The sequence below is a fragment of the Heloderma suspectum genome, chromosome 2 (genome assembly GCF_057233095.1).
Source record: "Heloderma suspectum isolate Gila_16-S chromosome 2, 16-S_ref, whole genome shotgun sequence".
Lineage (NCBI taxonomy): Eukaryota > Metazoa > Chordata > Lepidosauria > Squamata > Helodermatidae > Heloderma > Heloderma suspectum.
In genome coordinates, this window is record NC_139459.1 from 273,208,766 (window position 1) to 273,269,814 (window position 61,049).

The following is a 61,049-nucleotide window of genomic DNA, read 5'->3' on the forward strand; positions in this document are numbered from 1 at the left end:
GTACAGGTTTCTCAGGAGACAGGTAAGGTGGTCTGGTACTCCCATCTCTTTCAGAATTTGCCACAGTTTGTTGTGATCCACACAATCAAAGGCTTTAGCATAGTCAATGAAGCAGAACTAGATGTTTTTCTGGAATTCTTTTGCTTTCTCCATGATCCAGCGAATGTTGGCAATTTGATCTCTAGTTCCTCTGCCTCTTCGAAACCCAGCTTGTACTTCCGGTAGTTCTCAGTTCGCATACTGCTGAAGCCTAGCTTGTAGGATTTTGAGCATAACCTTGCTGACATGTGAAATGAGCGCAATTGTACGCAATTGTTTGAACACTCTTTGGCATTGCCCTTCTTTGGAATTGGAATGTAAACTGACCTTTTCCAGTCTTGTGGCCACTGTTGAGTGTTCCAAATTTGTTGGCATATAGAGTGCAGCACTTCAACAGCATCATCTTTTAGGATCTTAAATAGCTCAGCTGGAATACTGTCATCTCCGCTAGCTTTGTTGTTACTAATGCTTCCTAAGGCCCACTTGACTTCACTAGGATGTCCGGCTCAAGTTCAGTGACTGCACTATCATGGTTATCAGGGACATTCAGATCTTTCCTGTATAGTTCTTCTGTGTATTCTTGCCACCTCTTCTTAATCTCATCTGCTTCTGTTAGGTCCCTGCCTTCTTTGTCCTTTATCATGCCCGTCTTTGCACAAAACGTTCCCTTGAGATCTCCGATTTTCTTGAAGAGATCTCTAGTCTTTCCCATTCTGTTGTTTTCCTTGATTTCTTTGCATTGTTCATTTAAGAAGGCCTTCTTGTCTCTCCTTGCTATTCTCTGGAACTCTGCATTCAGTTCGATATATCTTCCCCTTTCTCCCTTGCTTTTCGCTTCCCTTCTTTCTTCAGCTACTTGTAAAGCCTCATCAGACAGCCACTTTGCTTTCTTGCATTTCTTTTTCTTTGGGATGGAAATATGCAATACCCCTTGAATTTGCAATACCCAGATGCAATACCCCTTGAATTTTTTCCCCGTGCATGGCAATTAAGCTGACACGGAAAAAAAAAAACTTCTATTGGTACCAATGAACACTCAGAGCTCTGTAAAATAGATTGGGGGCCCTGGGAAATAGATTGGGGGCTAGAATCCCATGGACCCAAGTATAGTAATGCCCCTGATGGCGGGGGGGGGGGGAATCCCAGAAGCTGTGAAAGCCCAGAAGGATACCATGGGCGATGGTATCGAAAGCCACTGAGAGATCAAAGAGAATCAACAAGGTCACACTATCCCCTGTCTTTCCCCTGACATAGGTCATCATAGAGGGCAACCAAGGCTGTTATGTGCCAAAACCTGGCCTGAAACCTGACTGAAATGGATCCAGAAAATTGGTCTCCTCCAAGAGTGTCCAGAGTTGGCTTGCAACTAGCTGGTTTTCATAGCTGTATTTACATACAGAGAAGGCCATGCTTTTTGGTACTAACAAAGTTAAACAATGCACAGTCATTGCTTTTTACAGTGTGTGCCTTCGAGCTCATATGGATGCTTTTTCTATGCTGTGAGAAACTTACTTTCCTCTCAAGAGAGAATGGCCCCCGTCTCCTCTTTGGATGAAGGGAGGGCCGAAAAGTATGTGTGTGTCTTCTGACAGTCTGAACTAGATGATGAGACCAGCCCTGTAAAATCCTGAGCAGGTTAGCCAATTACCTGTTCTTGTCTGAGAGGGGGAAGGTGCACCACCTGCTCAGATAAACAGCCCTGGGATGGTGCCCATCACTTCTTGGGAACTGGAGTGACTGCAGCGGGGAGCATGGGGGGGGGGCATATGTAAGATTATCTTTGCTTCTGTCTGCAACCATTTTCCATCAATAAACTCTATCATTCTTTCATTCAAGTGGGCTTGAGTCATATTGGTACCTATGAATCCATTTAGTGTTGGTCCTGGCTGGACCAGGCCCAGATTTAAGATAGCATCACTAAAGAAAGTAAGACTTTCTCTATTTCTAACACAATAGAAAGGTGATCATAAACTGAATAGGGAAATGTGTAATCCAACAGCGTAATAGAAGTAGGAACATATTTCAAGCTGTACAGCTCTTCTCCAGGGGAGTATTTAGTGCCAGATGTATCCACAAGAAAAAGAAATTCTGATAGGAGCTACTGTCTTATGTTAATATAATATGACAAAGTAATATTTGACTTTATGCCCTACCACTCTTAAGCAGTAGGGAGCAGCAGTGATCTTGGCTTAAAAGGAACAGACATTCTATTGATTTTGTGAAATGAAATGGCATGGAAAGAACTGACAATATCATTTGGGATGAAAATATGGTGCAAAACCTCAATGGGGGTATCTTTTCATGCTCTGAAAAGAAGCAGACAGCTTTGTACAAACTGAGGGTGATTTAAGTCTCCGAAATGGCAGGGAGAAGGTAGACAATCCCTTCCCAAGTCCCACTTCTTGGATCAAATTAGCAACTCCCCAGGGCTGCTTTGAAATAAAGGAAGAGACTTAGGGACGTCCATGACTGGAGATCCACATCACGTAGTTTGGTCCTTTGTCTTAACTTTTAAACAATCTTTTTCAACTATCAGCCATCTTTGGATGCAAACCAGAAAGAAAACCCATCTTAACATTTATTGTTCATCATAAATTCTGCACATTTTTTTTCTGTATCTGGGGGTATTTAGTGGATGATGATGATATCAATTTATAGACTACAGCTTTATAAAAAAAAGTCATCTCAAAGCTGTTTACAGCATTAAAGTTTAAAATACAAAATGTCCAGAGTTAAAATATTTAAAAATAATGTTATTTTAGGTGCTACCTCGTTAATTTGTAGTTAATATGTAGTAATCTGTCCAGTAGGGAATCATAAACAGCACCAGGAATATATAAGCAGTAGGGGATCATTGGGGCCGTGGTGGCTTAGTGGTTAAGACACTGAACTGCAGACTGGAAGGTCGGCAGGTCAGCAGTTTGAGACCCGAGTGCTGTGTGACGGAGAGAGCTCTCGTCTTCAGTCCCAGCTCCTGCCAACCTAACAGTTCGAAAGCAAGAAATTGCAAGTAGATAAATAGGTACCGCCTTGGCGGGAAAGGTAACAGCGTTCCGTGCACCTCGGTGTTCAGTCATGCCGGCCACATGACCACGGAAGCGTCTTCGGACAGCTCTGGCTCTTCGGCTTAGAAACGAGGATGAGCACCGCACCCTAGAGTCGGACACGACTGGTTGGGGACACCTTTAGGGGATCATGGGGTCCTGGCGTATAGTACAGTATATACCGTATACAGTTAATCTGAGAAAATTAGTACAAGGGGGCTTAACAACTGTTCACCAATCCCTGGTGGTACAGCACGCTCGACAGGGAAGGCACAGAGTAAGTATGCACTGGGCACACCAGGGGATCTCCATGTGGTCAGTAAGCAGGAAAGGAAATGGTGAGAACTTGTACAGTTTCAGCACCAGACCCATTCCAGCCATTAGTGTTGTTAGCCAAACATTCATTTCTGCACTATTTTCCTTGCAAGAGCACCAATCAAAATAATGACTGGAGGCCACCGATTCCAGTGAAAAGCTGAAGAGAGCCCCCACAAGCACCATTCTCTTTCTCTAATGAAACTTCAAATGAAATATATAGGGAGAAGATGAAATGAACACACAGTAAATAGGGATGAATGTGAGAAGGTATGGGAACAGGGGAGGGTACACAGCTGGGCATATTAATGTTCACTCAGACACCCCATAAAATTCAGGCAATTATAGATGTGTACAATCATATTCAACTGAAATTATGAACAATACCTCAGTGGAGTTTAGCTCCCCCCTCTTCCCAGTATTAACCTACAGTACTTTGACTGATTGTGGGGGAGGACATGACTGGACTCGGGGATCATGGTTCTCATTCTGTATAAGCGTTTGTAATATAAGTGAACATCTTTTAAGATTTTTAAGGAGGGTTCGGATAAAAATATATTTTTCACAACTGAGTGCCAGAATCAACAGAATGTTGGGCACACTTAACTGGAAACAAATAGCCCCAAGAAAATGTAAATTGGACTGATTAAAAATCTAAACAGCAACAGTATATTACAGCCAACTAAAAAGTTACCAAAAATTGAGAAAGCTTTTGAATTCACCAGAACTTTTCTTCAGGTTGGATGTTAAGCATCAAAACAAAACAAAATAGATCTTGAAAGAGCTGTAATGGGATATTATGAAAAGCCTAGCTCTGCGATTTTTAGTAGCCTTAAAATGGAATGGAGGAGGTATTGTGAAAATTTAATTAGGTGGAACATACCTGGTGCAATAAATAAAGGAATAAAATTTCGCGTTGCAGCAAGCAACCTGAAAACCTGCTAGGTGAAAGAGCAATGCTTATTCTGCCTTTGAAAATATCAAGCCCACCAGTTCATTGGACTTGTCTCTAACTCTAAGTGTAACTCACAACTCCCTTGTAAGGCAGAGAGCACAAGTAAAGAAAAAAATAGGCGGTCTTTATATTTCATTTATTTCTATATTGCCCAATAGCCAAAGCTCTCTGGGCTGTTCACAAAAATTAAAACCACAATGTACAACATAGAACAATATAAAATATGAAAGCTTAAGCTACAGTATAAAAGTACAATGAGAATAAAACCTAGCAGCAATGCAGAGATTTAAAATAAAGATTTAGTAAAGAAAAAAATTGGCAGTCTTTACTGTATATTAGCAGGCTGAGATTAATTTGATGGTAAGAATACATATTATTTTCACCATTGAAAATGCTGTTTCCTGCATCTTTAGAAGGATGACTTGGCAAAGATTTTAGCTGTCCATTTTAGCCAGCCACAGATTCTCAGATTCTCTCTTAGATGGGTATATTCTCTATTCTGCTTTGCAGAATATTGAATGGAACCATCCAGGAGAGGAACCTGAGAATCTCTAGTTGAGTAAAATGGATGGCTAAAATCTGGGAATCAGAAATCCTTGTCAGGCCATTCAGTCCATTAGAAAGATAAAAGCTCAAAAGCAACAACAGCATAATACCCGAAGAAGAATTATGATAAACTTGAAAATGTGCCCAATAATTTGTGACTTTTTAGCTTATCCTGACTTTCAAGTTCACCATAATTATTCTTCATCAAAACCAAACAGGAGAGAAAGTTATATACTGTCATTTTGCTATCATTTACTATATTGGGGTGGTGAAAGCATAACAGTGGGCTTTAGTTGGTCATTTCTTCATTGCAGCTAAACCTGTTTTTAAAAAATAGAAAAGGGAATCTTTGAAAGAAAAAAAAAATAGCATATCATAAAGAAACAGCTTGTCTCAACCAATTGTGAGAAGGTGAATGAGATACAGCCCAGTCCTACGCTCAGTCATAAGTAAGTCTAACTAGACTTATGGCACAATCGTATGCATTTTAGACAGACAAAACTCCTACACCTCCCAGCATTCCCCAGCCAGAATGCTGGGAGTTGTAGGACCTTAGTGGGCTTACCCCCAAGTAAGTATCTGTCTGGGTATTACTCCGCTCTCACAATTTAAAATGTAGAACTGCTCATAAAATGGAGAAAATATAAAAGATCCTAATACATCTCTTTTTAAAAAAAAATATTTTAAATAACCTTTTAAATTAACCTTCATCTTTATTAATTTATATAATGGATTGAATGCTGACCATCAGACTTCTTTTGCCTCAGGATGAGATTTCAGCCTCTGTGTGGGATCTGTAGAAATGCCTTATATTTATACATTTCCTTTCTGTCTTAATTATTGCACTAGAGCTGTCTGAAAAACTATAATTCCTTGGATGAAATGACACATGAACCATTAATTGGCTTTGTCTGCCTAAATAAGGAAAATGGATGGATGACCTATTTGCTAGAACAGAGTGGGGAAACTTTAGGCTTGCAAGACCCATTCTGTTGTTTATTAGAACCACGAGACCCACCAACCAGGGCCTGCTGCAAAAGACATACACTTTGAATTCAGAGTCCAGAAATTTATTTTGAGTACCAGAACTCAAGTGAGTTTACAGTCTTTTTGCACATAAGTCCATTGCTGGTCACGCCACCCCAGCTCTCTTCACTTTAGCAGTATAATTTAGGTGGGGATGGGGAGTCATTTTCTTGTTGCTATTGTTAGATGAACGGGACTCAGAATTTTTTTCTGATCTACTTCAGGTCACCCAGATATCTACCAGCAGATCCTGATCTACATTCTGCCCAGACTGGAGGGTACTCCACCAGACAAATATTTGCATTTATTATGCATGCATTTGTTAGGTAAATTATAAGCAAATGTCCTTCAACATTTTTTTTATAATCAGGTGATTGATTTACCTTTCAAATTTCTTTTTCTTACTAAATTTCATTTTCCTACATATGAACATCCACCATCTACCTTAATCTAGAGTGCATTGCTCATAGAACAGTGTTTGAAAGGATGTGGTTATGGTTTTTTACTTCAGAAAGGAAGCTAGCTGAACAGTACTGCCTGGATGACAGATGGAAAGATAAAGCACCTACGCTGCTTTTTGTGAAAGTCCGCCGTGCCTGTCTCCTGATTTCTCTTTCTTGGGCTCATGTGTGGTGTTCTGGTACCAAGGCAGGTGCCTTTCCATCCTGGGATAGGACCATTGCTTCTTGAACAATGAACAACAGTGTTCTTCTTCAAGAAGAGCTGATCAAAAAGTCCCAGCAAAAGAGAAGGACCTCTCCCTCCAACTTTAAAGTTCGATTCTTCGTTTTAACGAAATCAAGGCTGGCCTATTTTGAACATCGTTCTGGGGTATGTGTACTATCTCTTAAGTCTTTTTCTACATGTCTTATCAAAGAAAAGTAGGGAGAAACTGAGTGGAATGTTGGCTCTCTTTGAGGGATAGGAAACATTACTTTAAATCTGTAACTACCAGCTACAACTTAAAAAAAAAAAAATTCTTAAAAATCCAGATAAAGCATCTTTTGTTTTATCCCCTTGCTAGGGTCCCAGTCTAGATTGGGGTGCCTACACCCACTGTACAGTTAGGATTAAAAAAGATATAGCTGCTAAATACAGATTTAAAATAGTGTCTGTTTTGGCCCTTTGCCATCAGGCTGAGTTTTTATGCTATTGATTTCTCTAGAACCAGGATTTGGCTTGTGATTATTAATTTCTACATGGAATGTGTTGCATAGTTCTTGACCCATTTATTATCACAGCTGTCCTGTGGGGGAGGTTAGGCTATGTGATAATGTGCCCCCTTCCCCCCAGCTACCCATTGTGCTTTATGAGCTTTAATAAAGCTTTCCCCTTGTGTAAGCCAAGACTTTATCCCATTCTAGGGTCATAAAGGTACAATAATGATTGTTCTTTTGCAAGAGAAGTATTTCAGGGCAGTCATTGGTAATGGCCCTGCATTCTTTGCCCACTTTGTATGTCTTTGGTTTATAAATGCCAAGAAAGCTGGGCAGACTGAGGTGTATATGAAAATTTTGATTCTCAGTGGTTTGGTACACCAGCTGAGGGTTTTCAAGGACAGTCTTTTAACTACAAGCTGCAAGCTTTATCAGGGCCTTTTATCTCCTGTGGCTTTGAAGAAAATGAAATTGAGTCAAGCCCTACAGAACCATACAGGACATCTGTCTTACACACGCTTACACTTACACACATGCACACAACCACCCCATTATTTAATCTCCAATGGAATCTGTCCATGAACCTCCTACAGATAAAGTCGCATTCTTCAGATAGTACTGTTGTTCCAGGGAGTAGGCTGTCCTCAGAAGGAATTGGTATGGTTTGCAATGAAATAAATAACAAGTCAGCTAGCCTGCATTTATTTATAGCTCTTGCTAAGGGAGGTCTCATGGGCCACCTCCCTGTATGTAGGGCTTCCACCATCTGTGAAACACTTTCTTTCTTACTTACTTTCTTTTTTTGAGGAGTTTGGTGGTCATTGTTAAACTGCATTGTGTCCCAATGCAATGGTTGTTTCCTGACTGCTGCTTTAATATTGTGTGGTACGGTTGTTTTTGAAACGGCTTTCATCATGTTTTAATATGTAGGTTGCTCTGAGCACTCTTGGAAAATCTTTGAAAAACATTTCAGGCAGGTAGTTCAGCACAAATGTTTAGAATCAAGTTGCTAGGATTGTGTCGCTGTGCTATATCGTTACCACAGACATTGGTCAATGTTGGTAAAGGACATTGCCCCTTACATCTCCAGCTGAAGCACGAGACAGTGGCCTGTTCCTTTTGCAATCTATTGTCTGCCCTTCTCCATCATCCACTGCACAACTTGCTTAGAGCTGTGTTCACCACAGCAGGCGTGGAGTGGTGGTCATGATGGTGGATGACAGGATCTTGGAGAGAATGTGCAAGCGCAGTGCCGGCTCCAAGTTTTGGGGGCCCTTGGGCAAGACACCCTCAATGAGACCCTTCCTCAGTGACTTTATCTTTTTGCTGCCATTGTCACCAGCTGCTATTGCTCCTCAGCCTCTTTCTCATCATTGCCACCACTTGCTTGGTTGACAAGGCAGAGAGCCAGTGAGCAAATAGGCTGTGGCATCTCCTCCTCCTTCTCACCACCACCATGGTCTGGGCCAGAGTGAGAGGCAGGTGCAAAGGCAGGTGGCAGTGGTGAAGGGGAGGACCAGGTCCAGGGGGCTTTTGTCACTGGGTCACTGCTGGGGTGTGTGGACCCCAGGTGCTCAACAGCAGGTGCTCAACCGTGCCTACCCTTGACACTGGAAGCACCCTTTCTCTTGCTTCAGCCGGAGATGTAAAGGGCAGTGACTAGCTTCCAGGCTAAGAGATGACAATCCGAGCTAGGATGCAGTCATTACATTATCAATAAGTGTGTCCGTTCAGTTCTTGAGAATGTAGAGCCTGAGAGAGAAATGGACTGAATATAATTCTTGGGGGTATCACAGTCACCAGGTGCTTCCAGGCAGACAGCTCCTAGCATGACTAGGCAAAAAGCAATGTGTGGTTATTCTGTCTTTCCTTAAGGGATTTGTTTGTGGTAAGAAATAAAATGAAAGTAATGGTAGGAGTACATGGGAGAGTTACAAATCGAAGACAACATCGTCCGGACCCCCCATAACATTCTGTGAAGCTTCTAGGGTTTCCAAGCCCCAACCTGGAGAATCAGCATGGTACTCATGGGTAATGCATAAGTACGTGGCATTGGCACCTCCCATCCCGCTGCCCTTTTGCCATCTTTATCTCCTGTCTGTTTTACAGCAGGGAAGACAGGATGTTGGACATATGTATCACTGGGCCAGCAAAGAAAGATGCAGCAGTGCTGTATTCTCTTTCACTGCTCCCGAGCTCCAAAAAGAGCAGAAAGAGACCCAAGCATACCTCGCTACTTTGACAATGTAGCTAGCAGCTACGTCTTTCTATTTTATTTTAAATAAATGGGGGATGTGGATCAGGGCCCTTGCACTTACTTTGGAATAAGAAAGAGCACTTACATCTTCACAGTAATATGCAATTAGTTAGTTAGTTAGTTAGTTAGTTAGTGAGTTAATTACATTTCTATACCACCCCAATAGTTGAAGTTTGGCCCAGAGTCTCTGGCTTAGGTCTCACTATCCCCTGCACAAATTTTAGTCTAGGTTCAGGGAATTGTGTAGTGGAAGATTGAACTTAATAAGTGTAGCACACTTCAGTAAGACCCTATTGAAGAAAAGCTGTGTATAACATAAATCACATGGGGTTAAATATAGAAAAACAGGAAAATGGTGAAGCAAAAGTGAAATCTTCCATCAAGGTCCTGAAATGAGCACATCTCTGAAAACATTCTGAAGCTATGAGCTCCATAGTAGAAAACATACAGTATATTTTCCTTTATGTCCCTAATCGTAGCTTCAGAAGACAGGGAGTGATTTAGGACCAAACCACACATTACAATAAAACACACTTTTTAAAAAACATGATTAAACTTATCTTCTGCTGCTGATCTTGTCACTGTATTTAGATTTTATGGTTTTACCTATTATGAATCTCTTCCCTTCTATTGTAATCTGCCCCAAGAACTGTTATTAGTGGCAGCATAGAAATGTCATAAAACAAACAAACTGGCAAATTGACCAGCCCTGCTCTGGAACGTGCTTCTGATCCTGGTAGGGGGCCCATCCCTATTCCTTGCCGAAATCCCCCCCCCATTGCTTTGTGCCCCCAAAGGTGGGAAACTGTGCTGGGGGTGACGCATACTTCCCCCAGCAGAGTTGTTCTGGTCCAATTTGGGATGCATACACACCCATGCCTTGACTGCCTTTAAATAAAAATTAAGATGTTGAGAAACCCCATCATAGAAGTCCTGCATCTTGTCTCTTTTGTCCCTTAGGCAAAATACTCTGTTTTGCTTTTGATAAAAGTTATTTATTTGTCTCAGTGGATCTGCACCGAATAATAGCATCTTTTTATCTCTACATTTAAGCTGTTTTCTGTATGTAGTCCAGGCATATATATCATATATGCCATATATAGATGTGCATGTATTTGAATGACTGTGCATTATCTATAAAGATAAGGACCACCTACTCACCTTTTGACATGGAATAAAGACAGATAACTGGTGCAGTAAATAAAATGAAGCCTGATCCTATGTTTACTTGGATGGAGGTTCTACATGTGACATGTAGTTCTGTGATTCTTTGAGCAGCTGGAACGAAGGGAAAAAATTACCACGCTTCCTTCCCCCTGCACTATTGTTCCATTTAAAATTTCAGACTCAGTGGTTGCATTTTGTAAAAAAACAATCCTCCCAAAGAATCACAGAAATACACATAACATGTAGTTGTGCCCTAAGAATAAAACATCCGGAAGAGATTCAAGTTGGCTCATGTATGCCCGTTTTTGAAATGGCTTGTCTGCTGTAAGGAGGGCTGTGCTTGCCTATTCCAGCTGCACAAGAGCAAAATCTGAGGTTAAAATATGGCATCCTGAGAATCTCAGCATTCATTTGATTAAACAGTAAAGCTTCAAGACCTCATGATCATAAAGACGAGTTTGAACTGATATGGGCAATGATTTAACAAATATCATAAGCCAAAAAGGGGTGTGTGTGTGTGTATGGGGGCGGGGGGGGGGAGCTCTAGATTTCCACCAGGTGGGGCAGGCAACCAGCATCTGAAGTAGAATAAATCATGCAAAATAAGCAAATACATGGAAATATTATCTGTTAATTTGCATAATTTAGATGGTGGCAGAATTAAGCATTTTTTGGCACACGGTTTGAGTGACCTTTGTGGATAAATTATATATGTACACACACAGGGTTATCATACATCCCTATAACTAATACGTCTGCAGGTGAGGGACTGAGATGCTGGTGTATCTTCCTAGAAATGCAGGTATGTCCAGTTTTTGTTTTTGTTTTAACTATGGGAGCAAAGTGACTCACTGACTAACAGCCTGAAACCAGGGTACTTAAAGGACCACTTGCTCCCATGTGAACTGGCCCGGCAGCTGAGATCCCGATCATACACCCTTCTCTGGGTGCTCCTGCCTGTGAGGTTAGATGGGTGGCTATCAGGGTTGGGTTGGGTGACCACGAATACATCACCCCAAAAGAGGAAACACATCACGAAAAAGAGGACAAAAGAGGATGCTGATTTGCATATGCTGATTTGTATGGATAAATGTGAATTTAGAAATAATTAATATAATTGAAATAGAAATACAGTTCAGCTCACCATAGTGCGGAAGACTGTGACCAGGTGACCTGTGTTCCTGCCTGTTCTGCCTGCTATCCAGGTGCTAGCTGTTGATGGAAACAATTCTTCGGGTTCTTTATGTTGAAGCTGGAATTGAACAGGACAGCCTTTCAAATAGAGGACCTGTGCCCATGTTAAGGTTAGGATCTGTTGTATGGTTGTGTCACAGCTGTGCAACTCCCTCCCCAGGGAGATCTACCTGGCCCCTTCAACAAGCTTTTTGGTCTTTTATTTTGGTAAGTTTGTCAGACATTTGGTTAATCTGGCGGTACCGTATATCTGAACTCTTGCTTGTATGGCTCTGCTTTTATATTTAGCATGATTTAGTTGAGCTACTGTTATATATTTTGTAATTTGTACTTTTAGATTGTGTTTTTATAATATTTGTTAAGCTGTAATTTGGGGTGCCAGTTTTTGCAGAAAGTCAACAAATATGTCTTTAAAAAAATAAACTGAAAAGGCTTATGTTACTAGTACATTTGTACTCCGCATGAGAATCTTTGCTCGTGGACAAACTCTTGTTGTTGGTCAGACCTCTGGAATAGGCATAGTTATCATACATACGTCAGTGTATGTGAGATCAGACTATAAGCAAAAAAGAGTTTTGTCTGTAGTTGTAATTTGCATGCTATAATAAGGAAACTGATTATAAGATGCTGGCGGACTTACGTGGAGAGGCACGCTCGAAAACACATATCTATTATGAGCGCCTTACTTCATGGTAAGATGGGCCCTCATTGTGCACTGTATAATGAATTTCAGAAGACACAGACCCTTATTGTTGCTAGATTTTCTGGAGTTCGTTCTTCCCCTGATGTATGTACAAACCTTTCATTAATGTTAATGGCAATTACGTACTAAACACAAGAAAGAGCTTTCTGTGCCAGGGATAAGAATTATAGTTTTAAACATGATGGCAAAACTTCCCTTTAAGAAGATCGAAGGTCTGGAAGGGTTGAGCGTGACATTCTTCTATGACAAACAGCTTTATTTTTTTCTCCTTTTTTAAAAAGGTAATATATGAAAACAGTACAACAATTCTGTGAACTGTCTGAATTGGCGGCGGGGGGGGGGGGGGTTGTTACAATATTCCAAAGTAGCTTGGTTCCAAATAGTAAGCATAGCAAATTCTGCTCACATAACATAAAAGCATGTAAAACTAGAACTAAAGCTTCTTTTTAAGTCTTTTTCTTGATAATAAACTTCTCTCTGGGCTTCAGCCACACCTGGTCAGCCTTCTTTGATGGAATCTTATTTTGGAATTTTCTTAGGAACACTTGTATGATAGATAGGATCTGACATATTTTGCCAGCACAATGCTTTGAAGCAGCAACAGCTGCCATATAAAATGAAATGTAAAAGAGGAAAGCACAGCAGTAGAGACAATACTGAACAGTGCCGATTGCTCAGAGAGAGAGAGAACAGCTGAATCTGACACTGCTATTTATTGCCAATGCTGATCAAAAGTTATTAAAAAGCTGCCTACACAGAGTCTTGTGTGGAAGTAGATGTTACAAGAGACTCTGAGATGCTGACACTCCATGTGTTTTTGCCATCTCTCCCTTGAAATATGTACTTCAACACAACATGTAGCATGATGCCATTCAGGATGCAGCTCCCGGTGCCCATCCCACCAGCCAGTTCTATGAGGCAGAGAGATACCCAGCCTGATGACATCTATCACATATTGTATTGTAGTACACACTTATGAAAAAGGGACGTGGAGCAGTAACAGCAGCTTTATGCTTTCTTATATCTAATTAACATGTTTGTTTCTTTTTGACAATGCTCACATATATTGTAAGATCATGTTAATGTTAGTGCTGTGCTGAATCCTGTCCCCTATTTGGGGGAAAATTTTCTCTCCCTGTGAAAGAGGCATTGTTTTTTCTGCCTCTTTTGCAGGGAGGGGGAGAATTTTGGAGAATTTTCTCCTTAGGGAGTGGGACAGGGTTTCCATATACCGTTTTGGAGTATACACGATTATTGGGGTGTCTTATTTCTATTTTTTTATTATTATTTTTTTTAAAAAAAAAACTCCCCCTGCACTTGCAGGAGCCCAGGGCTCTTCTTCAACCGGGAGTTCTTCCTGAATGCCTATTGGAGAAGGCGAGGTCACATGGCCTCCTGGGAGTTCAGAAAGAACTGCTGGCCTGGAGAAGAGTCTTGGGCTTCTGCAAGTGCAGGGGGTGTTTAAAAAAAATAGAAAGAAGCCCCTCAAGAATTGCCTACACTTAGGGCACAATCCTATGCATGTTTAGACAGAGAAAAGGCCTACAACTCCCAGCATTCCCCAGCCAGCTGGCTGGGGAATGCTGGGAGTTGTAGGCTTTTTCTCTGTCTAAACATGCATAGGATTGTGCCCTTAAAAAGGTATATGGAAACCCTGCCCCACTCCCCAAGGAAAAAATTCTCTGAAATTCTCACCTCCCCCAGCCTCTTTCAACAGACTTTTCATTTTGCCCGCACACCACTCCCCACAAAATGCCGAAAATGGAAGAATTGAAATTTTTGGCACAGCACTAGTTAATGTAGCAAGATGGGATGCCCATGTTGAAACCATGAGTATAATAAGCAGAGTACCATTAGAGAACTCTAAGTAACATCACTTGATATTTCTTCTGATTATAAAGACTTTGATATTGGGTTGGATCCATTCCAGACATAGCCATGCGTAGAGTAGACCCATTGAAATTAATGAACCATAGATTACTCACAATTCATTTGTCCCACTGATTTCAATGGGTCTACATGAAGCTTGACAAAGTCTGAATCCAACCCAGTGTTATTGGAGACAGGTCCTTAGTCTGATGGGATCAGGACAATTCTTAATAAAAAAGATTAGTTTTAAGACACAATTAAAAATGCACCCAGTAATTACAATGGTATTTTTGACAATCCTGCTGTCACCAGTTCTTCATTCCCTTGATAGTGGTTCTTTGTAAATGGAATACACATGGCAGGAATTTAGATGTAACGTAGCTACCATAAAGGTGAACCATGAGAACAGAGCCTCAGAATGATAAATTAGGTTAACTAAATTGTCATTTCCGTGCAAGGAAATGCCACTACAAGATAGGTTTGGTGCAAAAGTACCTTAGATTAGAAACCAAATGGAAGTATGTTACATTTTGCCTTAGCATAAAAGAACATCTGACTGGTTCCTGTTAAGACACAACAAATTAGGGTATGTTGATGTATTAAAAATTGTTAATTGTCACTGAGCACAGTGGAAAGCCCACATTGTTCAGCACAGATTTTTATTCCCTGGAGAAGTAAACTGTGCAGCCCACCTAGATTTGCCTTCCCCAAACTGGTGCCCTCCAGATGTTTTGGACTACAACTTGTAGCATTTCTGATCATTGCCCATGCCGGCTGGGGCTGATGGGACTTGACGTCCAAAACATCAGGAGGGCACCAGGTTGGGGAAGCCTGACCTAGGTAAAGAAGTAAAAACTGAAATCATGTTTCTTTCTGCTTTGCTTGAACTCTCATAATGCTACCCAGTGCTCTTCACTCACACACTCTTGAAGCAACGTAACAACAAAGTCGCAATAGCATGTCCCTGAAACCTTTATTACCACCAAAATCCTAACAAAAAACTAAACATCCAGCAATTAGTTGAGTGGCATTGTGGATATATTGTTTATATTATTGATAAACACTATCATGGCTGTGCCCAAACTCAGCAAAAGGAAATTCCTAGAAACAACATACACACACACACACACACACACACACACACATATATATATATATATGAGATTTTAAAAAATAATGGTAGCCAAATGATATGTTTATAAATTAGAGTATATTGAAATAATGAAAACATAAGTCACACAATCCTGAATCCTTTCCTCCTTCAACCAAATTCCTACCATTATTTGTGTTTTAATTGTTTTTTGATTATTTTCAAAATTGGCATATAATGGTATTTTTGTATATCTTGCTATGTGCCCCAACTTTGGAATGCTGTCCTATGGGAAGGGCACCTTGTGCTAAAGCTTTTTATTTGCCCAGGCATTTTAAAAATTGAATTTTAAATCTAAACTTATTTATTTGTTTTATTTAGAAAAATTCTATACAACTTAATATATTAAAATCCCTGGGGGGGTTATATTATAAGGTGATATAACAATATAGAAACAAAATACAAAATAAAAACAGTTAAAAACAATTAAAAGCATTACATTATAACAATAAAACAGGGTGGTAAAAGAGTCCCTCACACGTCAGGGAAAGCCTATGTGAACAGGTGTGCTTTCAAGGGGCATTTTAAACACCATAATTTCTACTTCTCGAATCACACATGGAAGAGTGTTCGAAGGAGTGGATGGCACCACTAAGAAGGCATGAGAGGAACTTGTATTTATTTGTGTTTAGCTGGTTGTATGCCTCTCAATTTATTTCTATTGATGTTTAGATCTTAGGATGTTTTTCTTGTATTGAACTTTCCATTTTTATGTGGATTATTGTGAAATCCTTTTGGGGATGAAAATGTGGTGTATACATTTTAAAAACAAACAAACAAACAAAGTCTATCCTATGTTCTTTCCTTTAGTGGAGCCTCTACAGTCCCAGGAACAACACATAGCTTGTGTTGTTGGGACTGTTACACCTTGATGCACCTGGAGCAAGAATAATTTAAAGTGTGATTGTACTTTGAAAAGTGACTATGTAAAATGTCACCTTGCTATCCAAAGGGTCTTCTCCCTGTGTGCATTTCGATTCATATCTGCTGGCTTAAGTGACAAAAATAATTGTTTTCTCCTTTTCAGTTCTGTTAGCTCTGGTGAGCCAAGCAAGCTAAGTGGGACAGGTTTGACGGTGGGGGGAGCTTTCATCTCATGCATCATTAAAAGATAGCTATTTCCATTTATCTGTGCCTATATAAATCTAGGTTCATATAGGGTCAGGATTCTCAATGTCTAAAGCAGGGTTTCCTGGTGAAGTAAGTAGGGGAGGTGTGTTGCTTAATACTCAATGCCCTTTGAACACTAGTCTTTTTCAAGGTAAATGTTGCTTCCCGGTTAAGTAAGGCAGTTGCATCTCCTTACCCATTCAGTTGAACTGACAATTATGCATCTTTACTCTAAAGTAAGTCTCGCTGTGTTCAGTGAGGCTTACCCCCAGGGAAGTGTGCATACAAATGCGCTGTGAGAGATACTAGTATTTAATTAAAGACTCCTTTTATTTGCACACAAAACTACTATTATTGCACTTTTTCCTGTAGATGTTTTTTGTTGCTTCCAGTATTTCCCCCTTTCATACACCTGCATGTTCACCCACACTTCTTCAAACATAAGATGCTGCCTTATAGTGAGTGCCAAACCATCAATCCAATTAGCCCAGTATTTTTTTTCTGACTGGAAGTAGATCTCCAGGCAGAGGTCTTTCTCAGCCTTGCTACCTGAGGTGCTTTTTTTTTTTTTTTAACTGAAGACGCAAGGAATAAACCTGTGACCTTCTGCATGCAAAGCAAGTGCACTGCTAGCTATGGTCCCTCCCCAATGGTTGTTTCTCAGCCATTTTGGTGTGCTTGTTGACTGGTCCAGAAAGCAGGGTATCAACCAACCAACCAACCAACCACCCCCTTCTTCACCAGTTTCCTCCTGCCCATGGAGATGATGAACACTGCAGGGAGCCAATGGAAAGACTGTATTTTTGTAGTATGTGTGTCTCTGTGTGTGAATGCACTCACTTCTCTGAGAACCTTCTCTTGGAGATCTTCGTGATGTCGTGCATCAGCATGTCCCTAGTTCAACAATTTCTGATTTCAACATTTTGTTCTGATTTCAAGTGTAGATGAGGCTGTTAACCCACTGATAATCCTCTGTATCTACTTTCGGTTTTGTCACAGAATTTAGATCCGAACGCTACATGAGGAGTGTTTCCTTTCCTGCCTTTCTGCTACATAACCTCTAGGTGGCACTGTGGTATAGCAGAATAGTGCAAATACACAAGAGGAAATTGCACTTTTTTCGCTTTCGCAAGTAAATGCTCCGTTGGCTACCTATTCGCTACCGGGCCAGGTTTACAGTTTTAATACTAGTGTACAAAGCCCTAAACAGCCTGTGACCAGGATATCTGCCTTCTCCCTTACCAATCTGTCTGGTCACTGAGGTCATCAGAGGGCATGCTCCTGGTGGTTCCACATAGTCCTATGGCCTGATTGGAGTCCACCCAGAGACGAGCTTTCAGTGTGGTGGCCTTTTCTTTGGAGCTCCCTGCCCCTGGAGATCAGGCAGGCACCAACACTGTTCTGCCTTCAGCAGCTCTTTTCCAGGAAGCATTCCTTAACTAACTGGCCACAGTTTTTATTGGCATTCTGTTTTTCAAGGGACAATTTTAACAATGGTGTTTTGATAAATTCTTTTTATCCTTTTACCTTTTAAACTTCTTATGTTCACTGCTCCAGAATCTGTTTTAGATATGGAGCAGTATACAAATGCTGTAAAATTCCCTGTTCTAAAAAAGAAACTCGCCGAAAGTGCTGGTTGGACATAGAAGCAAAACTGGAAAGTCACGAGGTCATCTAAAGAACGTTTAAACAATCATGACTGAATGCCAAGCGCAGGATAAATGCCTCATGTAGAAAGCCTCCCCCCCCCCACACTTAGGCTTAGGAATAAGAGCAAAGGCAGGACAGGTTGGCCGTGTGCCATTGTTTTATCTGCATTTAATCAGATGTTCTCTGAGTGAGTCTTGTCATCTGCTGAAGTAATTGTAACGACGTCCAGATAAGTGGTTATATTAATCTGTAGCCACACACCACAAAGACCCTTGTAGCTCTGTAAAAGACTAGAAAATGTGCTTCCAGACAAGGCCTTTATCACACCATCCCCCTGTTTCATTCATGGAATTTTACTGGGAGTCCAGCTACTATCATCCACTTGTAATCCTCCCGTGGTTTCCCATGACTTATTTCATCTTATTTTCTTGCCACAGAAAATCGGTTAGGAAGAAAGAGATGGAAGAGAAGCACAATGCCTTCTAATGGTTAGCACGAGGAGCCTTCCATCTGGACGTACTCTGACACATTTATTATGGCATAAGCTTTCATGGCCACGAGACTCTTTGTTGAAGCTCTCGTGTGATGGCCTGTCACTTGCTTACCATTCCAATCAGCTGCGAGTGCTGAACTACACCTAAGGGTCCATTCAGATTGGCTGCATGGGAAGGGTTATGGCACAGCCAAGCCAGGTCTAGGTGGGGTGAAGAAGGAAAAAGAGACTGTGGTGATTCAGGTCTCCATAAAAGGTAACACAGACAGGCGTGGGGGCGGGGGGCTGTGAGGACAGCGGTATTTGTTCTGTAAAAGTAGCCAAACACTGGACCTGAAGACAGAGGTTACATACATGGAGGCATATATCCACCAATCCGTTTTCTCACCTCCCAGGCCAGTCCTGGTTTCAATATTAATAAGTACATGTCTCTCTAAAAGTATGGGCAATTGTTTATTTATTTATTTATTGCATTTATATCCCGCCTTTTTTCCTCTTGCAAGGAACCCAAGGTGGCTTACATTATGCTCCTCCTCCTTTCCATGTTCTCCTCCCAACAACAACCCTGTGAGGTAGGTTGGACTGAAAGTCTGTGACTGGCCCAAAGTCACTCAGTGAGCTTCCATGACTGAGTGGGGACTAGAACCCAGATCTCCAAGGTCCCAGTCCAACACTCTCTCCACTACACCACGTTGGCTCTCAGTTGCTGAGGAATTAGTGCCAGGACAATGTGGATCATTGGTCCTCTTGTTTCTTAACATTTTCCGTGTTTGCTTTGCTCATTTATTGCCCTAAACCCGTAGACTCTCTGTGGCATTTAATCTAATGACAATTTCTCATTTCATATCATAAATAAACTGATCTAAATTGCCTTTCCTATACCGTTAGTAGCTGCCAAGTGGTTGATTGGCATTTGCCAGAAGGATTCGAGTAACTTCTCACTGAACAATTTTCATGTTCATGTAAACGGGTTCACTGGCTGAAAAATGTGTCCACGGTCTTTCAGATGATAATTCCTACATGTTTCTATAAAAATTGTATTTTAAAACTGCAGTCTAGCAAACTCTGAATCTTCTGTTAACACTGGCCATGGCACAGCATTCTCCTGAGGGCAGCAAGCGAGTTTAGGGCAGGCCGCGAGCTGTATTTGCCCTCTAATACCTCACTGTTACTGGCTGCTCCAGTCCCTGAGGTGGCTGCCTCATTCTGCCTAACGGTAGGGCTGACCCTAATATACATGTATAGGATTGCACTGTTCACATGTGAGGCTTCAGTTGCATTTGAGACTCGGAGAGAGCAAACCTATGTCCCTTAGACAGCGTCTGGGGGAGATAGGATTTTTCTGTTTCCAAGTTCCAAGCTCGTAGACAGCACTACGAGCTTGTAGCTGGGAAAATGTGCTCCCTGCCCCTTCCCCCTTATAGCTGAGGTGGAAAAGGGGGCGTTCCCAGGGGCAGGGAAGGGAGAAGAGTGCGGAAGCTGTTCTAGACAGCTTCTTATGTGGTCTCCAGCCCTGTTCCTGCCCCCTCCCTGAAGCCACACTCAGACGCCCAAAATCAGGCATCTATGGAAAGCGGCAGGGCAGCCAGAGCACGAAATGAATCGTCTCCTCCTGCTTCAGCTGCCTTGCACTGGATAGGTGGTTGCCTCTGACTTCAGAGGAAGTTGGAGACCACAGTTTATCTCAATAGGATTGCGCCCTAAGGCATCATCCATTAGTGCAAAGTAGAAAATGGACGAGTGCATATTTATTTGAATGTGCATTCTGCTCAATATAGGCTATTACATATTGACTTAGGCAAAAACTACACCAATCCTCATATGTGAAAATGCTCCAAGAGTAACTGATTTATGATAACATCTTTCTAATAAACTTTTTCTCCCCCCCCCTTTTATTTTTTGCCACTGCCAGTTAACGCAGTCACTTGTTGGGTAGGGGCTGCAGAGATATGGTTTCTTTCTTTCTTTCTTTCTTTCTTTCTTTCTTTCTTTCTTTCTCAGTTTATAGTAGGCTTGAACAGAGCATGCCCACTATTGTTAATAAGATGCGGACATGTTAAGTAAGATAATATAATTTAGAAAACATGGTGTTCAGAGCAATCCCAAGTCCACTGAGCCTGTTTAAGATTGCAGCTTTAAACTATTCTGCAAACCTGCTTCTTGTGTTATTTGCCCAAATGTACCTTGTTTGTGTATATGGAATACGGACTTTGTCATAGGCAGTGCAAGCCAGTGACATGCAGGTGCGCCGTGCTTTTTTATTTGTGTTGCCTTCTTTGTTTCACTAAGATATATTTCACATAAAATGTGTACCTTGTGGCTTTTCTGTGCTAAAACCACTGTGTGTGAGGAAGACCGACAGCCCTTGCTGCTGCAGCAGCTCCTCTCCTGCTATGCATTGTTTGAAACAGTGCAGATGCCTAGGAAAAGGAGGGCGATCAATATTTGGTCCTTTGACACACTTCCTGAAGTTAAGACCTGTTGCGCTAGTAAATTAGTCCTTAGACTAGACTGTCAAGTGCTGAGCTAGAGCAATGTTGCAAACCAAGACTTTGGGCATCTCTACACCAGCCTAAAATCCTGCATTTAAAACGAGGCTTTCTGCTTCCGTTTTAAATGCAGGATCACGACAACTCCCCTTTTCACGTGCTTCCTTTCCCCCCACCCCTTCCCTGCTCCTTTTCCCCGTATCTGAGTCTTCCGTTATCTTTCACTGATTTCGCTCCTCTTCTTGCCGCTTTTCCTCTTTTCACAGAGGAAACTGAAGCAGAACACAATGGGGGTAATTTGATAGGTCATTATCTGCAATCTATTTAAAAATGGAACAAAGGGCATTTAGTGCAGGAGACACCCTGGAGGTTCATGGAGTCATGTAAAGAGTCTGCAAACTTCCATGAAGGAGCAATCTCAATCGCAGGATGAAAGCTCAGTGTGAAAGAGCCCAGTATCTGCAGAGAGTGGCGTGTGTGTGTGTGTGTGTGTGAGAGAGAGAGAGAGAGGGCCGATCTACATTGCGCCTGCCATCGCAATGAATTCGGTGTCCCGTCGGGTTAAACGCTCTCCATTAAAACGTGATTATTCACACTCACCCATTTTCCCCATTGCAGTGCTTCATCGAATGCGCGAGCTCGGTTCACACTTGAGCGCTATGCTGTTTTCCCGCTGTTTTCCTGCTCGTGCGTGTCTGATCTCGGATGCTAAGCGGGGTCGGCCCTGGTCAGTAGTTGGATGGGCGACTGCCTGGGAATCAGGCTTCCTGCATTGAGCAGGGGGTTGTTGTATCCCTTCAAATGAGACTTAAGTTTTACCTCCTCCTATCCCCCGCTCCAGATGTTTTTTTAAAAAATTCAGGCGTTATCCTCGCAGAATCGGGGCTTCTCCGCAATTTTTTTTTCCTAATTCAGGCATAAGCTTCAAAGTTGTGAAGCTTCAAAGCTTGGAAGCTTCAAAGATCATGCCTCAATTAGAAAAAAAAAACATTGCGGAGAAGCCCCGATTCTGCGAGGATAATGCCTTAATTTAAAAAAAGACATCCTGAGTGGGGGATAGGAGGGGGTAAAGCTTAATCTCATTTGAAGGGATACAACAACCCCCTGCTCAGTGCAGGAAGCCTGATTCCCAGGCAGTCTCCCATCCAAGCACTGACCGGGACCGACCTTGCTTAGCTTCCGAGATCAGACAAGCGCACCCACATCCAGCCCTTTGCTTGTTGCTGAGGAAACAGGGGCTGCAGATGAAGCTATGTGATCAGTAGCCGGAAGAACTCATAGGGCCATCGAAAGCTGTGATTGGACAGGAGGGAAAAACAAACACCACCGTATATGGACAGGTGGGGGAGGGGCCTATGACCAGATATGGTAGCGAAGGCAGAAAATCAGAGCACATTAAGGGGAAATACCGGGATATTAGGGTATTGAAAGCGGGAGCCCAGAAGTGGGAAATTCCGGTTCCAATTCGAGGCAGCTACTGCATAGTGTGAAAGGCGGGCGGTGAAACCTCATTGGAAGCGAAAAAAAGGAGGTAAGTGTAGATCCAGCCAGAGAGAGAGAGCATGATGGTGGGGGGATTCCAGGCCCTGCCCACCAGCAGCATGCTCCACCCTGCCCCCGGTCCCCTGTCCATCACTGTATGCGTCTCTTTGGGGCAAAAAGATTACCCACCTTTGGTTTACACTGTAAACCTTTATTCCTATAAACTTTACAGGAAGACCACCGAGTTTGCTAAGCTTGAAAAATAGGAAATCTCATCAAAGTGTACAGTTGATTCTGTTCAATAAACTCACCTCCTCTACCCCTCAAGTGTTGCTTGCCTGAACGTAAAGTCAGTGACATAGTGTAAGAAACCAATGTGTCCTGCAAGACTGACATTAATTACAAATGATATCCCTCATTTGTCTGACTGCATTATGCTGTTGTATTCGAGCACTTAAACATCACTTAAATATATTTGCTCTTTCTCCTGTATTTTGCATTGTATACAACTATGAGAATTTGTGATAGGTTATGTGAGGGGAATGAGGATAGCAAGTGATAGAATGGGGGTAGGGAGGAGCATTAAAGATGTCGGTGGAGAGGGAAATGACTGTGCAGACTTTATTTTTACGTATATCTAAATCTAGATTTTCAAGATCCGTACACAAGTATGCAATAAAAAATAAATAAAACAGATTTAAAACATTACAAAGAATGGAGCACCACTAAAAATACTGCAAAACAAAAATCTTAAATTAAGTTAAGACCTGGACAATTTTGTTTTTAAAATGTTGAAAACTTGAGCATTTCTACACAAGGCTTTTATTGCAAGCTCGTGATTGGTCACTCATGGAAGTTTGCAGGTCCTTTACATGATGTTGTCAACCTCCACGGCATCTCCTGCACTTTCTGACCTATATCCTGGTTTTTAAAAGATTGGGGATAATGCAGTAATAAATATCAATCCCCTTTAATGTCCATGTGAAATTGCATAGTTCTGCCATATCTCTGTTATATCACAGTGCTATCTAGTGGCTGTATTATGAAACATGTAGAACTTGCAGACGAAGGAAGTCCTGGAAAAAATGCCCGTGTCAGCCCGTGTAAGGAACTGATCTTAATCCTGTAAAGAATCCAGAAGCAGAAGCCCTAGTAAGTTGCAGGATAAAAAGTCTGCTGTGGAGAAGCCCCTTATCACACTAGGCTCCAGACAAGCAGCCCTAGAGAGACTAATTCAAGTGCTACCACTGAAAAGGTCCTTTCTCAACTTTGCGAGTGATACCTAGGAAGGGCTTCTGATGCCAAACTCAATGCACAGGTAAGTTCATGCAGAAGGAAGTGGTAATTTAGGTACCTGAGTCACAAGCCACATGCAAATTTAAAAGTTTAAAACAACCATTTGAATTGTGCCTGGAAATGAACAGGAAACCAGTAAAGATGTATTAAAACTGGCCAGCTATGATCTGAATGACCTGATAATACTCTGATTGCTGTATTTTGCACCAACTGAATAAGTAGTCTTGTCAACGGCAGCCCCACATATACTGTATCACTATAGTCTAATCTGAATGTTGCTACTAGGGTGTGGATAACAGTAGCCAGCCCAGAATATATTTGTCTAGAAGGGACTTCAGCTAGCACAAGAGCCTTGTGTCGCAAAATGTATTAATGATAGTATGTTCATGGAGGTGTGTAATGTATCTGTACATGTGGAAAGTGTCCCATCTTACAAATAAGTAGTCACAGCCAGCCCACATGCATCAACGATTAGAAGAAAACAATCCCAGGTCAGAAATGACTCCCAAGTCGGCTTGAATTCCAGATCTTTTATTTCTTTCTTTTTTAGACAAATTAAGCTCTGGTCTACGGCAAGTCATTTTTAAATTGAAGGGAAAAGCATAAAAAATAAACAGGTTGTGAATGTAATTATAACATAGACACACACTAGAAAACAGTGGGCACTTGATATGTTTTGTTTCTGCTTGTCTGGCCTCTTTGGGGCTGGAATCCTGGAAAGAAATCACTGAGGTTTACTGAGACCATGTTAAACTAACATATTTTGCAAAATGATATAGCTTAGAGTGCAACCGAGCATCACAAATTCAAAACTATCCTTTCTTTCCAGCCCAGTTTAAAGATAGTGCATGGTTTACAGGCTTTTAAAAAAAAAAATAGAATTCTTATTGCCTTCTAAAGTAAAACCTGTTGGTACTATTTTAAAAAATGGGTTGAAATGTATTTATTATTTATTTTATTTACAATATTTGTCTACAGCTCCACATACAAAGATTTTGGAGCAGTGAACAGCAGATAGAATAAAAGAATGAATGCCATCTTAAAATAATTACTATTTTTAAAAAAGAAACTTAGTTCTGATAAACCAAGTTCTGATCAAAATGAAGGTGAGCTTTCCCATAAAGCTATGGCTAACTCCTGTCTGAAAGAAACATAGAATGGGGCACTAGCCAACTGTGCTGGCAGAATGCCACTCACCAGCTACACACATCTCTGTGCTAACAAGCAGCAGTGTCAGAATATTTGTGTCTTGGAGGTGATGCTGGAGGCAGAGAGAGGACAAAGCTTCTGACGGTCTACCTATCTGCATTCCTGATCATTTTTAGGCAGTGGTGCAGCTAAGTAATTTTAAACCCTGAACCTATAAAGACCCCCTTTGGATGGCCTTGTACATTACTTCAGTTGTGAAGCACACATCCAGAATTTTTCTCCCCCCACCCCTGCCCCCCACTCCACAACCACCATTTCATGCTTTACAACTGCTCCTATATCCCGATACGTTACTATTCTGACAGTTAGAACAACAGCAAAACCTACTTTGGTTTACTAAAAAAACAACAACTCTGAGCATGTGCAGTTTTGGATTTTAAACTGTCTTTAAGCATAGCACCAAAGCACTGCAGGAATAAAATGGACTTGCTTCTGCTGCCCGTTCTGGGAATGATTATTTGAGGAGGCCCTGGGGGGTTCTGGATTTTGGCCCCAAGGCCGAACCCCAGCTGCACCACTGCTTTTAGATCATAGCAGTGCGAAATAACCCCGTCTAAAGTCACGTTCAGCTTAGATGTCACATTAAACATAACCATGACCGTGTGTTCTAAAAAATTAAAGCAGGTATGCAGAGGGGGGATTTTTTGCCAGAACTGCAGTGCACGCGGGAGGGACTTTAATCCTTTTCTTCCCCACTACAGTCCTAATGAAAATAATGTCTCCACACACATGCAAGCTGCTGTTAGCCCCAGGAAACAAATAGGAAAAAGTTCCAACAATGGCTGCTATTACAAGCCCAAGAAAAACCGCCCACAACTGGGGAAGCAATGTTCTTCCAGATCATGGCAGGGGAGGAAAGGGTAGGCATCACTTCCCCACACACTGTGGCCTTGATTGTTTTTTTTAAAACCCACAGAAACATGGTTTGCAGTCATGTGTTTAGTGTCGTGTGTAGTTTGGTCCCCAAAGAGGGGGCTGTCCCTCTTTGGAGTCTATGATTGAACACTCCTTCATTTAAAAAAACAACCCTTTAAAGAGGGAACTAGCATGTCAGTGAGAAGGTTCTATACAAGATTTCTTCCTAACATGCTAGTTTTCTGTGTGCAGGGAGGATGGTGCTTTTTTTGCTTTTTTTTTAACGGAGGGGCATTCAGCACAGGTTCACCACCTCAGGTAGAACAAGGCCTTAAATGCAGTGGAGGTATGGCAGCATTGGATGGCACTGCTCCATTTAGGGCGCAATCCTATACATGTTTAGGCAGAAAAAAGCCCTACAATTCCCAGCATTCTCCAGCCAGCAATGCTAGGCGCTATAGGACTGTTTTCCATCTAAACATGCATAGGATTGCGCCCTTACCAAGTGCTGTTCTGGTTGCAGCAGCATAAGCTACTGTTCCGTAGGCAAGAAATTCTAGGGTAGGGTGCTTTCCTGGGTTTGGTTTCCTTTGAAAGATCACTAGAAGCTTTATGGCACTTTGAGGTATTTATTCACTAATATACAGGCTGAGCATAGGTGCAGCCACACAGCTTAAACACTCCCAACAAAGGGCTACATCTACTGTCCCACATCAGGTCTCCAGAGAAAAGCAGCTCCTCACCCTTGCGAAACCCACTTCCCAGAGTTCGCAGAGCCTACTCAGCTGCCTCCCTCTTCCTCACTAGTCTTGCTCAAAAACTGGAGTCTGACCCCTTTGTTCCTTTTGCCAACACACACAGAGACACAGACTAGATGACATCATCTGTAGCGACAGCAGGGAGTAGATGACATCATCTGTACTAGATGACATCATCTGTAGCGACAGCAGGGAGTAGATGACATCATCTGTACTAGATGACATCATCTGTAGCGACAGCAGGGAGTAGACTATGCCAGCTCCCCTCTTCTCTGGTTGATTTTTTCCTGTCTAGAACAATCCAGATTTGTCCTGTATCAAGAAGCAATTGTTTAACAAATAGCTCTTCAGGGGATGCATGATTTCAATACCCCAGTCTATTAACACTCCTTTGTCAAGTTCATGACACTGGCCAGGTATTCCCATAAACCAGCACATGCACAGTGGCAGTCCTCTTCACAGAGATCAGATGATAAAAGCCCAGAAGACCACTCATAATGCTATATGCCAGCAGTCAGCACAGAAAACTGGCAAATGCATTTACTTTAATGAGAAAAAAACATGCGTTGATTACAATATTTTAAGCCGCTTGATTTGGGGGACAATCTGTGTTAACTCCACACTTGATTGCTGTGTTTTGGCTGAGCTTCTCTGTTGCTGTGCCCTCCTGCTTTCCCCACAACTACCCCTGTGCCTAAACGGAGATCAGGTACAAGGTAGAAATTAAGGACCATTTATATATTTGAAACTATTCCCCCCCCCCATTATCTATAGATGGACTCAGACTGTGATAACAGAATACAGGATACAAACAGCATCCAGTTCTTTTTCTTTTTTTACTGGCATTTCCCTTGGTCAGAGTATTTTGATTTTCTAAACACCTTTGCAGCCCACGAGGTTCTTACAGACCCTTGCCAAATGCTCACAAATGGCAGAGGAGATGGTAAAGCTATTTCGAGGCTGTACCGCTTTAGACTGCGGTCGGGGGCTCTTGTGATTTAGATCCTGTGATGCCGCCTCCACTGGGGGGCTGCACCCCCCCACCTCCCGGGAAGAACATCATAACAAGGGGGAAGCGAAGCTGGTCAGTTCCCGGGGTCAGCAGACTCTGGCCTCATCCATTGGCCAGAGGATCAAGGGCCACTGGGAGGCTGCACTCCCAGTCTCCCGCAAAGAGCTTTAGGGCAAGGGGCCGACTAACCTAGCCCAGTAATGTATTTGCCTTCGTTCCCTTCCTCCCTCCCAATCCCTTTCCCTTTTGCATTGTGTCTTTTCGACTGTAAGCCTAGGGGCAAGGACTACCTTAGGGCATCTTTACACCAGCCCAAAATCCTGCATTTAAAATGGGGCTTTCTGCTTCCGTTTTAAATGCAGGATCACCACTGACTCCCTTTACATGCGCTCCCCTGCCTGCCTCCTTCTCCCCGTATCTGAGTCTTCCATGACCTTTCACTGATCTCGCTCCCCTTCTTTCCACTTTTACTCTTTTGACGGAGGAAACGCAAGCGGAGCACAACGGAGTAATTTGATAGCTCAGTATCTGCGATCTATTTAAAAACAGAACAAACGGCGTTTAGTGCAGGAGGGCCACGGCATCGTGTAAAGGGCCCGCAAACTTCCGTGAAGGAGCAATCTCAATCGGAGGATAAAAGCTCCATGTGAAGGAGCCCTTAATATTAACCTTAGTAAGCCACTCTGGGAGCCTTTTTCGGCTGAAGAGTGGAGCAAAAGTGTTAGAAATAAATAAATAAATAAATAAATAATCAATCCTCCGTACAAAAGGCTCCCCCTGCTCATAGAAGACTAGATGTCACGGAGAGGAGTTCTAACCTTACCTTCTTTCTGACATGCTATGTGGAAGAATTTTTCCTTTTCCATTTATGGAGGCCATTCAGTCATATTGAGGGTAGCCAAAAAAGGAAGAAATGCATCTCCAGAAAAGAGGACAAAGGAGACCACAGATTTGCGTAAAATTTGCACATGCTAATTTATATGTATAGATCTAAATTTAGAAACAATTACTGTAATTTAAATAAAACTACAATATCTATCACCATAGTAGGGAGGACCAGGGGGGTTTCTTCATGACAACGGAAGGAGACAGAAGGAGAAGCCAATCATGGTTTACCCGGATTGTTCAAGGAACCGGCTTTGCTCCGCACAGGGGTCCATGAGCAAGTGTATTGCACCAGTAAAAACTGCTTCACAGAACATACTTCCGGGGAGGGTGGGGGGGTTGGAATAAATTCATCTGACGGGCAGGGGCTGCTCAACCAATAAGAGAGTTCCCCCCGCCCCAGGCTCTACCCTCCTTTCTTCTTTGATAAAATCCGGGGAGGTTTCCTCCCCTGATTGACAGAAATCACTCTCTTTCTCTCTCTCTTCCCTACTTCCTTACAGCAACAATCATTATAGGAACACAGTGTTCACACTAGGGATGTACGAAATACTTACCTCTAGGTTCCGGGGGGGCGTCCGGGGGGGGAGGCAATCCGTCCCTCCCCCCGGAATCCTCCCCGGCCGGTTCCACTCTGCAGCGAGTCCGCAGAGCTGCGGGCCAAATGGCATCCAGCTGGACTTCCATCTGTTGCCGGGCTGCGGCCTCAAATGGCATCCAGCATAGGGGACACCATTTGCGTCCCTGCTTTAGCCGTGATAGGCTACGTAAACATTTACGTAGCCTATCACAGCTAAAGCAGGGACGCAAATGGCATCCGCTATGCTGGACGTCATTTGCGGCCACAGACCGGAGCAGCGGATGGCAGGGGACGGACCAGACTGGCCTGCAGCAGGTAGGGTCTGTCCCGGGGAGATTTCAGGGGGTGGCGGGGGGGGTAGTCCATTCCGCCATGGACTCCGGGGGGGCTGGATTCTAAAGGCCTCATTGGAGTCCGTGGCGGATTTCTCCGCTATCCCTAGTTCACACTGCCCTGCTGCAATCAATTGAGGTTTTGATATTAAGTTTTGATATTAAGGCTCTCTACATGCATTATTTCGATTAATGGGGAGGATCTCAGTACGTTTGGGCATACGCATGTCAGGAACAAGCCTCATTGATCACAATGGGAATTACTTCTGAGTAGACACACGTATGTTTGTGCTGGGAATGGAGGAGAAACAAAGAGAGGGGAAACCAGCCTCCTTTCTAGCCCAATGCTGCGCAGGAACGAAAGTCTGTATTAGTTACTTCCGAAGGCAATAAACCACACAAGGGAGAATTGCAGCTTGGGGAAAGTGCTTTACAGCTTTTAGGGATTTAGTGCTTTAAAATGAATTATTTCAATTGAGGGGGATCTTTGGTGAGCGCATTCAGGGGACAAGCCTCATTGACCATAATGGGAGTTACTTCTGAGTAGACACTAATTGGGTTGTGCTTAGAAACACAGGGACAGGAAACCCCTTGGTGAAAGGTCACAGTGAAATGCACACTCCTGGGGAAGGCTAGCATACCCAAGGTGAATGCAGGGGTTGGGGCACACACAACTATATTGTGGAGAACCTGACTTAAGGAAAAGAATCAGACTTTAAGCTCTGAGGAAATCTGTTTTTTCCCTGATAAGTTCCAGGATGGCTGCTGGATGGCCACAATGTCATGTGTCCCTAACGACCGTCAAACATAGCTAGTCCAGAGTAAATCTTTCATGGAGACACCCCCCAGGTGACCTGTGTGTCTGCTCAGCCTACTGTCCGGATGCTAATTGTTGATGGGCAACTTTAAGGCCCCTGCCACTCTCCCTTCTTATGGTGCTTTATCTTTAAACTACACACAGACCTTCAAACAGAGGATGGACCTCTGTAAAACAGGAGATGTGGCCACTCTGGTCATGTGACCTCCTGCGAAGTGTGGTACAACCCAGAAACCAATTTACTGCCCCCCTGCTGTTTGTGGCTTTGTGAGAACTAGGCCCAAAGCTCAGGTTGTATGATTTGTCTGGAATGAATGATGAGCAGTGCCTCATCTCATCTGTAGAAGATTCAAAACAGGAAATCACTTCCGTGTTGAGAAGCATTCAGACAGAGGCACTAGTAGATAGCAGCAATTTTTTTTCAGCTCCGCTTTTTTCATTCGTGGATGCATTTCCTCATAGATCCAGCGTTCATAACTCCAAATTGATCCTTTGATGTTTCATTGAAACTACATGGGAAAATGGGAAATGAAATCACCGTATTGCTCAGGAAATAAAGCAACTGAATGTTTAGAAGTTTAATAAAACATTTCCTATGGATTTTTTTTCTCTTTCTCTCTTCCTATTCTCTCCTTTAAATTGTTTCATACTGAAAAATTGTAACATGCCTTAGGGTTAAATCCTATGCATGTTTAGACATACAGAAGTCCTACAACTCCCAGCATGCCCCAGGCAAGTTATAGGACTTTTGTCTATCAAAACATGCATGGGATTGCACCCCTATATGGCTTTGCCTAGCCTAACCAATGTGCTTTTCAGACCTAAAGGCTTCATGACCAGGACCTGGGCCTGTAATGTCAGCAGCAAACCGGGCACTACCTACTTCATTATATAATCCTTTAATCGTATTACAGTCACTGAGCATCTCTACACCAGCCTAAAATCCAGCATTTAAAACCGGGCTTTCTGCTTCCCTGTTTAAATGCAGGATCACAAATGCAGCCCTTTATATGGGCTTCCTTTTCCCCCTCCCCCTCCCCTTTCCCCCTCCTTCTCCCCCTTATCTGAGTCTTCTAGATGTTTCATTGGTCTAGCTCCTCTTCTTGCCGCTTTTCCTTTTTCACGGAGGGAATGCAAGGATAATACAAGCGGGGTAATTTGATAGCTCATTATCTCCGACCTATTTAAAAATGGGATGTCATTTAGTGTAGGAGATGCCTCAGAGCTTCACAACATCATCTAAAGGGTCCACAAACTTCTGTGAGTGAGCAATCTCAATAGCAGGATAAAAGCTCCATGTGAAGAAGCCCTCTGACTGGATTCTATATGTGTGTGTGGTTTTTTATCTTTTAGAAAAAAAGAATTCTAAAGGGCTCTGTTGAACTGTCCAAGATCAAATGCGTAGAAATTGTGAAAAGTGACATTACTATTCCATGTCACTATAAATATCCCTTCCAGGTAAGTGAACGTCAGTCTCATAAACAACGTAAGCCATGCTTATCCTAAACATGGCCATATATTGCATATCTAGTTTTTCTATATACAGCAATAAGTTAACACTGATAATATGCACATTATCAACATTAAGATATTAAAATATTGTTTAGAGATTACATAATATTGTTAACATATTAATTCTGGATTGAGTGTAGAATGAGATATGGTAGGCCATCCATATGTATTTTATGCATCTTTCTGCCCATTAACATCCAGAATTGAAGCCAAGGTGGGGGGAAACTGCATAGCGCAGTGATGTAAGGTGCGTGTGTATATAGGGGTGTAACTTCTTTTCCATGCTCCCTCCTTTGTGTGTGAAGAGTAGACGCCGCCACTTCACCTTAGTTGGGGCCTCAGATGACCCTCGATGTTGTACAGCACAGATCTGAATGTCTTGTGGAATCTCAGCTGGTTTTGATTTTCTTAAAAAACAAAACCACAACACCAAGAAGTTTCTAGCCCTCTCTGTGGAAATTAGCTTGAAACTGTATAGGGCTAGGCAGTATTTTAGTGAGCAGAAATTTCAGCAGTAAGGGTATGGGCCTTTTGTGCTCTTCAGAGGTCCCTGTCCTTCCCATGCATAAGCAGAATAGCTTTTGCAAAACAAGGAAATATAAGCAAACTTCCTTAGTCAAGTCATGGAACTGGGGGTAACTGGGCAATGAACTGGATTGTTTATATATACTTCAGGCAGTATACCCAAATCAGATTTTGATTTCTAGCAATGCAACAGATAATCTGCATAGGAAATGAGCAACTCCTGTTTGGCCTGAATTTATTTTAACCACTTTTTTCTGCCATAGATTTTTCATGACAGCTATGTGCTGTATGTGTTCGCTCCCAGCCAAGCGAGCTGCCAGAAATGGGTGTTGACTCTGAAAGAAGGTAATCGATCACAGTCTAATCTCTCAGGTCAATACATAATTCCAAGATCGGTGGAAAAACGAAAAGATACTTATGGCACCTTAAAAACTAACAAGTATAGTGTTGTCAAAGCTTTCATGGGTCAAAACTCGCATCACCTGATTTCATATATGCCACTTAGGGTGAAATCCGATGCACACTTCCTCAGGGAGTAAGTCCCATAGAACTCCATGGGACCTACGTCCCCATAGGCGTGCATAGGATTGCCCTGTTAAAGGGCTTCTTGGCCCCTCTCCTGCTCTTGGTATGCATGTATGAAAGACAGAAATGCAGCCTTAAATATCCTGGTAACATATTTTAAATGGGTTGATGGCCATGCAGAAAGGTGAATTTACATTTCAGTCTTCATTCTATTTTTGTGTCACCTGTGAACAGAAACATGAGGTGGTAGAATTCTGGACTGTATCACTTCAAATTGCAGGCGAGGGGTCATATTTTTGAATGTAAAAAACAAAAGTTCCTCTATGTAGCAAATTAGCACATCAGCAGGAAATAATTACCACTGTCCTCTCCTCCATGTGTATAGAGCCTCATGTGGCGCAGAGTGGTAGGTGGCAGTATTGCAACTTAAACTCTCCCCACGACCTGAGTTCGATCCCAGCGGAAGCCGGGTCTCGGGTAGCCGGCTCAGGTCGACTCAGCCTTCCATCCTTCCGAGTTCAGTAAAATGAGTACCCAGCTTGCTGGGGGAAAGGTAGTCACGACTGGGGAAGGCAATGGCAAACCACCCTGCTACAGTCTGCCATGAAAACGCCAGAACGAGCGGCGTCCCTCTAGGGGTCAGTAATGACCTGGTGCTTGCACAGGAGGAACCTTTCCTTTTTTTCCTCCTCCATGTGATGGGAATATGATTGAAGGGGGCTTTTTAAAAAACACTATAATACAATAAATCAGTAATAAACAATGTACTACATGCAAGGGAATTCGGACAAAAGGCCACATTAAAAAATATAACCCATTCTAGAGCGGTGCGTTCTGGAATTTTACCTCCTTAGTCTATTGCATCATTCTGTGTGATAGCCAGAATGGCACTTACGTATTCTATTATTCAGTTATGCTTCTCTTGGAAACTTAATTTAGCCATAACAGATAAACTATCACATCTATCTCATCTGGCCACTTCCAATAACAGCTCAAAGAAAACCACACAATGATGTGTTCGTAACAATCTTACGAACATAAGAACACAAGAAGAGCCCTAGATCAGGCCAAAGGCCTATCTGGTCATGCATTCTGTTCCAACCACCAGCCACCCATGGGAAGCCCACACAGGACATGAGTGAATAGCAGCTTCCTACTCATATTTCTCAGGAACCGGTATACAGAGGCACACTGCCTCTGATGCTGGAGGCAATATTGTCAGGGTTGGATCAGAGCCCAGAGAGCCCCAAAGCAGTTCTGATTCTGAGGAAGAGATAGAAACCGCAGGAGAGGAACCCGCGTGCTGTTCAGAGGTTCAGCCAGGGGGAGAGCCCTTCCTGGTACACATTCCTGAGAGTGATAGTGACCCTGGCAGGGAGAGGGAGGCGCAACAGCGGTTTTTGGACGCTAGGCACCGGCACACCCTCAAGCGCGAGATGGTGGGCGCTGAGAGGAGGTGCTCAGCCCGCTTGGCGTGACGGCAACAGTGGCGCTTCGATGCCCCATGGGAAAAGTGTGGACTCTCTCCTCCAAGCCCATAAGTACAGAGGTTTCCCGCCTTCCCCTCCAAACGGAGATCAACTGATTCCTAAGTTTAGAACCCCCGAGTAGGCAGCTCTCTTAGGTCTCATTCGTAGGATCAAGCAATTAGCATCTCTAAGCATCATTAGGCTGAATGGGAATAAAGCCTTGGAAAAGAGCCCTATTGTCTGCGTGTTGATTCTGGCTACCTGAGGATTTCAGAAGGCGGCAGTGGTGACCACCGGACAAATATATTGCTACCATGACTAGTAGCCATTGATAGCCTTATCCTCCAAGAATTTGTCTAGGTGGTTTTTATATTATGCTTATATTGTATTTTTAAAGCTTTAATCTTTTGTAAACCACCCAGAGAGCTCTAACTATTGGTGGGGGGTAATAGAGATGTAAATAATAATAATACATTCCCTTTTAGTTCAGCTGTCTAAGTTGGCGGCCATCACTACCTCTTCTGCTAGCAAATTCCATAGTTTACCCATGTGCTACGCTGTGTGAAGAAGTACTTCCTCTTATCTATCCTCTACCTTCCATGACTCAGCTTCATTGGGTGACCCTGGGTTCTACTATTATGGGAGAGGGAGAGATATGGACCAGGTGTGCAGTTCTGCATGTAGAGGTCCTGCTAAGTGGAACACATCCTCCTATCATACTTTCTCCATCCAATTCCCAGTCATTGGCAGTTTCTATTGGGAGGGTCTGTAATAGTGTTTTTCACCATAACTTTGCCTAACTGTAAAAGTTGTTGACCCTATCATAACGATGGATATTTGACACAGTTTTAATTTTTCCATCTAACTGTTTCAGAAACTAGGAACAACAACAATTTGGTGACAAAGTTTCACCCAAATTTTTGGATGGATGGAAGATGGAGATGTTGTTCTCAGGCAGAAAAGCTGGCAACAGGCTGCGTAGAATATGTTCCAGCCAAGACTGGTATGTAATTAATTCTGTATGTCCTAATCCCCTTTGAATCAGTACTTAATGAACGATTTAGCCTGGTATAAGATGCTCTCTTTTAGATGAGATGCCAAACAAGGCCCTAGTCACCTCTGGTAGTAGATGTCCTAGGACATCTCTAAATATTAATTCAGTTTCTTCCCTGAAAAGTGGGGGGAAAGTTCAGTAATAGCCTTCTGTCTAAATTCCGTAATGTGGGGATAGGCCTTCCAGATGTTTTGGCTTACAATGCCCATCAGCCCTAGCCACTACAGCCAGTGGTAAAGGTTGATGGGAGCTGCAGGACAAACATCTGAAGCTGCCCTCCCCTGCCCTAATGCTTAATATTGTGACTTGACTGTGGTTTGTGATTTGGCTGACTTGCGCTGTGATCTACTCAGCATACAGTTTAAACCTCTAGCGTGGATTTCTTAATTGGCACTGGGACTAGAGATTCTCAGTCTCAGTGCTGCCCATCTGTAAAACTGGCAATTGTTTCTACATGCTTAATTCCTCAATAATATACTGCACAGATGTGTGTTATACATGTGACTTCGCAATCAGAGTATGATCCAGATTTCGTCATCCTTTGAGTAGACCCATTGACACCAATGGGACTTTAGTCATGACTAACTTAAGTCCCATTTATTTCAGTGAGTCTACTCAAAGTATGACTAAGTCTGGATCCAACCCAATGTCTGTGCACCTAGGCTTACCTTGAGTTATCTGCTCTGCTTGCACTTTTAGTTATTGCTTTGCATTCAGTTGTAATCTGGATGATGTTAGATTGATATTGATTTGTATTGCTGGGGGGCAGGAGTTTTGTGACCGTATGCAACAGCAGTGCATATCTAAATAAAACAGCACATGTTTTGTGAACTCACAATATAATGAGTTTCACAATCAGAACTTGCAGATCTACTTGGGATGGATTCAAGTGATGCATGATGGCAACAAAACTTTACTGCATAGTAGCTCTAATCACATTGAGAACTAGTTGCCTGCAGTATCTGCCAATGTGGTAAAGTAACCATTATCATTCCTCCCTTTCTCAAACTCTGGGCCATTGGAGGTGTGATAAAAATGGCTTCATTGCATAACCAGAGACTACAACAAACATCCAGTTCCCCCTGTGAAAATAAAGCCACCCTGTGATTATTTGAAAACACAGAGATTTGTAGAACATCTCTCATTTTTCCAACAGTTCTTTCTGCTCTTGCCTAGACTCATATGCCGTATTGTTTTTATTTATCTATTTTCAGTCTCCAAGAAACCTCTTCCTCCAACTCCAGAGAATAACGGGGTGAGCACAGAAAAATGGGTAGTGCACAGGGGATGAAACATAACATTGCCAAAATTCAAAACATGGAGGCTGAAGCTCAGTTTTGAACTTTGATGTCAGTCTTTAAATTTCAAATGCTATTTAATGACTGCAAGATTTGTTGGTATATAGTTTCCTTTCTATAGTATTTCTGTTCAAATATTTCTATAATCTTCATGAGTATTCAGAACAGCAGGTATATATTTTATATATATTATATTTTATAATGTTGTTTTAGTTGGAGGGGCATTTTTTTTAACATCATTTGAAAAAAATGTAGTAATTGGTTGTATCCAATGTTAGTCTAACCATTCATTCAATGGGTCTACTCCAGTGGAGGCTGGTGGCACGATGTCAGTGGAATGGTGAATCCATGCCGGGTTTCAGTCAGAACTCGAAAGCAGCTGTCCAAAGTGCGAAGCTCCATTAGAGTTCTGACTGGATTCACCATCCCACTGACATCAGAGCCACCAGCCTCCACTGGTCTACTCTAAGTACGACACACCATGGATACAACTCATGGATCCTGAATTGAATATTATCACATGATACCTCCTTTCCTTTACAAGTTTTGAGTGCAGTATTTCATTATATGACAAATAAACCACAAATTGGTTTAAATAATAAATGGGGCTTGTTCACGCAAATCTATAAATAGTGTACATACATGGGCAGTGGGCTGTTATGTGTAATCCTACTGCACATATGATGTAACATGTAATGCAGGAGTTTGCATATACCAATATTTGCATAATCCTGGCAATCTTTCCATCTTTCCATCCAGAGGGCTAGAAAGCATTCAGAAAACTGACACACACTGTGTATACATAATGATGCATTTGTTGTAGTTCATTTTGTACATTTAATGTGTTTCATTCCATTTTTGTTTGTTTTTTGCTCCTTCTGAACAGAAATTATTTATAGACTCCAAGGAAGCTCCAGTAATTGCCATTTATGACTACAGTGCCCAGAATCCCCAAGAGCTGCCATTACGATGCAATGAAGAATATTATGTTATTGACAGCTCTGAAGTCCACTGGTGGCTGGTTCAGGATAAGAATGGGTAGGTATCCCTTAGAAAGTAGTATCCAATTTCTTTGAATGTTTCTTCTGTTTTTAATTACAGCCCTCACTAAATCAATAGCAACACAGTTTTATCAAACCATATTGTTTCTTACTTTGCTATTTCCTCTAGAAATGTTCTTGGGCTATTGTGCAATACATGAAGAATGGCCCACAGTCCATTTAAGCATTTACAGATTTAAACACCTACATATATCCTCAGATCAAACTTCAGTGTTGGAGTCCATTTGTAAACCTAACTTGAAAGTTTATCCTCTGCATCTTTTCTGCTATTGTAGACAATGTATTATCCATATTTGATTATGCCTGAGTTTCTAATATACTAATGTCAGGACATCTTATTTTTAACAGTCATGAAGGATATGTGCCAAGCAGCTACGTGGTAGAAAAATCACCAGAAAATCTGCAAATCTATGAGTAAGATAGTTGTGTTTCTTTGGATGCAACATTGTCACTACCAAGGCACTAGGCTTGTGGCTAGATCCATTAATTAAGGGTTTCTCTACACAAGCGATTTATTGCCCACTAGTGATTGGCCACTCAGAGAAGTTTGCAGGTCCTTTACATGATGGCGTCAATCTCCAGGATGTCTCCCGCCCTTTCCTCTGGTAATCCTGCTTTCAAAAAGATCAGAGATAACCTGAAATAAAAATTAAGGTGGCGTATCGGCAGTGTGTAACGCTGGTGTAGCACTATAATTCAGCCACTAGATGGTACTGTTTCATTGAACATATAGAGCACTGCTGAGAAAAGAAGTTTTCAAATCTACATCATGTGCTCACTGTCTAAAGGAGCCCATCATACTCCTGCAAAGAAAATGGAAGCAGAAAGCCCTGGTAAAGTCGCAGGATTTTAGCCTGGTGTAGAAATGCTCTAAGTGTGCAATCCTATGGCCGCTAGTCAACAGCTAGACTGCCACAGGATAGATCGGTTCCCGGGAACCAACCTCGGATGGAGGGACGGCTCCAAGGTCGGGTCCCTGAGAATCAACCTCCACCCCTCCTGCGCTGCCTCATAGGCAGTGCAGATTGGCCCTGCGCTCGGCGCTCATAAGAGTAGTGCAGAGCAGCAAAAATGGGGCATTTCTGGGGGCGGGGCGGGCCAAGGAGGGCAGAAGTGCCTTTCCGACACTTCCTATGCATCTTCCAGCGTCCGCCCCCTCCCCAACTCCAACTTCCTGTGGCTAGACAGCTGAAAACGGCTGTTTAGCTGCGAATGCAGGGCAGCTGAAGTGAGGAGGGGAAGATCCCCTCTGTGCTGCTTTCTGCCCTGCATTGGATAGGTGGTCGCCTCCGAGTTCGGAGGTGGCTGCCTATCTGGATAGGATTGCACCCTAAGTAGCTTTTTAACCAGCAAATGAAGGTATAAACTGGTTCAACCTTCGTTTTGAGAAATAAATTGATAATCAGCATTACAGAGCTAATGACAAAATGTTAATTGGTTGAGAGCAGAAAACTATTTCAAGCAATATTTAGTGCGATGAATGTCCTTCACTGTGGAGAACATAAAAAAGCAATGGACATCCTAAGGATCCTTTCATCTGTCAGATGTGGCCACAGCCATGCAATTTCTTTATGCACTGAACATTCAAAATCCTGTTTATTTGTGATGGCAAATTAATTCTGAGTTCCTTAATATGTTCTTACCAAATTAACATTTATCACTATTTATGGGGCCAGTTCCATTGTATGTGCAGCATTCTTTTTACTTTATTGCTCAGAGTAGGAAGATGTAGGTAACCCTAATGACCCTAAAGTGGACGGGTTTAAAACTAAAGCTAGGCAGCCTAACATAAAATGCTCTTTGATCGTTGTAGATGGTACAACAACAGTATCAGCAGAAACAAGGCAGAAGCACTGCTCAAGGAAGAGGTAAGGCAAACCCCCTTAGGCGGTCATCATTTATTTTACTGGACCAGATTTTTCACCCTGCTTCAGTTACTCTGAATGTATTGGAAAACGAAGTTCATTGGGCAAATGAACTGATCATTTTAAAACCCACCACTATCCAAACTTATATCACTTCTTTGTCTGTAAGCAATAACCCCTTCTCAGCCATGAAGCTGTGTGGGTAACCTCAGGCCGGTCACTTTCTCTCAGCCTGACTTGTGTCACATGATTGTTGAGGAGATCAAATCTGAGCATAACCACCAACACCTGCCAATGTCCTGAGCTTCCTTGGAGGAAGGTTGGCATGAAATACGAAATACCCATCTGGCACAGAACAGGATGAAATTAAACGTCTTATGCCAACAAAACAGTTTGAAGATTGGCTCTTTCCTTTCTTTCTGAGATTTGTACCTCCTGTATTTATTCCTCTTTTTCAAAGAAGCCAAGTTCTAGCTCACAGCAGGAGCATCTTTATGCTCGGCACAAGACAGGATGGAGGTGTGAAGGGGGGAAGCGGTGTCATGGCTGCAGCCACTTGGTTTCTGCTGCCATTGCTGTGTCACTGATCAGCCAGTAAACAGACTTACTGGCTGATTAGCCTGGTTCTGGCTGGTTGGGGTGAGGCCAATGAGCACTTGATGCAGAAAAGGTCGCAGAACTTCTCCTTGCTAATTCATTCCTAGGCCACAAAAGGAGTGTTCAGTGTTCTTGCTGCCTTTCTTCCCTTCCACTCTGTGGTACTATTATTGGCCTGGGCATTGTGTGCTTTATTGTTGTGCTGTAGACTCTCACTAGCTACTGGTTGATGGGTTCAAGGAGGAGTTTTATCTGGCTCCCTATTGGCCATTGGGACCTGGGTGGGTTGCCTTCCTCATAGTACAATGTATGTATGTATGTATTATATACTGATTTTTAGGCTGCCTTTTAGGGCATAGCCCTCAAAAGGCAGCTTACATAATAATAAAACACCAGAAAATACACTAGATTTGAAACAATCATAAAAGAGCAGCATAAAACTAATATATAAGCCAGGTAATTCCACATTTTAGTGTTTTTTAAACCAACAGATTCAAAGGCTAGTAAATGAGTCAAACCACTAAAACGTTTTTCAAACTGCTTGATAATTTCATACCAGCACCTCTAAAAGACTAATAGGCAACCTGAAACCGGCAAGTTTTTGAAGACTTGGAATGAGATGTGGTATCATTTCGGATAACAATCACATGGGATAATTTTTTCTTCTGTCTCTGTCATGGCTTTATGTGTCACATCTGGATTTAGTTGTGACAAAGTAGTGGGCAGGGACCATAACCTGAACCCCGCTCACCACCATGGTGATGGCAGGGGAGGTCCTTAAGAGGCCCTGTGGGTTCAGGGTTCATGGAACAGCTCACTTTTGGTGAATGGCATGACACCTCCACTCCCCAGGTGAGTGGTTTCAGATGGTCATAGACAGTCTGCTTAATTTGCCAGCTCTTCAGCTAGCAGGCGGGCTGCCAGATCCTCAGTGTGGATCTGCCCTTGTGTTGCCAAATTCATGGAAGTGTCATGAATAAAATTGTGACCTGTTTAAAACCTAGTTTGGTGTTTCTTCTTCTCCTTCACCCCACATGCTTCCCACCTCAGACACAAATTCAGATCTTAACCCACTGCTCAATTTGTTACACATATGTAAGTAGACTGAAAGTGATTTAGGAGTTTGAGACTTTAAAAGGCCTCTTTGTACAAAGGTAGTCTATGCATCCATTTTCTAATAATTTTGTTCTGATAGATTCCATTCTCTTCCATCTGTTTGCAGGGGAAGGAAGGAGCGTTCATGGTGAGAGACTCAAGGCAACCTGGCACATTCACGGTGTCTGTCTTCACAAAAGCTTTAAGGTAAGTATGACCTTAGTAGACATTTGCATTGATTCAATTATTTGACAGAATATTTTGACATCTGTGACATAAACATTTGACATACATGGCAAGTTTCTGCATTTCTCTCCCCCTCCCAAAACATGCAGGTGAATTGTACATTTTTATAAAAATGAGAGCATCACTTGAAATATTCTTACATTTTGATTTTCAGCATGAACAAAGCAAAACATGTTTATGCAGGATGTTGTTTCAATCAGAAAATTCTTAAATTAATTTACTCAGCACATTGGTCAAAATATATTTGAAAAAGGTAATTGTAAATTGGATTAACCTAAATTCATAGAATTTTAATTGGTCTGCAAATACTAAGCAAATGTACTCTGTGGGATTTACATTCAAGTAATTTGTTTTCGGGGACCGCAGTGGCTTAGTGGTTAAGACGCTGAACTGCAGACTGGAAGGTCCGCAGGTCAGCAGTTCGAGACCCGAGTGCTGCGTGACGGAGTGAGCTCCCGTCTTCAGTCTCAGCTTCTGCCAACCTAGCAGTTCGAAAGCAAGAAATTGCAAGTAGATAAATAGGTACCGCCTCGGCGGGAAAGGTAACAGCGTTCCGTGCACCTCGGTGTTCAGTCATGCCGGCCACATGACCACGGAAGCGTCTTCGGACAGCGCTGGCTCTTCGGCTTAGAAACGGGGATGAGCACTGCACCCTAGAGTCGGACACGACTGGTTGGGGACACCTTTACCTTTTAATTTATTTAGAATTGGGTTGCAAATCTGAAGACCAAGGTATATGTAGCTGTATTAAAATGCATTGCCAGTTCTCTTTGCTAGTTTATATAGATCTTACTTTTTCCAAATAGATTTCTAACAGAGACCACTCATCCTGCTAAAACTACTAACTTCCCTGGGCTTCTAATTGTTCTCCCCTTTTAGTAACACCTTCATTTCTGTCCATTTCTGTTTGACGCTTCGCATAAAAAAAGATGCAGATAAAATCCTTTTTATTATTTGGTCTGATGTAGCAATAACATTACAGGATTTGAATAAAATAGAAATAACTGCAGGATGGATAGAGGAAGGCTTGCAGTAGATATAAGAGTCTGGCCCATTTATCAAATATACCTCTCTGACACTGCGGTCTACTGGAAACCTGTGCCTACAATACATTAGTGGTGTGGGAACCACTGCAGCATGACTTCAGTAACATGACAGATCACGTAGTCTGGGCTTCTGACATGGTTATTTCATGCAACATCTGTGGAAACACTGATCTCCACTTGCTGCAGTGGAGGGGGGTTGAAGAGAAGTAAAGCAACTAGCAAGTGTGGGCAGGGCTGGTGCCTATCAAATAGATGTCTTTTGAATAATTAAAAAAGGTTTCAAACATATCCCAAACTTTCCAAAGTGTGAAGTTTCTAAAAACTATTTGAAGAGACACAACACAAGGACATCAAATGCTTTTATTACACTTCTGAAATGTAGAGGCAGCAAGAGTCAAAGAGCATCTCTACACCAGTCTAAAGGGTTTCTGTTTTCTGCTTCCATTTTAAATGCAGGATCACAATGGACTCCCTTTACACGGGCTTCCTTTTCCGCCCTCCCTTTCCCCCTTCCTTCTCCCCCTTCCTTCTCCCCCTTATCTGAGCCTTCCATATGTTTCATTATTCAGGCGCTAGATGACACTGTGGTCTAGCTCCTCTTCTTGCAGCTTTTCCTTTTTCAGGGAGGGAACTCAAGCAGGCTAATTTGATACCTCATTATCTCCGACCTATTTAAAAATGGAATAAAGGTCATTTAGTGCTGGAGACGCCCTGGAGATTCATGACATCATCTAAAGGGGCTGCAAGCTTCTGTGAGTGAGCAATCTCAACAGCAGGATAAAAGCTCTGTGTGAAGAAGCCCAAAGAATATTGTTTCATTTTCTCCAGAGGCACTATAATCAGGATGTCCCCAAAGTTTTATTGATGCTTGGCGCAGTGGCTTAGTGGTTAAGACGCTGAACTGCAGACCGGAAGGTCGGCAGAACAGCAGTTCGAGACCCGAGTGCTGCATGACGGAGTGAGCTCCCGTCTTTAGTCCCAGCCTCTGCCAACCTAGCAGTTCGAAAGCAAGAAATTGCAAGTGGATCAATAGATACCGCTTCGGCGGGAAAGGTAACAGCGTTCCATGTACCTCGGTGTTCAGTCCTGCCGGCCACATGACCACGGAAGCGTCTTCGGACAGCGCTGGCTCTTCGGCTTAGAAATGGAGATGAGCACCACACCCTAGAGTCAGACACGACTGATTGGGGACACCTTTACATTTTACCTTTTTTAGTTCACACCTCAATCTGCCCTTCCTTAGAGTACAAACAGCAGTTGTATTCTTTCTTTTTTTAGCAATGAGAATAACCCAGTTATAAAGCATTATCACATCAAGGAGACAAGCGACAGCCCCAAGAAGTACTACCTGGCAGAGAAGCACGTGTTTGATTCTGTCCCAGAACTGATCAACTATCACCAACACAACGCAGGGGGTATGTCCAAGCAGGAAAGGCAAGAACAAGAGGGAGGCTATTTTGAAATAATTCAGGGCATAATCCTTAGACAGAAAAAAGTCCTACAGTTCCCAGCATGCCCCAGCCAGCATGGCTGCCTGGGAGGACTGGGAGATGCTGGGAGGACTTTTTTCTGTCTAAAAGTGCATAGGATTGTGCCTTCAAAGATATTAAAAGAAAAATGAAAATAAAAATAGTTCTTAAGATCTAATGTCATACCAAATATGCCCTTATTAGTAATTTGGCTGTCATTAAAAACAAGCAGCACTTTTGGTTAGAATCATGGAATATAATCTCTAGACGTTTGGCTGAACTTCTGTCTATGAAAAACGGGTGCTGTATCTTAAGCTGTGTATGGGGTCTTTATTGGTCTCCTTTTACATATGCACCCTGTTATGGGTAATTTTGCATTACATGGAATAGAAAGGTTCCATACAAGCGCAGCACAAGTCTTCACCGCTCTGAATATTCTGGGGGAGATCCAGTTAATTCAAATACTCAGATATTCAGTAGATCAGCATGTTGCTTATATAGTTTAATGGTGACAGAGTTTCATAGGCCTTCCTTGGGAATTCAAATGAGTAAGGAAAGAAGTGACTGATATTTAATTAATGGCAGTTGTACTATGTTAGACATAGACAAAAAGGTGGATGGTTATTTCAAACCAGCGTGTGAAACACGGCCCTAATCTGCCTCCTTGGTCTCCAGACACAATGGGCACTCCCACAATGGGCTTCCCATAATGGGCGCTCCTCTTTCCTTCAGCCCTACATATTTTTTTCTATAATGCAGGTCTCGTTACTCGACTGCGGTATGCTGTTTCCTCCTGGAGAGAAAAGGCCCCTGTTACTGCTGGGCTAAGCTATGGTGAGCAGACCTGATTTGATTGTGTTTATTATTCAGTTATATTCATTTCACTTGGCATCATAGGTTCAATTGTCTAAATCAGGGGTGGGCAGAAGGTAGATCTCCAGATCTTTTGGACTTCAACTCCCAGAAGCCCTTGCCAGCATGGCCAGTGGTCCGGGTACGCTGGGAGTTGAAGTCCAAAACATCTGGAGTTCTACCTACTCTGGTCTAAATGACGGCAGGGGCAATTCAGTTACCTCTGAGACTGAAGTGACTCCAGACAAAGAAGTACACACTAATGGATGGATCAAATCACAAAGATATAGGGCTTCTTTACATGAGGTTTTTATTGCATCCTCATGATGGGTCACTCATGGAAGTTTGTAGGTCCTTTACACGATGTTGTCAACCTCCAGGATGTCTCCCGCACTTTCTCCCAGTTATCCCACTTTCAAAAAGATCAGAGATAACCTGAAATAAAAATTAACGTGGCGTATCGGCAGTGTGTAATGCTGGTATAGTGCTATAATTCAACCACTAGATTGCACTGTTTCATTGAACATATAGAGCATTGCTGAGAAAGAAGGTTTTCAATTCTACTTCATGTGCTCACCATCTAAATGAGCCCGTTGTAATCCTGCAAAGAAAACAGACGCAGAAAGCCCTGGTAAAGTTGCAAGATTTTAGCCTGGTGTAGAAATAGCTGTGATTTGCAGCATCTTATAGCACCTTAAAGACTAACAAATGTACTGTGGCATAAGCATCCACAACTGACTAAGTGGGCTCTGGCAGTTTTTAAGGTGCCATAAGACTCGTTTCATTGTATCCAGTGTTAGTTCTAATTCGACTAGACCCATCAGGATGAATGGGACTTAAGTTATACTATCATTGGATACAGCTCTTTGTTGTTTTTATAAGTGAATGGGATCATTTAATACTGCCCTCAGAGCACAATACATAGAATCATAGATTTTGAAGAGACCAAAAACCCAACAAACATCCACCCATTGGCCTTTTACAAATCGATTCCTGAGACTCAGTTTTTGAGAAGGGATTTTGGGGGTCAGCCATTTCAAATTGCTCAAGCTAACTAAAGATAATAACACAGAGAAAGGCAACTTAATAACTTGACCAAAAGAAGTTACTTCCGAAATCCTTACGCTCAATTCCATGTGCCAGCAGCAAACACATTTGTTTAAACCCAGTTCTGCCAGAGACATGTGTGTGTTCGGTGGGGGATAAATCCAATCTTTTAATCAAAAGGGATGCATGGATAAGGCAAACTGAATCCTCTTTACCATTTACTTCATGTAACCTCTTCCCCAGGTGCTTTTTTCCCATCCGGGCTATCTTCTGGTATCAGAGTCCAGCTGGGGAGATACTGGGAGAAAGGTTGCAGGGTAGTAAGCCGCAGGTGAGGGAAGAATTTAGCACTCACCACTTTTGGTCTAAAAATTGGACCCCACTCCCCATTATACGTGACTGGGGCAGATCTGGGTTTCAGCAAGTGTATCGGTGGCCATCGTTATGGTAGGGCCGCAGTTTGGAAAGTGCTGAATGACTATCTGAAACTAATCACATTCAGGTATTATCATTAGTATAGGGATTACAAAATTAAATTTTAAATAAAATCACTCAGAATATTTAAAATTATCTTCATAGTTGGGGATACTGTAACAGTCCCTCTACTGCACTCTTTTTCTGTCATAAAGTAATAACCAGGTTTTAATATTTTGTTCTGCTGCCTCTTTCTAGGAAAGTGGATGATAAATCCTCAGGAGCTTACATTTGAGCAGGAGATTGGCATTGGTCAGTTTGGAGTGGTGCATCTTGGCTACTGGCTTGACCGGATGAAAGTGGCCATCAAGACCATTCGCCCAGGAGCAATGTCAGAAGAAGACTTTATTGAGGAGGCCCAAGTCATGATGTAAGCAACACAAAATACCTGCCAAGGTCCATAACTTTCTGTCAAGTCTAGAGTTTAGAGCAATATTGGATGAACCTAATGTTACATAAAAGAGAGGCACCATTTTCTTGTACGTGGAACTGAATGTTATGCAGTGTCATGGCTTTTGATCCCTTAGTGTGGCTTAGCTAATGTAAGCTTTTGGATAATTTCTATAACCAGAATTAAAATGCTCTTCTGGTTCTTTCATTCCCTCATAGCAGTGTTGAATATTGTGCTTCAAAGGCAAACTGGAAAGCTGTGGTATGTATGTGAGTGTTTTGTATGATTCTTTCCTCTCCAATCGTTTAGTGGAAGTAATGTTTACTGGAAGAATCAGTTATCCACTGAATTTCATTTTTTCATTTGTGTGCATGTATGCATGAATGAATATCAACAAAGTTATGATGCTTGGAGGATACGGTCTCAGGTTGGCAGCAGCCCTTTGCAATGACAATTCTAATAGGATAAGGGATCTACAGCCAGCTAGTGCTAAGTTTCTTTGGTTCAGTAACTGAATCCTAAGAACTTTTGCTATAACTTCAAAAGCTATATTTCTAGTTCTCATGGTAAACAAAGAAACACATAGAAACCTCATGATCATAAAGAAATGTGACCTCAACATTTCTAAAACAATCAGAAGCTAGAATCTTTTTTAAAGAAAAAAACCTCATAATTTAAAAGAGCCAGTAATTTGAATGAAAATAAAGAGGTTTGGTTGCCCTAGATGATAAAAAGAAAAATCTTGTTCATGTTTTCACGGTGGCCCAGCCCCTCCTAAAAATGAAGGAGAAAACGTTGATTTTGATGTCACTGTTTTGATGTCGCTCAAAGGAAATGTACCGCTTGAAAATTGTAACTCCACAGTGGGTTGGATCCAGGATCTCCCTTTTGCAAGAGGAAGGGCTCTGCTTGTGAAAAACTCTACCCAGTTTTTGGAGATATGTCCACACCACCGCTCACCCCATTCAGCAGGGTTTTCTGACTCTCTGTCTAGGATTTTCAGAGGGCTGGAGAGGCTGCTTTGGGAAGAAGGGATAGGCAAAAGGTAGATCTGGATCTATTGGTAGATCTCTAGATGATTTGTAGTAGATTGGCAAGGGTTTCTGACTCCCAATTGCTTAAAAATAGCAGTAACAAATTGTCTCCCCGCTGCCCTAAATTATAGTGCTGAAATTAAGAAACTGTGGGGTAATCAGGAGTAGATGTGTGTGTGAAAGGACAATGAGCTCCAGTCAGTTCTGGTACATACAATGCTACTGGCTCAGAATTCTATGTCTTTTGCACTAGGATCTGGTTGGTGGATCTCAGGGTGCTAATAAACAACAAAGAAGATCCTGGAAGCCTGACATCTGCCCACTCCCATTTTAGCTCCTTCAACTACGACCCCTAGTATATAGTATCTGATGCTTACTTTTGGAGAGGCTTAAGTAAAATATTTTCCTGGACAAGATTTGCTGGGGAAACTGTATGAGCACTGATTCTACCAGCATTCTTCAGTCTTTAATCTAATTTCACCTGGGCTGCTGGTGTTAGCAGAAAATAGGAAAAAGGTCAATGAAATTTTGTTTATATGTCCAAGCAGTGGAGAACTGATTTTAGTTTTCAAGAGATGCACACAGTGGTGAGAGGAGTGTAACAGAACATTCTCCAGGAGTCACACTTTCTCTTCTCCCTTAATTTGTTTATATATCATTCCTGTGTCTGGCTTTCTTCCTTCATGTGCATTTTCTTGCTCCTTTCTTAAATTTCCTGTGGAATATGCCCATACATCAGTTTCTGCAAAGGGCTCAACATGACAACACTGATTACTCCTTCTGTATCAACAGGAAACTGTCTCACCCCAAATTAGTCCAACTGCATGGGGTATGCATGGAACATGCTCCCATGTGCCTAGTGTTTGAGTTCATGGAGAATGGATGTTTGTCTGATTACCTAAAGGGACAGCGGGGGAGCCTCTCAAAGGAAGACCTCCTGGGAATGTGCCAAGATGTGTGTGAAGGAATGGCTTATCTGGAGCAGGCATCTGTCATCCACAGAGACCTGGTATGTCTGGGTTATGTCTGTGTCACTTGTAAATAAATCTGTAGCTCTTAAAGGAAGAAGAAAGTGAAATGATCACCACATACAGTCCTTAATTTTGAATACTCAGGGCTGCACCAAATATTTTGCCATTTCAATATTAGGGCCAAAAGTAATGATTGTGGGGCCTGCTACAAATGTTTCCTGGAAAAATCCTTTAATTGTGACAATATTTACCATTTTAGGCTATTTTCGCTCTTGTAAAGCTATTATTCCTCTACCTGCCAAAGCTTTAGTTCCATCTTTTTTCTTTGGGTTGCTACTTCTTTTTTCCTTCCTGGATTATCATGGGTTAATCCAATTGGAGGTGATTTACTGAAAGGGATAATGTCTTATCACTATGTAGCCAATCAGATTTAGCTGTATGACAACATCAGTGAGGGAAAACCTTGAGAGTGAGGGCAAAATTCTATGGATCACATTCATGATCCAGCCAATCAGGAATCATGCGGTGAAGGAGATGATATCATTACACTATCTAGCCAATTAGATTAGGCTATATGATGATGTCACTGAAGGCAGACGAAGCCAACTGAGAAAGAGAGAGAGCATGCAGTATTGCGAAAAGTAAATGAACAGTCAAACGTTTTTACAACCACAGCTGAAAAATTGTCAAAAGGGTAGGGACACACTTTTATTTTTCAATATGGCTCAAAATGTTCCTGAAAAACTGTGAGTAGTTTCTACTTAGCCCAGCTAATATCCTTCTTCTCTCCCTTCTCCATAGGCTGCTCGGAATTGTTTGGTTGGAGAATTCCAAGTTGTCAAAGTGTCTGATTTTGGAATGTCACGGTAATTTGAACCTTGTATGCATAACTAGACAATTATTTGATGGGTGGAAATCCATTTATGTTGTTCCTTCCTTTTGAAGTGCATCCAACACCAGGCTTATTGTAGTGGCAAAATCTACATTTGTTCTGGAGCTCATCTCTGCTCCGTTTGTGCTGCAACTTTCTCTAACTTCCCCCGCCCTCTACAATCATTTTTTTTTTAATCTAAAGGTACTGAAGACATAATACTCCATGGTTTAGCAACGCACTGATTTATTTTTCCCCACTGTCATCTCTGATTCAACATGTTTTGTTGGTTTTCGAAGCACTGTGAAAACCTATAAAAACTTTAAGCTGAGACAATAATGGGATGCATGGGAATACTATAGGCAATGACACCTCTATCATATCACATTCAGCTTTCTGGGGAAAACATACACCCTATCATGTGTAAATCCCTACCCCACCTAGTATCATCTGCTATTTTCCAGGCATCATTTCATCAATCACTAGCTAGACATGTTCCAGTTGTATTATTTTGCCCACCCAAAATCTCTCTCCTGCCACAAACATTCTGAAATTCCTGCTTTTCTAAATAAAGTTAACACGAGGTGAAGGAGAACTAGTGCCCATAATGCCTGTGAATGACTTGACTATAGCATAGTTACAACAAGCGATCTATTTGATTACAACAAATACTACAGGGTATTCATGGTTTCATGATCCGAAACCAGGTAAGTAGTAACAGCACTGTTGCAATGGTTCACTTCTTCATAACATGGTATCAGGGGCTGTGGACCACTTACTCTGGTTTCTCATCTTGATACATCTTCCAGTTACCCTGTGGTAGTGGACTATGGCTATAAGGAGCCAGTTCATATTGTGTGAGCGCCGAAGACAGTATCAAATTCATGCTTCTATGAGATTGTGAGAAATGAATCTTATGCATGTGTTCTGCCACTGAGCTACAGTCTTTCCCCATGTACAATGGTGTCTGTGTAATGTGACACTGGAATTACATGGCCTTAAGCATATTTGTCTGTTCTAGGTATGTTCTTGATGATCAGTATACCAGCTCCATGGGCACCAAATTCCCCATCAGGTGGTCAGCACCAGAGGTTTTCTCCTACAGCCGGTATAGCACCAAATCTGATGTCTGGTCATTTGGTAAGAGCCTTTAATCTGAAAATTCCCATTCACACAATCACTCTGAGTTTTATACTTGAAAAGCTTTTCCTTGTTAATCTTATCAAGAAGATAAGTTCTAGCCTCTTTGACATATCCTTTTTGTGTGAGAAGATTTACAAATATATTTGAAACTACTTTTTTAATGTAAAGTATTTTAAGCCATATTCGGCTTTGTATCTCCTATAGACTGGAAAAATGTGCAGATACCAGGACTGTCTGTGACTTTTTATCACTCCACATACTGTAGCATGGCATCATGATTCTACACGCTTTTCTGTTTTGCTACTCTCCGCTCTTTTCATATTCTCTACTTGATTAGTAAACTACTGTACTGTGACGTGGATATAATACCATGAGAATTAGTCTTTGATGAGCTTCCGCCACACATTGAAAACTTGGTTGTCCAGGCAGGCACTTGGGGTGGGTTAGGGTATTTTTAGAAATACAATGTTTTAATGTGTAATTTTATTGTTTTAAACTGTTTGTACTGTTGTACATCACCAGAGTGGCCGGGTGACTGGCCAGATGGGCGATTAAGCAAACAAACAAACAAACAAAGTCTGCATGTATGAGTGAGCAACTCAACGGCAGTTTAGTATCTAACTTTATCCAGCAGTAAGGGCTCCTGGAAGAATTTGCCTAAATGTATAAATCCTTTTAAAATGCATGAATCGCAAAGATGTTTCTTTGCCAGAGAATCACCATTGCTCAGCAGACATGAATATGGAATTGACCCAGGGACAGAATAGCTCTTTATTTTGCATACAGTTTTTGATTACAATTAATACTTCTGCCAAAGAAAAATATTTGTTTGACTGAACTAAAATAATTAAATTTTGCTTGATTTTAAATTGATCCCTGCTGGTTTGGGGTGTTGTTTGCAGTCATATAAAGCAACACTTTAAAATATTTGGTGCAAAGTTTTGCTTCAGTCTGAACTCAATCATGTCAGGGGTTTAAAAAAAATTTTGGGGGGGGCCTAGTTGTTTTGAAAGCAACCAGGTAGCAGACAGTTCTTGATTCCAGTGAAACAGTAACTCTGAGACACCAAAAGTTGGAATAATTCACATGAGATCATTGTGGTGAATCAGTGGTAAAACTTGGAATAACATTTTCTGGCTCTCATGTAATTGTAGTAGCAGTAGTGACCATAACAGGAGTAACAATGACAACAGCAACAAGAACATTAGGAAGAGGCAAACATACAGTGTACTGACAATCAGGGAGCCAGTACATTGCTTGAATGAACTTTCATTAGGAAGCTCATTCAATCTCAGTGGAAAAATTATTTCTACAGTAGATAATAGATTAGGAAATGGGACATGAAGACACCTCTGAGAGAAAGGTGAATTAGGACATTAAATGGCTATGCTTGCTTTATAAATCATACATTACTTGTTTTGTTTCAGGCGTATTGATGTGGGAGATATTCAGTGAAGGAAAATTGCCTTATGAGAGCAAGACCAACGGTGAAGTTGTGGAAGAAATCAGTGCTGGTGCCCGTCTGTATAAACCCAGACTAGCTTCCAATACCCTTTACAAGCTCATGAGACATTGCTGGAGTGAGGTCAGTGTTGTAACAGGTGCAACTTACTTCTTGCAAGGATATAGACACCTATAAATGCAGCCTTGACCTACTCTTAGGGAGGTTGTGGGGAGATTAAACTAACGCCAGCAGATTTCAATATTCTGAGAAAAATTACCTGTAGATTTAGAATGTATAATTCTAGATTCTGTGAGCTGGCAGGATAGTTAGATTCTATCTCTCCTTTCCATGTTTTTTCAAACTAACATAGCTTTTCCTTGCAAATTGCTGCCATGGTCCCCTTCCCCCACCATTCCTGTGTTTATCTCGATTTTGGACTCTGGAAAAGGCTACGTTTGTTGTATAACGTCGAGCCTTACTTCTGTTTTCTCTGTTACATTTTCTTGTCATTTTTGTCAGTCAGCTATGTCTCTGTTAGATTTTTACAAACCCACTATTATTTGGAATTTTAAAAACAAACATTGACTTCTGGACATGTTCCTCCCCCCCACCCCTTTAAGTCATATTCAAGCATTCAGTTTTTTCTTTCTTTCTAAATTCTTAAAGAAAGACATATTATAGTAGCCTATGTGTGTAGTGTTTGTGTCCCCGCCCCCTGTGCTAAAGTGAACCGTCTGAGTCTTCTCTGCGTTGATCCTCCCAAAATAGAAATTAAAGAAGGTTTTTTTAAAAATTAGGGTTTGATTTGGCTGTTATCTAATCACCTGCACTATCGCCCCGTATTTTTTGAAGTTATCCTGCCTTCTATAAAAGAACATGAACTAATAAATTAAAGACACCCATCATTTGATTAGGTAGTTCTGCTTTTCTTTAGCTCTTGTGTGTCTGTGTATGTGTATGTGTATGTGTGCGTGCTAGGTTGTAGTTCCACGAACACTATACATCCAAATTTCAAGGCAGTGTTGAAAATGCATGAGACACGTAGTATTTATTACCTTCTTATTCCAATAACAGTCCGCTGTGTGGCAAAGCAATTCAGCACAATATGAGGCATCTTCGGAGTGTTGGCAGGGGCAGAGGTGGGGAGAAGTTATAGCTCTTTGCTTTGGGAGTTTTCTTGGAAAAAAACAAATTTCACCTGCATCTTGCACACAAGCCAGTGGGCTAAAGTGCCTGGAATTTGGCAAGTGGGATGCCTTCAAGGGGGGCTGGGGGGGGGTCCAGTTTTAACACACATCCGTGGAAACAGGGAGAAGTTATGGCTCTTTCCTTTCTGAGTTTCCTTGGAAAACCTCAGATTTCACCAGCACCTTGCACATAAGCCAGTGGGCCAAAGTGCCTGAACTCTGGTGGGTGGGATGCCCTTGAGGAATGCTGGGAGGTGGCCAGGTGCCACATGTGTGCATAGAAACAGGGAGAAGTTATCGCTCTTTGCCTTGGAAAAACTCACCTGCACCCAGTACACTAGCTGGTGGGCCAAACTACCTGGGCTTTTTTGGGGGGGTGCAATGCCCTGGATGGGAGAAGCCCAGATTTCACACACATCCATGGAAACAGGGAGAAGTTACAGCTATTGGCTTTGGGAGTTTTCTTGGAAAAAATCAAATTTCACCAGTGCACAAACTAGTGGGCAAAACTGCCTGGGCTTTTGGGGGTGCAATGCCCTGGAGTGGGGGTTGGGAGATGCCAAGGTGTCACCTGCGTGTGTGGAAACAGGGAGAAGTTACAGCTCTTTCCTTTGAGAGTTTCTGTGGAAAACATCAGATTTCAACTCCGCCTAGCACAAAAACCACTGGGCTAAACTGTCTGAAATTTTGCAGGTGGCCCCCTCTCCAGGGGCATGGAGAGGTCCCCAAATTTCATGCCTGTATCTTAAAAACTAAAAAGGTTATGACTGTTTGTGTTTTCCCATGCAAATCAATGGGAAAACGCCCAAAACGCACAAACTGGATTTCCGAATCTCGCTTCGGATTTGGATCCGAGTTGGATTGGAAGGGGTCTGAATTGGTCCGAGCTCGATTGTGGTTGCTTTGGATGATCCGACGCGGCATCCGAAGCAGATCAGGGGTGTGTGTGTCCATGCACAGCCCTAATAATTATTCAATTAGACATCCATTGGCTTAGTTACAATAAAGTATAAGGTCTATATCTAATGTTATCACATATTTGGTTAAGTAGCAAGTATCTGTTCTCTCTTTATAGATTCAGTCTGCCAACTAAACTGTTTTTTGCAGTCAGCAGGAAAGGCACCGTGAAGATAAATTTACGCCATCTTTTTTGACACCAAAAAGTTACCAGGAGGTGACTTTGGCCCATCATTTGTCCATGAATAAATGTTATACTTCAGAATGTGCCACCTTATGTTCAGATTTATATTTAACCCTATGAAAAAATATGTTTGTAATCATGTTCCATGGCAGGATTAAATATTTGTCTTGTAATGTAGGGCCACATTCAAAAGAAAGCTTTCTCTCAGATTTCCCATCTCATGGTGACTTCACCCATCACATTTTCACACAGCCCTTTATTTCCTGGTGAGAGGAGCTTCCTTTGCTTCACAAAATAGTATTTAACACCCCCTCCCCCGCTACTTCTTCCCTTCAGAAACAAGACGACAGACCACCCTTCTCTATCCTGCTCTACCAGCTCAATGAAATATCTGAATCTGATCTTTAACGAAGGATCAAAGGACTCTGAGAAGATATGAAAAGCATGCTCGTTCGTATTAATGCATTGGACAGATGTATCCATCACCGACATCTTTTAGAGGTAGCCAACCTGGGACAACAACTGCAAAAGGAAACCTGCCTGTCTCTTTTTTTAGGAGCTGCAAATTGGGAAAATGAATAATGCAAGATGCTTTCAGGGTTGTGTCTAATAATCTGACAAGCTATTCATTGAAGATCCAGGTACTTATCTTCCATTGATGGTGATGAGAGTGATGATGATGACAACAGCAGCATTTAGGATGAAGTGATCTGTCACTGCTTTACAGGGTGGAAATGTTTTCTTTATTGGAAAAGTGTCCCACATGAAGGGGAACTAAAATATATGATTCTGACCCTCCAAACCTGCTTGGTGCTGAAAAAGAATATTTGTAAACCAATGTTGTTGACAGCAGATTTGAAGCACAACCTTCTTAAAAATAAATTACATGGATTAGCAGATTATATAGGGCATGGCAGGAACAGGAAGGACTAGTCACTGCACCATGTACTTTGGGAAAGTTAAGAATGGGATGCTTGCTCCAAAGCTGATACTACTACTTGTTAATCTTCAAATTTGACATACTATGTTAAAACGGAAGGGGCAGGATAGACAATTCTGATCCTTGGCAGAGATTGCTGGTGGGAAAAGTAATTATACATGTTCTGTTTGGCAAAACACCTGTGGACAGCATTCTCAAGAAAAGCAGCTGTGGAGAGAATGCTTCTCATTGGGTTATCATCCATTAATGTGGTAATGGAAACAATTGCAGTTGAATCCCTTTGTATATGCACTTATACACTTGGTGGGGAGCACCACACATTTTACGTGGACGTAAAGAGAACATGTAAATCCACCGCAACAGAGCAATCATTCTAAACTCAGAATTAAGAACCTTTTACCTTCTATGTTGCCATCTGAAGACAGATCAGAACAATTCATTATTTATGTGGTTATGTATTGCTTTGTATGAACTAAATATTAGTCATTTATTGGGAAGTGTATTCTTTAAGACTGTATTTCAGAAACAAGTTGTTGGAGAACTTCATTAATCTAGAGTAGGATTCTTAAGCAAGAATCAGGTTTTGACACATTTGATGTCAAAGGGAAAATATGGAAAAGACAGCAACATTTTTAACTTTAACTCAGTTTATTTTTGTCGCTTCAGTATTATGTAACTTGAATGCCCATGTAAAAACAATATTGGTAAAAGACTGGAAACTATGTAAATATTGCAGTGGCCGATTCTTTTTCTCTTTCACAAAAATAAGGAACTACTGTGTTGTTTTTCATTTCACTTCTTGTATTGGTTTCTCTGTTACGGGATTTTTGAGAGGGCACCTGTTACAGTCTCTGTTTTTTCGTTAGTTATTTTTGTTTTCAAATGCCCTTATGCTGGAGGTATTCAAGGACGGATTGGACAACCAACTGGCAGGGATGCTTTAAACTGGATTCCTGCATTGAGTAGGGGGTTGGACTTGATGGCCTAAATGGTCCCTTCCGACGCTATGATTTGTTGTGCGTCCCATGATAGTGCAATGTTTTTGTCAAGGTGAATCATCCTGGAGGCTAAGCTCAAAGGAATCTGACCATCAGATGGAAAGGTGAACTGGTCCAAAGCATAAAAAATTGTCTGATATCTAAAATCTGAACAAACATGATGGAGGAATTTTGTTTCATCTGATATATATCTCTGGATCTCAGTATGATAGCCACCATCTATGAAACTGTAGGCAGTTGATATATTTTACCCCAAGACTAAATTGAGGCATTTGTTTAGCCTGAAAAGTTGTGAACAGACTGGGAACAGAGGACCTATCAGAAATGGAATATCTCTCAGAGGGCCATGCCTTCTTCCAACTGACATCTTTCTTTGACATGGGACTGCTGTAATGATCAGCTACACTGTTAATCAAGCTCCTTTGCATTTACGTTTGGCCTGCCATTCGGCAGAGTGAGGGGACCACCTTAGGTGGGAGGTATTGAGGGCAGCAAATTGTCATTTAATTTTTTTTTAAATATGGCAAGTGTGTATATCATTTGGATTTCTGCCTCAGGCATGGAAGTATCTCAAACTGGCCCTATACCATGAACATTCTGCATCCCCCAACCCTTGAATGCTGAGTTGCTTCCTTGCCAAGGGCCTTTACGCCAAGATTATAGAATGCACTGCCAAAGGAGGCCTGCTCAACAGGCAGTGAAAACGTATTTATTCTAGCGCACTTGGGGGATGCCTTTGAACTGATTGGATTGTATTTGAATGGTATCACTGTTGAAGCATTTTGTAAATTGTTATTGCTGTGATTATATTTTATATTGTGCTTGCATTTTATATATTATGTTATCTACTTAGAACATTTTTAGAATGTTAAACTAGTATATATATATATATAGGTGTGCGCACACGCGCACACGTGTTTTAAAAAGCCAGGAAATAAATAATAAAATAAATATATAATACTTGTAGGAGATAAGAAAAATATTTATGGGTTACCAACTGTTATACAGTAGCCTTAGAGAGCAATGTCTGAGTAATCTTTCATGTAAATACTATCTTTACACAATGTTTCAATGTACATATTTGGATTTAGTAAGCCTTCTACATAAGGATTTTATTGTAAAGGGATATGTTGATGGATGGCCCTAAAATAAGAACTACAAAAAACCCCATCATGATCCAGCAAGACACCTGTGTGTTTAAGCAACCCTCGGTGTTCGTTGTTAGTGTAAAAGTCCGTAAACTACCAGCACACAACTACAGCTGGATTAAGGCCCAAGCTGAATTCTGTGGAAGAGACAATTAACTCCAGAGTAATATTTGATCAATCTGAAGTAATAATTACATTTGGAGGGATCTTAATATTTTTTCCTACTGGAAAAGGTTTAAATAATAATCATATTCCACTCATAACTATCTCGAATGCAGAGAGAGCAGCCTCTTTAAGCTCAGAAAGCTGCTGAGCTCAATTACAATTAACTTTTGTAATCTGCCCAGAGAACGTTTGTTATTGGGTGGATTAAAATATATTAAATAAATAAGAAAATGCTTACTACATGGTTACTTACTTCGCAGTTGGACAATTTCATATTTATGCTAGAGCAAGCTAGAGGAAATTAAGAAATCTATATAGCGGTTGAACACCATTTATGTATTGAATAGTCTTCCCACAGGAAGAGCACTTGTATTTAAAATAAGCTGGGAAACCTGGTGTTAATAAACCATTTTTGTACCCTTTGTGTTTGTCTTCTCTTCAGTCCTCTTTGGTACAGCCCTCTTTGTACTTTCATAATTTTTATAACATCAATCGAATATATTTTTGTTTGTTTTTATTCTTTTTTAAACCGCTTCAGGATTTGTTTCAAATGAGAAGTGGTATATAAATATTGCTAATAAATAAATAATAAAGAAAGCATGCCTGATTGTTCCATCTAGCCCAGATACTGACTGGCAGCAGCTCTCCAGGGTTTTACGCAGGACTTTTTCTAGCCCTACCTGGAGATACCAGGGATCGAACCTAGGACCTTCTGCATACAAAGCATGTACTCTGTCACTGAGCTATGGTCTTGACTGGTAGCCTTCGTTGCCTAGAAATCTCAGTGCAAGTTGTTTCAACTCACTCTTAAAGGCTTCCAAAATACTCATGGCTCCCATCAGGCAAATTCATGTATATGTATTTAACTTCATACAAGGGGAATAGAATGCATCCCCATTGCAGTTAATAGGATTATTCATCTGCATAAAGACAAACCTGTAAATCTTTTCAAGGTTAGATTTAAGTCTATTTCCCCAGGGTGCTGTAATGTGAGATTTAAATTGCCATAAAGCCTGACTCTGCAAGGAGAGACAAAAAATAGTAGCACTATTAATATCTTGCTATATCCACAGATTTGCGGGATCGAAGGAGTCTGTGATGATAGGACCATCTCTTCTACAGATAAATCGTTCTCTTCCATACCCCAAATTTATAACAGGTTAGCTCATAAAGCAGAAGAGAACAAAGTATAATTGATGATACAGATACCATGGCTACCAGTCATGATGGCTATATATTACTTCAACCTTCCCCAACCAGGTGCTCTCCAGATGTTTTGGAAGTCAACTCCCAGCAGCCCCAGCCATCATAGCCAATGATCAAGAATGCTGGGAGTTGTAGTCCAAAACATCTGGAGGGCACCAGGTTAAGGCAGGCTGTATTATTACATCTAGTATCAGAGGCTGCTGGGGAACACAAGCAGAAGGGTGCTGTAACTGTGCTCATGTCCTGCTTATGTGCTCCCCATAGGTTTCTGGTGGTCAGAATGCTGGAGTAGATAGGCCATTGGTCTGATTCAGCACAACTCTTACATTCTTAAAGAAGGACTAATGGAATCTCATGAATATTTTTGTTGTTGCTGAACAACTACAGATGCTTCAAGTCCATAAACTGCGTAATACAAGCACAAAGCCATGTGATGCTTCGTAAGAGACAGCCAATGTAGAGCTGTACTGTGCAGTGTTCTGTCTCCATCTTTAACCCGCTTCAGAAGTTTTTTGCCCCATGTTGAATGAACACACGAGGAGACCACATGTAGTGCCTCCACAGATACAGGAGGCTCTTCATTCAGACTGTTGCACTCCATGCATACAGGGGAATGGAAATGCATGAGGAGGGGGGGCTGGAGCGCTCCTCTCCTCACACATTCATTCAGCATGGGATGAAGAATGCCTAAAGAGGGCTTCAATCCAATGTAGTCCAATTCGTTTAAAGCTGGAGTCTCCAAAGTTAGGCCTGTGGGCAGCAATGTGCCCACAGATACCTCTTTTGGCGCCTGCCAGGCTCCCTGCCCTTCCTGATCTTTATTTTATTTTATTTTATTAAAAATGGTGGGTGTCATCATGCATGCTGCAAAGCAAATTGCTGCCCTCCAGTACCATCTTTATTTGGGTTCAAAAGAATGGTTTTGTGTTTTGGAGTTCAGCCTTCACCTCTGCCTTGTATTTAGATTATTGGGCAAGTTACTCTCTTTTTTTAGCCTCACCAGTTTGCCTCCTGGAAAATGAGTGTTTCATGACCAGCCATGCCCCCCATGGCAGCCATTTTGTAAGACCACCCTCGACACAATCTCAACATTCGAGATGTGCCCACCAACCAACCCAAACAGATTGAGGGCCCCTGTTTTAAAGAGTCTTAGATTAGACCCACTTCTTTAGCAAGGCCTTTCCTGAACAATCCTAATATCACCCAAATTACTTTACCACCCTATGCTCATTACTCACTGTCTATCCCTGTCCCCATTCCAACCATTATGTCAACTGTAAATTGTAATGCCTATTGGTCAGGGGTCCTACCACTTTTAAATTCATTGTAGGAGTGCATTGCAAAAAAATGGGGATCCACAACCAAAAAGGCCCTCTCCCTAATAGCTAGCTGCCTGACTTCCAAAGCTAGGGCACCCAGAGAAACAAAAACAATCTTACTCTATGGGCACTTTCAGGTGGGCAAATATGGTCCTTCAGGGACCTGGATCCTGAGCTGTGTATGGCTGAAGCAAACTGAAAGCCAGTGTCAAGATATGTCACTGTCAACCTAGCAATCAAGCAACTGTATACTACTTGCAATTTCCAGCCTGGCTTCAAAGGCAATCCCACATTAAACCCAATAGAGATGACCAGGATAATCATGGCTATCTCTGTCAAAGAGGGGCCACAGCTGTGAACTAAGCTTCAACTTTTACAATGAATAACTCGGATTCCCCCCCTCCACCCCCCAATAAAGTTTATTATCATACACTTGATTTCATGCAGCATCAAAGGGAAATTATGTTGTATATTATATTATAATGACACTACATTATATCATATTAAAGGAGGAATGAACATTTACCCATTTTAAGAAGAAAAGTCAGCTCATCTGTCAAATGTAA

General features: G+C 41.8%; 1 protein-coding gene across 1 annotated transcript; it reads left to right on the forward strand.

Moving 5' to 3' along the window:
- Positions 1-6,554: 6,554 nt before the first annotated feature.
- Positions 6,555-55,241, forward strand: ITK (IL2 inducible T cell kinase). The gene is given in 18 exon segments (XM_084839251.1): positions 6,555-6,756; positions 31,744-31,848; positions 32,691-32,772; positions 35,296-35,424; positions 36,690-36,730; positions 37,660-37,811; positions 38,183-38,248; positions 39,648-39,702; positions 41,519-41,598; positions 43,962-44,098; positions 44,912-44,986; positions 46,724-46,895; positions 48,743-48,959; positions 49,723-49,787; positions 50,814-50,932; positions 52,363-52,520; positions 55,044-55,112; positions 55,114-55,241. Coding segments are annotated over 18 exon segments (1,893 nt in total). The 5' UTR covers positions 6,555-6,618; the 3' UTR covers positions 55,147-55,241.
- Positions 55,242-61,049: the final 5,808 nt, after the last annotated feature.